This window comes from Mirounga angustirostris, unplaced genomic scaffold, assembly GCF_029215605.1.
Source record: "Mirounga angustirostris isolate CCGP_5_RB_7025 unplaced genomic scaffold, mMirAng1.0.hap1 SCAF_14, whole genome shotgun sequence".
Classification (NCBI taxonomy): domain Eukaryota; kingdom Metazoa; phylum Chordata; class Mammalia; order Carnivora; family Phocidae; genus Mirounga; species Mirounga angustirostris.
Genome location: NW_026991722.1, coordinates 77,210,309 through 77,279,901, shown reverse-complemented (window position 1 = coordinate 77,279,901; position 69,593 = coordinate 77,210,309). Strand labels below are relative to the sequence as shown.

General features: G+C 52.8%; 3 protein-coding genes across 4 annotated transcripts; 1 reads left to right on the top strand and 2 right to left on the bottom strand.

Annotated features, from left to right (window-relative positions):
- Positions 1–11,202: 11,202 nt before the first annotated feature.
- SDSL (serine dehydratase like) lies at positions 11,203–25,991 on the bottom strand. The gene is made up of 8 exons (XM_045887580.3): positions 25,852–25,991; positions 21,935–22,128; positions 21,662–21,701; positions 20,739–20,878; positions 17,632–17,720; positions 16,702–16,929; positions 12,471–12,595; positions 11,203–11,579 (listed from the first exon to the last, which is right to left on the bottom strand). The coding sequence occupies exons 2-8, from the start codon at positions 22,106–22,108 to the stop codon at positions 11,386–11,388; spliced, it is 990 nt and encodes a 329-aa protein (XP_045743536.1). The 5' UTR covers positions 22,109–22,128; positions 25,852–25,991; the 3' UTR covers positions 11,203–11,385.
- A 13,081-nt stretch (positions 25,992–39,072) lies between these two features.
- SDS (serine dehydratase) lies at positions 39,073–43,903 on the top strand. Its single transcript, XM_045887585.2, has 7 exons — positions 39,073–39,225; positions 39,576–39,615; positions 39,866–40,005; positions 40,104–40,195; positions 40,947–41,174; positions 42,838–42,962; positions 43,695–43,903. The coding sequence occupies exons 1-7, from the start codon at positions 39,073–39,075 to the stop codon at positions 43,901–43,903; spliced, it is 987 nt and encodes a 328-aa protein (XP_045743541.1).
- Positions 43,904–46,090: 2,187 nt separating this feature from the next.
- PLBD2 (phospholipase B domain containing 2) lies at positions 46,091–68,841 on the bottom strand. Of its 2 annotated transcripts, XM_045887586.3 has the most exons (12): positions 68,486–68,840; positions 61,841–61,934; positions 58,716–58,874; positions 56,704–56,804; positions 56,269–56,483; positions 52,005–52,102; positions 49,751–49,911; positions 49,068–49,163; positions 48,729–48,800; positions 47,932–48,084; positions 47,207–47,369; positions 46,091–47,040 (listed from the first exon to the last, which is right to left on the bottom strand). In XM_045887586.3, the coding sequence occupies exons 1-12, from the start codon at positions 68,773–68,775 to the stop codon at positions 46,873–46,875; spliced, it is 1,770 nt and encodes a 589-aa protein (XP_045743542.1). In that variant the 5' UTR covers positions 68,776–68,840; the 3' UTR covers positions 46,091–46,872. The 2 variants fall into 2 exon arrangements, with proteins under 2 accessions (XP_045743542.1, XP_064434494.1); XM_064578424.1 differs by lacking the exon at positions 48,729–48,800 and having other exon boundaries at positions 68,486–68,841.
- Between the last annotated feature and the right edge of the window lie 752 nt (positions 68,842–69,593).

Here is a 69,593-nt window from a genome sequence, read left to right as displayed (position 1 = left end):
CCACCAGCCGAGCCAGTGTCCACATCTTCCTCCATGCAACATCCAAATGCATGCCGTGTCTCTGTCCCCACCCCCAGGCTGTGAGCAGCTTGAAACCCTGGACTGTGTGACTTGACCTTGGACACTCAACCTCTCTGAGGTTCGAGGTGTATAGAAAGGGTACAATCAGATCTAACCCCAAGGGTTCATTGTCAGACCCTGATTGACATAATAATGGTATAGTTAGAATAACAATGACCTCTCAGTGGATGCTGTTGTTACCGTGAACCTGTTTTCTTCTATGAAGAAGGGCCTAAAGCATTTTTTAAAACGGACTAATTTCACAGCCTATTTGGACAGATAACGGAATTTATTACTTTCCAGAATGTACTTAAAGATATCCATGTTGCCAGCTGGAAAATTATAGGGCCTGCAACGATAAGAATGTGTCTGGCACGTAGTAGGAGGTCAAGGCTTAATCAAGAATAATTTGGCAGGTGCCTGGGTGGCTCAGTCATTAAGCGTCTGCCTTCAGCTCAGGTCATGATCCCAAGGTCCTGGGATCGAGCCCCACATCAGGCTCCCTCCTCCATTGGAAGCCTGCTTCTCCCTGTCCCACTCCCCCTGCTTGTGTTCCCTCTCTCGCTGTGTCTCTGTCAAATAATAAATAAAATAATAAATAATAATAAATAATAAATAAAATCTTAAAAAAAAAAAAGGAATGAAGGACTGACACCTGCTAAGACACAGGGGAACCTCAAAAACATGAGGCACAAGAAAACCACATATTCCGACTCCCTGCTCATTGGGGAGCCTGCTTCTCTCTCTGCCCACCCCCCACCCCTGCTCGTGCTCTCTCTCTCTCTCTCTCTCTCTCAAAAATAAATAAAAATACTTAAAAAAAAAGAAAACCACATATTGTCTGGTCTTTTTTTTTTTAAAGATTGTACTCATTTATTTGACAGAGAGAGAGGCAGCGAGAGAGGGACCACAAGCAGGGGGAGTGGGAAAGGGAGAAGCAGGCCTCCCGCTGAGCAGGGAGCCTGATGTGGGGCTCGAACCCAGGACCCTGGGACCATGACCTGAGCTGAAGGCAGACGCTTAACACCTGACCCACCCAGGCGCCCCCATATTGTCTGGTCTTATCTATATAAAATGTCCAGAATAGGCACATCCATAGACACAGAAAACAGGCTGGGGGGCGAGAGGGGATGGGAAGTGGCTGCTTACTGGGCACAGAGTTTCCTTTTGGGGTGATGGAAATGTCCTGCAACTGGATAGAGAAGGTGGTTGTGCCACGTTATGAATGCACTGAACGCCTCTGAATTGTTCACTTTCTCGTGATTAATTTTACATTGTGTTTCACCTCATTTTTTAAAAATGAAAGAAAAAAGGGGCGCCTGGGTGGCTCAGTCAGTTGGGCAGCTGCCTTCAGCTCAGGCCATGATCCTGGGGTCCTGGGATCGAGCCCCACGTCAGTCTCCCTGCTCAGCGGAGAGTCTGCTTCTCCCTCTCCCTCTGCCTGCCGCTCTGCCTACTTGTGCTCGCTCTCTCTATCGCTCTGTCAAATAAATAAATAAAATCTTTGAAAAAAAGAAAGAAATGCAATTTTATTATGTGTGGGACCTACAGGACACCCAAACCTCGCTAAAAAAATCAGTCGCTGCTGCATGAAGAATCTTTGGAGCTCTGTTGTAGCCAGATGGGGGGGCTCGGGCTCCAGGTCCCCCTGGCGGACCTTGCTGGAGGGAGTTTGCTTCATGCACTTTTTTGGGGGGGGTCCCCGAAATAAAATCGGCATCATTGTGTGGTTCTGCCAGACCATTATTTAATCAAGGCAGGGTTTCCTGCAGAGAGGGGCAGGGACCTCTGGAGGAACTGGGCATTTTCACACGAGCCTGCTACACAGCAGGAAGTCACTCTTCGGGGTGCTTTTCCCCTCCTCTGACTGTCTTAGAGCCAGTCTCTGTTGGGTGCTAGTGTGTCTTAAACGCCCGTCTCCCGCTTGCTTATCAAACGCACTGCAGGCAGGCTCGGAGACTTGGCACAACAGAAGCCAGCCACAGCATCCAGGCATCGTTTGGTTTTTCCTTTTATTTATCGCTACGTTTATTACCTAATTCTGGGAAGTGATACCGTTTCTCCACTTAGAGTGGTGATAACGTTTTCTTTCTAAAAGGCATTTAAGGTTTCAAGAAACGTATGAACTGGGTAACATTAAAGATGATGCATGGATCCGCACAACCCGAGCCGGTAACGGGAGTTTGGGGACCACGTTTCAGGAATGTGCACGCTCCAGGAGAGCTGGCCCCTACCTGGCCCACCCCAGGTCACCAGAGACTTCTCTGTGGTCAACGCGCAGCCCCATGGGATTCTTCTGTGTGGGGCTGACTAGGTTATTCACCCCCTCTGGGCCTCAGCCTCCTCATCGGAAAAATGGGGCTGGGAGGTGGACCAAAGACCCCGTAGCCACGTTGTACGGACAGACACCTGCCTGACTTCTTGAACTTTCTCTCCATTCATTCTTTCTTTCTTTCTTTCTTTCAGCAAATATCTGCTAAATGCCTAGTATGCATTGGGCATTCTTCTGGGCTCTGAATTACAGATGTGAATACAACAGGTTCCATCCCAGGCCCCATGGAGCTGATGTTTCACTGGGAGAGACAAGAGCCAAGGGAGAAAAGCCATCATTTCAAATAGCAGTAGGAAGAGAAGGCAATGAGCTCAAGAGGGCCTGGGTGCTGGGAGAGGCGCCTGGCCAGGCCAGAGCAGGGTGGGGCAAGAGGGGTACTCACCGTGGGTGCAAAATTTAAGTGGTGGGGTGGGAGAGATATGCACCAAAAACTCAGTTATCAAGGTAAATCGTGTTTTCATATAATATTTTGAAAAATCAAATTAATGCAAAATAGCCCATAATGAGCAAAAATGGCAACCTTTTCAATCAAGACAGGATCTGACAGGCCTGGGCTTCGGTGAGGTGAGACATGCAAGGCCAAGTGAGAACCTATTTTTATTTAAAAATGTCACTATTACAGTCATCACAAATTTCTTTCACATTAATTTTAATTGAAAAAAATGTTTTATTACAATATAATTTATCTTGACTGCTGAGTTTGGGCCACCCCTTACTTTTTGCCCCCCAGGTGAGTGCCTTGCTTGCCCTGCGAGGCAAGGCTGTGATCCAGGAGGGCCCCTCTGAGGTAAGGCCTGCATGAGGGGAAGTGACCACTTAGCTGAGATCTGGGGGAAGAGTGTGACGGGCAAAGGGAACAGCACTGACAACGGCCCTGAGGCAGGGTCAAGCTTGGTGAATTCTAGGAAGAGAAGGAGGCTGGTATGGCTGCAGTTTGGGGAGTGAGGAGAGGAGGAACCGGGACAAGGCAGGAGCTGGGGTCTGAAAGGTCAGCAGAGGTCAGATGATATAGCGTTCTGTAGGCCAAGGTGAGGGGTGGGCCCTTCATCCTAAATGCAGCGGGGAAATGGGAGGATTTAAGCAGGGTGAGGGGAGGGGGCAAAGACCTGAGTTAGACTTCTTCAAGACTCCAAACAGATGCGGGGGACCAGCCTCAAGACTGGGCAGGGGGACCAGTGGGGTCTTTTATTCCTTGTTTTGCAGGAGGGGAAACTGAGGCTCAGAGAGGTAAATTCACATGCTCAGAGTCCCACCTAGTAAGAAGCAGAGGTGGAGTTTGAACCTAGGTCTTCAAATACTCAGCCTGGTCCACTCTCTGCTCACCTTCCAGAAGAAAGGGCTACATCACATAACCTCAAATGAGCCTCAGCTTCCCTCATCTATAATGTGGGACGGATTATAGTTCCCACTTCCTAGGCTTGATGAGTCAAGGAAAGTATATAAGCCATGCCCAGGCTAAGCACTCGCTACCTTTTACCTTACAAGGAAGATAAAAGGCCCTTGCCCAGCCACTTCTCTCTCTGCTGGTTCTTCCCTAAATGGAGAAACTTTGGTATTTGTTCTTCAAACATTTATTTTATTCTTTGGGTTGGTTTTTTTCTTTCTTTTTGTGGGGGTGGGGGCAGAGAGGAAGGATTGGTGAAGGTAATCAGTTTTCGGACTTAAGATAAAAAATCGCAGCAAAGGGTCGACTTGACTCTTGATAATTAATGGGGCGGCTTGTAATAGGATTCTCCTGCCTGTGGCGCTCCCAGGAAACACCTTTTTACATAAGATATTGCCCACGCCGGAGTGGCAGCGAGGTGATTTATGGGGTTCCTTGCTCCAGAAAACCTCTCCTGGGGTTGCCCGGCCAGTGGAATTTATCAGGGAGTTTGGAAGCAATGAGAGAAACCAACCCATGACATTTTTGGTGAAGTTTAAAAAGCACAAACACCGGGGAAGGAAGAGGCCAATGGGCCAGGGAGAGGGGAGGGAGGGTCCATTTAGGGTGGGTTTTCCACAAGCAGAGCCTGAGCCAGGCATTCTTGGCACCCGACTTCTGGAGGGAGGGCTCGGAGTAGGAGGGCAGTGGGAGTGAAGAGAGGGAGGGGAGGGTTCTGGGGGAGTCTGGTCTCAGCCTGATCCCACCCACCACCCACCGGGATCCCTGCTCCATGGATGGCACCACCGAGCTGCCCCTCCTGGAGCTTGCAAGGGGGTCTGCCTTTTCTTTTCTTTTTTTTTTTAAGATTTATTTATTTATCTGAGACAGAGAGAATGAGAGACAGAGAGCATGAGAGGGAGGAGGGTGAGAGGGAGAAGCAGACTCCCTGCCGAGCAGGGAGCCCGATGCGGGACTCGATCCCGGGACTCCAGGATCATGACCTGAGCCGAAGGCAGTCGCTTAACCAACTGAGCCACCCAGGCGCCCCAAGGGGGTCTGCCTTTTCTATCCCTCCATCCATCAGTCACTGGCTATGGACTACCCCAGGAAGGCGTGACCCCTCATGCATCTCTGGACACAGCCGTTCCCATTGGCTATTTTCTGGAGAAGGGCGGGAGCAGCTGCGGGCTGTTAGCAGCCACACCCCCAGCAGCTGGGGAACCCACCTGATAAAGGGGTTTGAGTCAGGGGGAGGGCCACCAATAATGTCCATTGCAGAGACAGCGGTGTCTCTGGGCAGGAGATGGAACTCTAAGCTGGGGACGGGGCTGAGGGATGCAGGCAGGGGGGGGTGTGGTCTCATGCTCTACTGTCCCAGGGCTCTCCCTCAAGCTCAGAGTAAAAACCACAGTCTTAACCACAGCCTACAAGACCCTCCATGATCCAATGTCCTGTTCCCTTCCCTACACACACACTCACTTTACCTCTCTGTCCGTCTTCTACCATCTTCTGTCATTCTCTCCCTTACCCACTGCCCTGCCGCCACGCTGGCCTCCTCACATGTCCCTACCTCAGGACCTTTGCACATGCTGTCCCCTCTGCTCTTCCCCCACATGCCCCACATGGCTTGTTCCTTCATTTCTTTCAGACCTCAGCTTATATTTCACCTTTTCTAAGAGGCCTACTTGGACCATTCTACCTCAACCTACCAATAGATTAAGAGATGCAAGAGACCCATTTCACAACCAAATGCAATGCGAACCCTTTGGACCCTGATTCCAACAAACCAACAAGACATTTTCAAGACCATCTGGGAAAAGCTGAATACAGCCTGAGTTAAGGAGCTATTTGTTAATTGTGATTGATGCGGTAATCATGTGATGCTTACATTAAAAAAATTTTTTTTCCTGACCTGTTAGGGACCATAGTGACATACTTTATGAGTGAAACTACATGATGCCTGTGATTGCTTTGGCATACTCCAACAAAATAAAATAGCCTCCCACCTCTTCCCAGGCATTCTGTCTCTCTTTATCCTGCCCCATCCTTCCTCACAGCATCTATCAGCATCTGACATGTCATATTTTTATTGGGGATTTGTTACTGTCTGTCTCTCTCCATCAGAATGTAAGCTCCCTGAGGCCAGGCCTTTTGCTGTATTCCCAGCACCTACAAAAATGTCCAACACAGAGTGGGTGCTTAATAAATATTTGCTAAATGAATTATTGGATGGATGAATGGATGGATGGATGGATGGATGGATGGATCCATTGGCTCTTCTCACATGCTCCCTCCTTTTGGATCTCTCTTCTCAGCCATTTTCCCAGATGGTCACCAACCCTGGGGGCCCCCTCACCACTAAATCAATCACCAGGTTGTGTCAATTCCACTTTCTCAATATTTCTCCAAACTCATCACCTCTTCTCCAAAGCAAACCACATGGTCAGACCAGGTGGTCAAAGCCTCCAGAGTCCTGCCCAGCATCACCCAGCCAAGCAGAGGTGAGTCTGGAGTTGGGCATCTGAGCATCTAACTCAAGCGCAGACAGACTTCAGTCCAGTTGGGGTCCCTCCCACCCCCTCATCCACGGCTGCTCAATTACCCACCCCTTCAATCCTTATCCTAGTGAAGACTGCGAATTGCCCTTTGGTCCCAATTCTCCTCTCCCTGAGCTTCAGTTGGGTGAGGAGGCTACAGACTGGGCTACAGACTACATTTCCCATACTCCTTTACAGCTAGGTGAGCCATGTGATTAAGTCTTGGCCTGTGGGCTGTGAGTGGATGCAAAGTGTGCACATCCAGGTGATGCCCTTAAACAGGAAACTTCTTGCCCTCTATTTACTCCTTCCCCCACTGCAGCCTTGGTTATTATGGACCAATTTAGACCTTGTGGATGAAGACGGTATTTTCAGGGATGGTGGAACAATAGGATAGAAGGAACCTGGGTCCCTGTAAAACCCAGTGGAACAAAGCTGCCTACCTTCTCAGAACTTGTGCTGTAGTTTGGGGTCTTTTCATTACAGTGACTTAATCTGTATGCGTACACATTTGTTCTGTAAGCCAAAGACTTCTTGCCATCCCTCAATATTCATTTATTCTTCTTTCCCTGTAGGAGAACCTCTGGTTTTTACTGGGCATATGGCTGCCTGTTATAAAGACTACATTTCCCAGCCTCCCTTGCAGCTAGCTATGGCATGTGACTAAGTTCTGACGATTGGGCTATGAGCAGTTATACTGTGTATTAATTATAGGGAGTGTCCTTAAAGAGAAGAAATGTGCCTTTCTTCATCCTTTCCTCCTTCCTGCTGCCTGGAATGAGGATATAATGGCTGGCCTCCCAGCATCCATCCAAGACTATGAGGTGACCATGGGAATGGGAATTCATTCACAGCTGAGCAACCAAAAGCAAAGGAGTTTGGGTCTTTTATACCAATGAGACACTACACCAGCCCTAGGCTACCTAACTGCAGGCTTTTAAGTGAAAGAGAAATAAACGTCTATTTTGGTTAAGCCACTTATTTTGTCTTTTCTGAATTACAAAGCTGAACCTAATCCTGATATACTCACGTGCATTCATTCATTCTGAAACAAACCAGCAACACAAAATAATGTAACTGGGTGTGCAGGTCTGGGATGGATCCTTCGTTACCCCTCTGCATGGGACCCTGAGAGGCCAGTCTGCCCCAGCAACTCTGGAGGGGCTGGACATAGAGATTAGGAATAAGTGGGCTCTACACCCTCATGAGAACAAAAAGCCCTACCAGGCCACCATGAAGAGTCTTGGGCCCTCACTCCAGGTGTCCTAGAGTGAGGAGCTGCCCCTCTCTAAGCCTCATCCACTTCCTCCCCGTCAACTCACAGTCCTGCCAGGCCTCCCAGGAAAGATGGGCATGAGGCTCTGAGTCAGAGTGATGCTGGCCCCAGGCCCCAAGGGTGCATGGAAAAATTAGGCAACTGTTCTTCTTAGGGCTGATGGCGTCTCTGGCTTCCACCAACCCGAACCACCACTCACACCAGCTACTTCCAAAAGAGGCTCCTACCCACTGATTTAAAACACCCTCCCAGCTTCATAAAACATTGCCTCCCCACCCACCAACGTCATTACTATTACACTGGGTTCTGCTTTGCTCTCTCTCCCTGTAAAGGCAAGCAGCATGAATCTTTGGCCTGTGACCAAGAATGAAAAGTGCACCCCAAGACAGGCAGAGAATGAAAAACCAACCGCCCAGATTGACCTCATTTTTGCCGAGGGCCAACCCCAGATTGGGCTCAAACTTAGGCAGCTCAAAGCAAGTGAGTACAATTCAGGAGACCTGTATGAACTGTGTGGCCCATCGGTCAGAGTTCTTCCTGTCCCAAGAGACAGAAATCATGGGCTGAAGCATAAAGGAGAAGGCACTGGCCTGCATAAATAAACAGTCCGTGGGTACCTCCCAATTCCCTCTGGAGTCCGGACAGACAGTCTAACTGGACAGCTTGGGTCCTGGCTCCGCCCTTGAACCAATCACTGTGGCCAGGGGAGATACAAGCCTCGCACTGGGTCAGGCTGTGGTCACGTGCTCCTCCTCCCGATTCAGAGCAGTCACTTTCTTGCAGGACTTGTCAGAGGCTTTATATGAATATGTGGGCAAAGAGAGCATATGGTGTTTCCTAAATTGCTTTGAATCTGAGCTCAACAATCGGGAGATCCGTTATACTGGCCTCGAGCAGTGGCTGCCTCCTTTCGACAGAACAGAAGCTCTCAGTTTGCTCCAATCCCCACCATTCCCAAGCATCTAGCTCCTTGCCTACCTCACTGCAGACACTGAAGCTTGGTATGTGGCTAGTGATGAGGTGGTAAGTCCCAAATGCAAAAATGTGAAGCATTACACACTTGGAGGGAACTCAAGTAGCCCTCACTTAATGGCAATATTCCGTCATAAATACATGAAGGTGTGCACTCTCCCACAGGTAGACGCCTGCATGCAAGGTCACAGGCACCCACGTGCACACACAACCACACACAGACCACTTGGGACACAAAGCCTCAGCCTCAGCCCGCACGTCCCCCCACAAGAGGGTCAGACCCTGCTCTGCAGGAACTGGGCCTCGTGTCCTGCCCTGTGCGGGCTCTTGCCGAGGCTGGGGAAGGGGAACAGCAGTGGTATAACGCTGGGCCCCCTCCCCACACCCCTCCTTGTCTGGATTCCCAGGCTTGAGGCTGGAATAAAGGACTAGATGGAGGAGAGACCTCCAGAGGCAGGGTGCTGGAGTCAGCCCAGCAAGGGGACAGAGGAAACCCACTGGGAGCCCAAGGGGTCCTCCGGCCCAGGGCAGGGGACCCAGCAGGGGGAGGGGGAGCTGGGCGTGTCCAGGGCAGGTACACGCACCTGGAGGCCCAGGCTGCCTAGCTCTCCACACAGCTATGGACAAACACAGAGAAGCTCCTGCTCCCGGGACCGTCCTCCAGGCTCCCCGTTCCCCCCATGGAGTGGTGTGAGAGGGCAGAGGTGGAAGGTGAGGGCCCCTGTGCCCGATGCCCAGCCTGCGACACCAGGCCACGGCATCCGTGCGTGGCATCCACGGCCTCAGCTTCGACCACCCGTGTCCTCGCCCTCTCCCTGTGCCTCAGCCCTGCCCTTGGCATTCCTGGGGTGTCAACGAGGAAGGGCTACAGTAAGGTCATTGGCGGGTGTTATCTGAATGGGGTCAACAGGCCCCTCGGCTTCTTATCTCTGGTTCGCTGCGACCAGAAGGGGAGCAAACAGCAGCTGACAAGTCTCCCAGGAGTGCGGCCAAGGGCAGCGGCCTGACTGGGAGACAGAGCACCTGGGACTGAGGTGAGCTCTGCCGCTCAACTTCTCTGTGCCTCAGTTTCCTCATTTGCAAAAATGAACGTAATAGTATCGACCACGTGGGTAATTGCAGGGGGTTAAATGAAATGACTGCTAAGGCCCATCTGCACACAGTAGGTTACTCAAGACATGAGTACATTCTGGCTCCTCCCCACCCCTCGTTGCTGGGGAGGAGTGCTCAGGAGATAGTAGACTAACATTGATTGAAATACGCCAGGTCCATAGCAAGAATCCACAAACCACCCATCTTACAGATCAGAACACTGAGGCTCTGAAGCAGAGCATCGTTTGCCCAAGGCTAGTGAGGAAGAACAGCGTCAGTCTCGGTTCTGGCTGAGTCCACTGCTGGGGCTCTCTGCACCCCCTCTATTCTGGGGAGCTCACACTGTAGGATTCCAAGGTAAGGCTGGGCCCGGTGGCTTCGGGAGGCGCAATGCTGGCAATCAAGGGCAGTGTCCAGGGTCCAAGAGAGAATGGGACAGAGGCAGAGGGAGGTCACTGCGGCTCTCAACTTCTCCTCTTGAGAGAGGGAGGAGGCGCCTGGCAGGGGGATCAGCCTGGGGAGAGGAAAGGAGGTGGGAAGCCACAGGTGGGCCTCTTCCAGCACAGAGGTGCAGCCTGAGGCCCCGAGAAGGGAGGGCACTTGGCCACGCACACACAGCCTGCAGGAGGCAGGAAAGGGGGCCCCAGTGGGAGCCTGCCAGGTGGACCCCACACTCTCTGAGCCTTGCTTCCAGCAGGGCAGTGAGGATTGGCTAGGGCTCCCCAGGGCCAAGATCTTGTGGGCCAGCCATCTCTGGGACCTCAGCACCCCCCCGCTGGGGTGAGGGCCCCCAAGGGGCAGAGCCAAGGGAGGCTGGAGGGGTGGGGCGGGGCCTCCCCTGCCCAGGGCCCAGCTTCCCCATCAGAGGCACTTTGCTGCCCCCTGGTGGCTCCAGAAGACTCTAATTTCTCCTCCGCTTCCTAAGAGATGCTTCCCCCAGGGGAGAGGTGCCCAATTCCAGGACCAGCACCCACCCTCCTTGTGACCCACAGGTGTGTCCAGACCGACCTGGAGGTCCTGCTTCCATCCCCAGGGTCCCATCACCACCAACTGGCACACGAAGAAGGCTGAGAGCCAAGAAATACAGAGTCATATTGAAAATCACAGGGTTTGAGCCTGGCTGGGCCACGCGCCCACTAGGACCTTGAGTGGGTCCGGTCACCGCCCCGTGCCTCAGTTTCCCCATCTTTAGAACAGGGATGATATAATGGTTTCTGCTTCATAGTGCCTTTCTGAACATTAAAGAAGGCAATGAGTAGAAAGGTCTTAGGAGAGTTTCTGGCACATACAAAGCACTTGATAAAGCCAGGCGATATTGTCCTTGCCCACGTGGGCCTGAGCATAGCTGCACAGAATGCCCCCCTCTCCTCCTGGGCAGGTCCTCCAGGTGAGGGAAGCCCTGTCAGGACTTCAGCATGACTGGACTGTCTTAGAGACCCAAGGATTGAATCGTTGGCTTTATTGCCCAAGCTATGTGATGTAGAGTCTCTTGATGGCAGAGCCAGCCTCGAGGTTACTATGTGCCTTCTATGAGCTCACAGAGCCAGAAAGACGGGACCGGCTGGACTTACAAATTCAACTCAGAGTGTTTATTGGCCAGGGCTGCAGGGGAGCCAAGGGAAGCATTTCAGGAGGGCTTCCTGCAGGAGGCAGCTGGTACAGAAGCAGGGGGCAGCTTCCACCGCCAGCCATGAGCACAGGGAGCAAGCCTCAGCCAGCTACAGGGGTGTCCATCCCCGACGAGGAGCCCTCAGCTCTGACCCAACTGGGCTTTCAGAGCCTGCAGCCCTCCCCCATCGATGTTGTTGCCTCCACACACAATGACCACGACCGAGGCCAGGGAGGGGCACAGGCGGCCCTCAGCCTGGAGGCTCCCTAGGAGGCCTGAGTAGATGACAGCCAGAGCTGCCCCGCAGGCAGGCTCCACCAACATGCGCTCATCATCTGCCCGGAGCAGGGGAACGGGATGGATGAGAAGAGAGAAAGGGAGGAAGAAGCAGTTAGTGCTCAGTAGGCTCTGGGCACTGCAAATCCACAAAGCCAGCCAGCTAGCCAGCCAGCTCACAATCCATCATTCATCTGACCCTCTCTCCATCCATCAATCTGACCATCCATCTCTCCATCCATCCACCTTTCATCCATCTATCCATCCATCCATTCCTCTATCCATCATTTGACTGTCTGTCTGTCCATCCATCAGTGTATCCATCAATCAACGTATCCATCTATCTATCCATGCATTCATCTATCCATCCCCTATCCATCATTTGACTGTCTGTCTGTCCATCCATTAGTGTATCCATCAATCAATGTAACCATCCATCCATCCAGGCGTCCATCCATCCATCCATGCATTCATCTATCCATCCCCTATCCATCATTTCACTGTCTGTCCATCCATCAATGTGTCCATTAATCAATGTGTCCGTCCATCCATCCATCCATCCATCCATTATCTACCTTTCCACTCACTCATACATTCACCCATTCATTTAACAAATATTTATTGAGTACCCACTCCCTGCCAGGCCCTATGCTAGGAAGGTCCTGGGGGCACAGCAGTAAAGAGGACACATCAGGCCTCACCCTCACGGGGTTTACATCTAGTGCTGTAGATGAATAAGAACCAGGCAGCTATGAACAGAGGGCCTGGTGCATGGGAAGACTCCAGCCCAGGGGGGTTGAGGGTGGAAGACTGGAGGAGGCTACCCGAGGAGGCACCCTATGATGACGGAGTAGCCCCAAGTCACATGAAATTGACAGGGAGTGAACACCCAGAGACCCAGGGCCTTCATAGGTCCCCGAGCCTGGGGAGGGAGGGCAAGGCTCACTCACCCAGGAACTGCTGCACAGCGCTCACAGCCTGGACATCCTCCACCACCTCAGAGATGATCTCCAGTTCCTGCATGCATGCCAGGGCCCTCGCGGCCACGGTCTTGGCACCCAGGCTCTTGGCCACGCTGCAGGAGAGGGCAGGCCGGGCAGGGAATGCCAGGGTGTGGGGCAGAGCCGGTGAATCCTCGGGCCTCCGCCCCTTACCGATCCAGCCCTCCAAGCCCCAGGCCCCCTCCCGTCCTGCAATGGGCCGGGGCTCAGCATCGCAAGAGCCTAGCACAGCATGGGCACAGAGGAGTTGCCCCCAGATCGGGTGCCCCTCGAATGACCGACAAATGCGCCCCATGCCCTCCAACTCCATAACCATGATTGTGGTCTTCCGTGCACATACCCCAGAAAGCCAAGCACGGAAATGGATTTGTTTGCATCTTATTCAGTAATAACCACTTATGTCTATATGATAACTAATATTTATTGACTATCTACCAGGTGATAGATACATGTGTTTTCTGTCATAAGCCTCATAATCTCCCCTTGAGTCAGAAATGTATGAGCTCCATTTTACAAGGGAGGAACCTGAGAGGCTCAGGGAGGTTAAGGAACTAGCTCAAGGACGGACACACAGCTAGTCAGTACGTAGCAGAATGTGGATTCAAATCCAGGCAGTCTGGCTCCAGGATCCATGCTGTTTATCTCTGTGCTTGGGATCGCCCACCTGCCAGTACCTTCCTGAGCTGGGCAGCGTTTCAGCCCCGGGAGAGCCTTTGGAGAGCCCATGAGAATTGGCCCAAGTAGCCCAGAGCAAAGACTCGGGAGCCAGGCTGCCTGGTTTCAAACCTGGGCCCCACACTAGCAGTGGGACCTCGTGAAGGTCACTGCACCCCCCCCCGAGCCTCAGCTTCCTCAGTCTGAAAAATGGAGGTAGCGACAGTCCTGGGTTCATGAGAGTGTCATGGGGGTGGAGTGCCTAGAAGAGGGCCTGGCACGTAGTAAGTTCTACTGAAGGGTTGGCAGTGGCTGTTAGCATCGCTATTACTAAGAACAAAGTCAAGAACAACAGCAAGAGAGACTCAGACTCAGAACTACAGATAAGCCAGGAGTGGTTGCCAGTCAGCGGGGGGTGGCGGCGGGGGGGGGCGCTGGGCGAAACAGGTACAGAGGATAAAGACGTACAAACTTCCAGTTATAGAATTAATAAGCCACGGGGATGAAAAGTCCAGCACAGGGAATAGTCAATAATATGGCCATCGCTTTGTGTAGTGACAGGTGGTGAGTCCACTCGTGGTGGTGAGCACAGAGGAATATATAGGAGTCCTGGATCACTACATGGCACGCCTGAAATGAATATGATATTGTAGGTCGACCATAAGCATCAATTATAAATAAATAAGTAAATAAATAAGAACAAAGTCTGGGAGGGGAAACACAGAATTAAGTTGTAAGTAGAGGGAGACCATTGGGAGGGCACCCTCCCTGAGGCAGGGTTGTGGGGCCAATCTCTCTGGGGTGAGAGACCCCAGCCGAAAGGAGGGAAGGGGAGGGGGTAGAATGTTCCAGGCAGAGGGAACAGCATGCGCAGAGGTTGGTGATAGGAAACAGTGTGACCTATCCAAGGGGCTGGAAGACAGGGCAGTGGCTGGAGTGGGGCTGAGAAGAGTGTGGATCTGGGCCTGAGAACCTGGGGAAGGCATTGAGGGGTGGAAGCGGGGGATGAAGAGTCCCATAGGTCAGCAGCGGAGGAAGGACAGACACCCTGCCCAAAGGTAGACAAAGGACTCAACGCAAAGAGGAAACTCAGCAATACCACTTGCAGGGATGCAGCCCAGAGCAATGGACACATTCGTCCACATGAAATGCCACACAAGTGTTTGTAGCAGCACGACTCATCATAGCCCAAAACACAAACAGCCCAAACGTCCAGCAACCGAGGGTTGGATAAACAAGATGGGGTCCAGCCACACGATGGAATAGTTTTTGGCCACAAAAAGGAATGGAGTGCGGATGACAACATGGATGAACCCGGAAGACATGAGGCTGAGTGAGAGAAGCCAGACACAAAAGGCCACATATTGTATGACTTCATCCAAATGAAATGTCCCCAGCAGGTGAGTCCATAGAGACAGGCAGTAGATCAGTAATTGGCAGGGGCTGGAGGGGAGGGGCGGTTTGGGGAGAGGTGATGAAAATGTTCTAAAAGTGATTTTGGTGATGGAGGCACAACTCTGAATATACTTAAAATCATTGAACTATACACTCTAAGTGGATGAATTGCGTGACACATGAAGTATATCTCAATAGAGCTGTTATCAAAAAGAGCACCAAGCATAGCCAGGGGGTGGAGGAGGGCTGTGACAGCCATCCAGGGGAGCGCTGATGCCCTGGGGTGGGGACAAGGGCTGGAGAGGAGCTGGAGTCCAGTGGGAGAGTGGACAGAACTCAGCAAGGTGACTGCCAGGTGGGTCCAGTCAGAGCACCGGGATGGACAGTGGTGTCATTTACAAAAATGGCAAGTCTGTGAACTTCACTTAGTGCTGCACTGTGCCAGGCTCTGAGAGAGGTACTAGGGACTCAGAGCTCAATAGCCAGTCCCCATCCTCAAGCCCCTCCTTCCCAATTAGGGGCCCAAGTCAGCCCATCCATAAGCTCTTTCGTGGCTGAAGAGTGACACAGAGTGTCTTTGGGGTCTTTACATATGGGAGGCAACTGCCCAGCTGAGCCTTGGGGGATTTCATCAATGTAAGAGGGACTGGTATTTCAAGTGAAAGGGAAAGGAAAGGCTCAGAAGTTAGAGGCACAAATAATTTTCAGGGAAAGGCAGCACAGAGATGCCGGAGTGTGGGTGGCATCAGAAAGGAATGGAGATGGTACCAGAAAGACATTAAGGAGACCCGTATGTCCAGATAGAATCCTCCTTGAAGCAAGGACCTGTTTCTCTAACTGGCCAGCCAGAACCTTGTACACAATAGGTGCTTAATAGAGATGACTTAATAGGCTGTCCTGATTTCAGCCACCTTGCTGTCATACACCATGATATCCTAAGTTCCAGCACCTAATGGGTGCTTAATAAAATATGGGCAGTGCTGGCATCTGTAGAGGGTTGAACAGTGTCTCCCCCCAAAATTCACATCCATACAGAACCTCAGAATGTGACCTAATTTGGAAATAGGGTCTTTGCAGATGGAATTAGAAGATAAGGTCATACTGGATTAAGCTGAACCCTAAATTCAGTGACTGGTTCCCTTACAAGAAGAGAACAGACACACAGAGAAGAAGGTCATATGAAGAAAGAGGCAGAATGAGGTGGCTACAAGCCAAGGAACACCAAGGATTGCCAACAACCACCAGAAGCTGAAGGAGGCAAGGAAGGATGCTTCTCCCCTAGGGCCTTCAGAGGGAGTATGGCCCTGCTAGTACCTTGATGTCACACTTTTAGCTTTCAGGGCTATGAAACAATGCATTTCTGTTCTTTTAAGCCACCTAGTTTGGGTCATCTTTATGGCAGCCTTAGGAAACTAACAGCATCTGTGAAGATGATAGTGGTGATGATGATAAAGGATATAAGATGAGGCAGGGTCTGGAGGCTGGCCACTCTCTATTAGTTAGTTAGTTGGTTCATAAGAACTTTTCCTCAGTTGAATTAAAATCAGTTACATAAAGTAATAAGGAAAAAGTTCTCTAATGATATTGCAGAAAAAATGAAACTATGTTCGTGATATATAATATGAACTAGAAAAATAGAGTTTAGGAAGGATATGATCCTAACTTAAAAATATGTATCAATCCATTCATTCATTTCACAAACATTTGTTGAGCACCTACTATGTGCCAGGCACATTTCACTTGTATGTAACTATGCATGCATGGGGGAAAAGCAAAGACCGGGAAAATGTAACCCATTGTTCATCTTTGGATGGTGGAATTGAAGGTGCCGTTTTGTTTTCTGTTGCTTATTGCTTGCCTACATATTCTAACGTACCTGCAACACACTTAAATTCCTTTTATAATGGATACAGAACAATGAAATTTGTTTTACTAATTAATGAAACTTAAATGAATCATATCCTTCATCCACTTTTTTGGCATTGCCTTCTAACATTATTGTGGTTGGAGTCCTAGGGTGAAGTTGAGTCTCTTGGGTATGCCCTACCTCCACTGGTTGGGACTGAGAGGCCCTAGGACAGCAACACCACCACCCTCCAGCCTACCACAAATGCCCCCAGCCCATGCCTACCTGGTGATGTCTGGCAGCGTGACTAGCCTGCCCGCCTTGATGGCTGCATTGAAACAGTGTGCCCCTTGGGTCTCCACAGCTATGATGGGCACATGCTGCCAGCCCACCTCTGCCAGGCCAGCTGACACCCCAGCCAGGAGCCCCCCACCCCCTACTGCCAGCACCAGGGCCCCCGGTGGGGTCCCCAGTGCTGCCTTCAGCTCTCGCACCAGGCTGGCGTGGCCTTCCCTGGGGGGCAGGAGAAAGCAGGGTGAGAAAGGCCCCCATTCCCAAAGGCTGACATATGCACAAACTCTCCTCATCGCCACCCCAATCCCCATCCACAGCAAGGGGAGCAGAGACCCTGCAACACTTAGCTCACCCAGCTTTCATCCATTCAAATTATTCATTCACTCATTCTTTCCCTTCCATCAACCTCCCAGCTATGTTCTCAGACATTTCCCATTTAATCCCCTCCACAACCTTGGAAAGAGGTAGTGTTAGCGTGTGCGCTTAAGAGGGGACCAGCATATCAATTGGCATCCGTCAAGTTCTGGGCCTGGGACCCAATGTCTTGGCCACTTACTAGCTGTGTGATCTTGGGCAAGTTCCTTGACCCTCTGTGCCTGTGGAATGGACATAAAACACCCACCTCTAGGGCTCTGGGGAGGATCAAATGGATTAAATGCATCCTGAAGTACACTCGATAAGCAGGATTGATTATTGCCATTTCCATTGTACACATGTGGAAACTGAGGCATGGGGAGGAGAGATACTTTGTAGAGTCACACAACTTGCAAGTGACAGAAGCAGGGCCTGAACTGTAATGTGCCTGGCTTCCAAGCCTCTTCTCCTCTCTAGGCCTCAGTTTCCCCTTCTGTCCAATAGAAGGACCCTAACTCAATAAAGGTCTGGGCTCTGAGCTCCATGGGGGAGGGGTAACAACCTTACCAGATCAGGGGGTGGTCAAATGGAGGGACGTTCACCCAACCATCCCTCGTGGCCAACTCTTGCGCCTTCAGACTGGCCTCGTCCCAGACCTAAAGAGAAACCAAGGGCCTCAGGAGCCCCAGGAGTCGGACCGCTCTGGAGGCTGGAGCAGAGCTGAGGTCTCCTGCATGGCCCCAGGGTCTGACGGGCTGGGGAGAACCCCAAGGGCGAGGCCAGAGCTGGAGTGTGCCTGCAGCCTCCTGGGACAAAGGCAGAGGCTTCCGCCTGGATAAATGGATGTCATGTGCTTTCCACAATCCCCATGGGCCAGGCTGCAATGCTAGGGGAGGGGGAGTTCCAAGGCCAGCTAAGCGGTTTCCACTTCTAACCAGCCAGTAGGGGAGAAGCCCCCTCAAATCAGAGCCCCAAAGAGCAATTTGGCCACTACAGATGGTGTCCATGAAAATGAGCGATCGCCCAACGGATGACCTGCTGGTTAAGTTCAAGCAACCAGAGGTAGCCTGGGTCTCGACAGACCTGTGTGGACCACATCAGGGCTGAGTGCACTTTTCTCACGGGCTTAGCATCTGTGGCAGAAGTCCGCATCCCTGCAGCCTAGCTCAGAGGTCGCTTGCGGGGTATTTTCTGGCTAGGGGACTTTGCGGGGCAGTGGGCAGGGCAGACTGCAGTGACCCTCTGACCCTTCTCTGTGTGTCTCCTCCACAGGAGCCCCGAGGGTCCCTGTGGGGACTGAACCCCAGTTGCCCACAGAGGTGACTCATTGACACACCACTGTGAGCTTTCTTCTCTTCTCTGTCTCACTTCTATCCCCCATGTTCTCTGCAAGCACATCCCAAATAAGCTACATGCACCCTAATCCTTGTCTGAAGGTCTGCTTCTGGGGAACCCAAACTAAGACAGGATTTCGGAGGGGACCCTCCCTGCACTGGCCAATTTCAGCAGAAGCTAAGTGGCAAATAACAGCCTCCTCTTCCAAGGAGCAGAGGGTGACAAGGGGGCCAGAGGTAGCCTTCGCCCATCCTCTGGCCCCCTGCAGCACCCCCTCTTGCCCATCCCATGCTGGGGGACACAGAGAAGACAAAGAAATAGTCTCTGTCCACAAGGAGTCTCCCATCTAACCAAAGAGACAAGACTCAATCTCTTGAGTTACTGAAACAAACATGAGATTTAAAACCATGCAGCCCTTGAGCCCACTCACCTGGAGCAGCGCCTCCTCACAGGCTTCCTGCCTCCTGTCCATTGCCTGAGAGCAGCCAGAGTGAGGGCCCAGCGTGTCCCTCCCCTGCTCCAAATCCTGCTGTGGCTCCCCATTGCCCTATGCCAGCCTCACCTGTGAGCTGCCCTGCCTGCTGAGGCGGCCGTCCCCCTCTCTGGCCTCACCTGTCACCCCTTCCGCCAGGGGCTGGGCTGCAGGCGAATGCAATGCACCGTGCTCGCTCCCATTCCAGGCCTTTCTAGGCTCTTTCCTCTGCCCACGCCCCTTTTCCCAGTGGGAGGACTTGTATTTCCCTTTCAAGATAACACAGGGGGCCTTCTAGGGGAGCCTTTCCTGGATCGTCTCCCCACGTCTGAGGCACAGCCTGGCAGTAGTCGGGACCACCGCCCAGGTCCCTACCCCCTCCCTCCATCAGAACTCCACGGCCACACCTTGTGTCGAGTGACCGCTGTTCTTCCCCGCCACAGAGGCCAGAGCACATTTCCTCACCTACGCTGATGGGGGCCCCAGCCGTGGGGCTTGCTTTGGCCAATGGCATGTGGCCGAAGTGACAGTGTAACAGTTAAGACCACAGCCCTGAGGGGCCCTTTCCCCCCACTCCTCCTGCCATCCACCTGGAAAGGAACACGTCCCAGGTGGCCACCGGTCCAGAGGGATGTGGGGCACAAGTGCAGACCTTAATCCTGCCTGCAGCCTGACGCAGAGCCACCCTGGCCCTCTCACAAGCCCACGAGCGAGAGAGATCAGGCTTCTCATAAGCCTCTGATATATGGGGGCTGTTTGTTATGCAGCATGATCTAGCAGCAATAGCTGATTAAAATATGCTCTCTCTGTTCCTCTTCAGGGCCCTGTGCTTCCCCATCACACTTACCACGGCCTCTTATCACCATCTGGTTATCTGTGTGTCTCCCCAGCAACACCTGAGCTTTGTGAAAGTAGAGACCATGTCTTACTATCTCTATTTCCCTATCTCTAACATCCTACAGGCACAGGGTATGAGTTCAATGAATATCTGTTGGAAAGAAGGAAGGGAGAAAGAAAGGAAGGGAAGGAGGGAGAAAGGGGATGAGGGGATGGATGGATGGATGGATGGATGGATGAAGGTTGGACGGATGGATGGATGGATGGACGGACAGATGGACTGACAGATGGACGGATGGATGGATGGATAGATGGATAGATGGATGGATGGGTGGATGGATGAGTAGATGGACAGATGAATGGGAGAGAGGGAGAGAGAGAGGGTGATGGATGGGAGGACAGCTGAATAGGTGAATAAAGAGAAGAAAGAAGGGAGAAAGCAAGGAAGGAAACTGGACACTAAGTATTTGGAGACCAGCTTTCAGATACCATGGTTTTAATTTTAATGGTTTAAAAAAAATCTCTTTTCCAGGGAGCTTTTTTTCTTCTTTCCAGGAATGCAGAAGGATTACATGTTTGCATCACCATTTCTTCGGTAACAAGATGATATCCCTGGTGGTGGACACCTTTCATTATTGGGGTGGTCTCAGAATAAGAAATGATGCCACCATCATCTTTCTTTATACTTTTTGTCTCATCAAAGGGCAAACATTTTTAAATAAATAATACCAAGTGTTAGTGAGGATATAAGGAGACGGACACACTCCTGGTCCATAAGCTTCCTGTTTCTCCTGGGTTCACGCAGGGGAAGTTTTCTCAAGGTAGGTAGAGGCAGGAGGTCCCAGGCCTCAATATACATCATGCCTCACTCCCACCCCTCAGCTCAGCCATCCTAGGAGAAGACTGGGCTCCAGGCATAGTTCATCAAAAAAAGAAAGAAAAAAGCGGGGAGATACCATCTCCTAGGGCTGAGGTGGGGGTAAAGGGGAACAGCCCACTCCAGCTGGCTTCTCCTTCCTGGGGTCCTTACCTTTCCAGTCAGCTGAACCTCAGCCCCGTCCCCCTGCAGCCTCCTCACCACCTGCAGGGAGGTGCCCTCCGGGAGCACAATGGTGGCAGGGATGCCCAGCTTCCGAGCGGCATAAGCAGCAGCAATCCCTGCATTGCCCCCTGTGGAAGCAATAGAAGGGGGTGCAGTGGGCAGTGTTGTCTTAGCCTGTTAACACACTTTCTTCCCTCCCCCTCCATTTCCCTTTGTGGGTCACTCCTTCCCGGCACTCATATGCCCCACCTTTGAGTCCTCTTTCTGGTCCCAGAGGTGGATATGTGATCTAGATTGACTCAATCAGAGAACTCAGAGAACTCAGAGAACCCCTAATCCATGATTGGTTCAGGGACGAGTACATGATCCAAGCTAGGTTCAATTCATGGATTGAACTGGTCCAGGACACGGGAGGGGAAGATGGAAAAGAGCCTCAGCTGGGCTCCTTAGCCTTAACTGGCTACCAAGCTGTGAGAACCATCAAGAAGGGGGTGCTTCCTTTTCACTAGGGCTGATAGGATGATAGGAGGCAAGCCTAGAACTCCTGATGGCCATCTTGCTGCTAGGAAGTCTGTGTGAAAATAAAGCTAGTACAGAGAAACGACAAGTCAAGGGAAGGGGAGATACAAAGGAGAGCTCCTGGATCCAGCTGTACCTGAAAGCCAATTATCCCAAGAATTTTCAGTTCTTGGGGCCTGTAGCTTAAACCTGTATGAGTTGGGTTTTTGTCACTTCTACCCCGAGTCCTGAATGACAGGATGAGGGCTGGGAGAGGACATGAAGTGGCCATCTGACCATGACCTTGAGGGGGCTGGACCTTTAAGAGGAGCCTGATCCCTGGACAGCTACTGCAGCTCCAGCGAGCTCTTCCTCCCCCCACACAGCCTGGAGGACCCAGCCCCGAGGGTCACCTGAGGAGCACACCAGGTGTCTGCATCCCTTCTTGGCCATCTGGGAAGAGAAGGAATGGGGTTAGGGACTGACCCAGGCAGATGTCAGAGAGCTGTTTGGGATGGAGTTAGTCCCTCCCCAGCCCACCCCGACACTCCTGCTCCTCATCCTGCCCCACCCATCTCTACAAGTCCACTTCTCCCCTCCTGCCCTCACCCCCAGCCAGCCGGCATCCATCCCCCTCCTCCTCCTTCTCGAACCATCTCACTTCTCACCTCCCGCCAACACCTCACCTCCTGGCAGAAATGCCCAATGCCCCGGATCTTGAAGGAACCGGCCGGCTGCACATTCTCACACTTGAGGAAGACAGTCGTGCCTGCCACCTGGGAAAGCGCCCAGCTCTCCAGCAGAGGAGTGACGGTGTGGAAGTGCTCGGCCTTAGCGCAGCCTGTCAGAGAGCTGTCCATTCCAGCAACCACCAGGAGGCCTGCAGGAGAGCATGAAGGCCATAGCCCAGGCAGCTCCAGCAAGAGCCCCCTTCCCCAGGACACGGGAGGGCAAGATGGAGAAGAGCCTCAGCTGGGCTCCTTAGCCTTAACTGGCTACCAAGCTGTGAGACTCCAGGCAAGGATCTGCTCCTCCCCGGGCCTCAGTTTCCCCATCTGGACAAAAAGGTTTGGACTAGGGACCCTTTCATTCTGTAACTGTGGCTGCCCACAGGGCTGGGGGTGTAGAATATGGCCAATACTTGGTGATGAATGAATGAGCGTGGAGAACTCATTCATTCATTCTTCATTCATGCATGCATGCATGCATGCATGCAAAAAAAAAAAATCTTGCAATGAGCACCTACTATGTGCCCGGCGGTTCCAGGGTTTGGGGTGCACAAGTCAGAGGCAGTCCCTGCTCTGCCGGAGCTCACATTCTAGTTGGCGAGACAGAATCACACAATTTCAAACAGGGGCGATGGGGGCGGGAGGCAGTGTTTCAGCAAGCACGGTCAGAAACAGTCTCTCAAGAGAGAAAAGCTTTTTAAAAACTTGTATTATGGAGAATTTAAACATAGCAAAATACTGAGAACTGGATAAGGAACCTCTGGTGTAGCCCATCACTCAGCTCACACAAGCGCTCCTGGCCTGCCTTGTTCCATCCATGCCTGCGCCCCCCCCTCCCCGGATGATGGTTTTTTTTCCCTCCTTTATTCTCTTATTATATTTTCTTCCTATACTACTTCATCTGTAAATACTTCGGCACGGATCTCTAAAAGCAAAGAACTTTTTTTAAACGATATAGCCACATGGTTTCACAACTGTATACATTTGTGCAAACTCACTGAATTCTTACTCAAAGTAGACTAATTTTTTTTTTGAGAGAGAGAGCGAGCGAGCTGGGGGAGGGGCTGAGGGAGAGGGAGAGAGAGAGAATCTTCAGCAGGTTCCATGCCCAGCATGGAGCCCAAAGGGGGCCTCAATCTCATCACCCTGAGATCATGACCTGAGCTGAAATCAAGAATGAGATGCTTTTAACGGACTGAGCCACCCAGGCACCCCGGGCTAATTTCATTTTATGGAAATCATATCTCAAAGATGCTAATTTTTTAAAAAACGTCATCACAATACCATTATCACATCTAAAAATATTAATGGTCATCTCTCAATATCATCAAATATCTGGTAATTGCTCACCTTTCCAATTGTCTCATTAAATGGGATAAACGGTTGGCTTTGCGGTCAGTGATTTGGGATCTCTAACACTTTGAATCAGATGCAAATCAGATCTGTGAGTATCACGTTGGCTGAGAGGGCTTTGAATTCTCTTTCCATCTGCAAGTTCCCCAAGGGGAATGTTCAAGATGAATGACAGCAGGGAGCCCAGGGAAAAGCATTCATGCAGAGGGGACAGCAGGCGGAAGCACCTTGAGGAAGAAACTAACTTGGGGTGTTGCTGGTGTGGGGAGAAGGGATTGGGCGCAGAAGGCGAGCAAGGAGAGGTGGGCAGGGACTTGGGGAACCTTCCAGCCCCTGGTCAGGAGCTGGGATGTTATTCTAATTCTACTTGCAGTGGGAAGCCGTCGGGAGGTTTTAAGCAAAGGCACAGTTAGTGAATGACCCTGTGGGAAAAGGCGAGAAACAGAAAGGGAGGAAATGAGAAGAGGGGGGAATAGAGGGGTTTTTTGTTTTTTGTTTTTAAAGGAGCAAATGCAACCCCTCTTTTTTCTCTGGGGCAGAAAACCATTGGGCCAAGCCCTGCAGTTCCACTGCTGGCCAGTAGGAGGAGTGCTGCAACCTCCCCCACCCTCCAGGGCCCAAGCTCCTTGCTCACACTTACTTAGGGCTCCACCCCCTGCCCCACCAGAGGGCTCCGGGTCTCCTGTCTCTGCATCCGGGGCCCTTGTTTAGATGGCCCTGGGATTCCCCAGGCAGGGCAGAGTCTGAGCCACCTCCACCCAGTTCCATCAGGGCACTGGGCATGGCATTGAGGGAGAGGGACCTGTGGGTCACCCAAAGTCAGCATACCTCAGCCTGCGCCTCACCTCGGCTCTGGGCTTAGGGGTCAGTCAGGGACCAAAGTTAGAAACCAGCTCTGTATTCCTAGCTGTGTGACCCCAACAAGTGCCTCAACTCCTCTGTGCCATGTTCCCTTCTGCCCTACTCTCAGACATCAGCCAGTCATCTAGAGGCATCATCTCTCTGGGGCCTTCTAACCGTGCGGGCATGCTTACCCTTTCTCTCGCATGTCTATAGGGCACCTGCGAGGTGTAGGCCCTGACCTAGGAACTGGGGATACCATGGTGAGCGAGACAGACATCTCCTCTTGGAGCTGATGGGGAGATCAGCATTCAACAAATAACTATAGACAAACAAAATAATCAAAAATGGTGAAAACTACTGAGGAAAGCATACATACAGGGAGTCTTAAAGAGAAAAACAGGGACACCTATTGTGGATAGAAAGATGAGGAAAGGCCTTTTGCAGGAAATGACCATTAAAACTGAGACCTGAAAAATGAGAATGAACTAACCACACAACAAACCGGGAGAAGAGCGTATGCATCACAGAATCACTGTGCGGATGCAGTGAGGCTATATGGTGAAGGCATCGACTCCATGCCTGACATATAATAATAGCTCATAGTTGTGTAGGACCTACTACCAGCCAAGCACGGTGCCAAGAACCTCAGAGACCATCTCGTATAATCATTACGACAACCTGGAGATAGGTTCGCTGATTAGTTCCATTTTCTAGATAATGAAGCCGAGGCCCAGAGAGGTTAAGGAACCTGTCCAAGGTCACACAGCTGGAAATGGCATGGCCAGGATTCAAACTCAGGCAGTGCACTTTGGCATCTTTGCTCTTAACACGATGCCATACTGTCTCTACTAGGTGGTAATGATGGTGGTGGTGGTGGTGGTTAAAGGTGTGAGCATTTCCTCCTTAATTGCCAGGTGTCCTTGGGAGCCCAATGCCCCTGGCTCAGCCCCCAGGCTCCCCCAGCCCTCTTGGTTATACTAACAGCCCACAGGAGAACAGCAGGCTTGTCAAATGAACAAGCCCCAAAACTTCCAACAGCCTTATCAAGCCCAGAAGCCTGTAAGGGCACAGGCCTCCCAGACTAAGGTCGAGGGCTAAGGTGGGACTGTGGCCTAGGGACACATGGCTCTGGAAGCATGTGGCCACCACTGGGGCTGAGCTGGGAGCCCTGGGCCCTCTCTGCTGTGGAGCAGAACAGTGGGAAGCCTGGAGCTTGGGTTCAGGTCCCAGCACACATGACCTTGGCCACGTCACCTTTCCTCCCACGGCCTCACCTGCTGCCCCTATGAATTGGGCCCAAGTAAGGACCATCTACTGTTTCTGCCTCCTTTGCCCCTCAGGCTTTTCCAGAGGCCACCTGGGTGACACTCCCAGCCAAACCCCTGATGCCAGGGCTGGGAAACCTTGGCTGGCAAAGTGCCCAGTCCTGCCCCTCTGGCAAGCAGCACCTGCTCCCCAGCCATCAAGAGTCCGTGGCACCCAGCCTCCTCCGAGGCAGGGTAGACCAACAGAGCACCCTGAGTTAAATCAGGGTTCCTGGGAGGGTTTTGCACCCATACCTTCTCACTTTCTGTCCACTCATCCTGGACCTTGCCCCGGAACCTTCCAGACGACCCTCCACTGCCATACACATGCACACAGAGCCCCAGAAGCACCCTTTGGGCCCCAGGCCCTCTTACCTGCCTGCCCAGCCGTCCCCAGACCCAGCTTGGCTCCAGCCTTCCACCACCAGCCAGCCTCGGCACCAGCTGTTCCCGGCTTCTCGTGACTTCTTGGCCCCGCCTCCCACGTTAAAGGGACAGCTCCCCGCGGGAGGAAGAAAGGGGACCAGATCAGCTTTCACGACCTCCCTGTGCGCTGTCCATGGTCCCATTTAACAGACGACGATGCAGGCTCAGAGAGGGAGACTCACTTGGCCAAGGCCACCCAGCCAGCGAGAGACACCCTGGACGACCTCTTCTGTGACACAGACATGTCCAAATCTTCTTTTTTTTTTTTTAAGATTTTATTTATTCATTCATGAGAGAGAGGGGCAGAGGGAGAAGCAGGCTCCCAAGGAGCAGGGAGCCCGATGCGGGACTCGATCCCAGGACCCTGAGATCATAACCTGAGCCAAAGGCAGACGCTTAACCATCTGAGCCACCCAGGCGCCCCATGTCCAAATCATCTTACTTCGAGTCCAGGGCTTGCCCTGAGTGCCAAGCCACGACCCCTGACCACTGTCGGGGTCAGCTTGGGTCAAAGGACAAAGATGAGAAGGCATCATTTTTTCTGAAGCACCTCCACACCTCTAATATTTTACACCCAACAAAGGAACCAAACAGTTATTTATTGTTCAAAGGAATGCCTCCGACCATTCATTCGTTCAACAAATATTTATTGAATACCTACTATGCGTCAAGCCCTGGGACTTTAGTCTCCAACAATACAGTATGTCCCCTGCTCTCATGAACTCCCAAGGGGCCACCAGAGAGCAGCTGCAATCAGTGTTCTCAGATGTGGTCAGGCAGAGGTGGGGCAGGGCTGTGGACAGCCAGAGCGGATACCTTACCTGCCCCCAGGAAGCTGGGAAAGCTTCTTGGAGGAAAGCAGGTTTGGTGCTGGAGATATAGGCAAGGACCAGAGTCCGCAGGGATGCTGTGCCATTCCAGAGTCTGGACGTTACCCAGGAAGGCTAGGGAGCCATAGAAGGCTGTAGGCAGAAGAATAACATGATCAGACTTACATCGTCACCATCTCAATGTGAGCTAGTCACATCCATCTCTGAGCCTCAGTTTCTCTATATACAAAATGGGAGGTGAGCTCCAGGAAGGACTTGGCAGCCGAGATATTCTTTGCCCTTCTAGGGCTGTGTGTGACCTCCCCCGGCTTGATGATTAATTCCTGACTGCTTGGCGTCGAGCTGCTTGGCCATGATCCTTGATGAGGACTCTGGCAGCTTCACAGCCATCCTCCTATTAAACCTGTACTCATCCTTGTCAGGTGTCCCGTCCTGGACTGGACCCTGGAGACAGACAGGTGGCAAAACTCAGTCCGTACCCTGAGGTGGCCCCTGGACTAGAGGGGAGAGGAAGCTATCCAATTCAGTGACAATTTTACCACCCCCAGGAAGACAGAGAACAGAAGGTCCTCGTAGAGCAGCTGGGTTGGGATGTAATGAGGGAGGGCTTCCTGGAGGAGTGGGGCCTTAGCACACAGCTCCGACTAGGACAGGAAACATGACGGCCCTTGAACAACATGGATTTGAACTGTGCAGGTCCATTTATACACGGACTTTTTCCAGCACAAGACTGTAAATGTATTTTCTCTTCCTTACGATTTTCTTAATAATATTTTCTTTTCTCTAGCTTACTTTATTGTAAAAATTCAGTATAAAATACATATAGCCCACAAAATGCATGTTAACCACCTTTCTGTTATTGGTAAGGTTTCTGGTCAACAATAGGCTTTTGGGAATTAGGTTTTGAGGGAGTGTCTGGTAGAGTTGATGTGAGGATCAAACAAGTTAATATATGTAAACTATTTAGAACAGTAGAAAGTGCTCTCTGTGTTCAATGCTATTATTGGTATTAGCATTATTATAAGAGGTGACACAGCAAATGGCAGAAATTACAAACGTGGCAATGAATGTTTGAAGTTTGGGAACATGACATTATCATATCACAGAATGCTTGCAACACCCTGGGGAGGTGTATGTCATAACGTAGCCTCTATCGTGGAATCAGACTGAGCTCAGAAAGGCCAAGTCACTTTCCCAAGGTCACACAGCAGTGGCAGAGCCAGCGCTCCGAAACAGAGGGGCCTGGCTTGGAAGAGCATGAGGTGGGGATGCCAGGATGGCTGCATCAGAGAGCAGATAAGACTGGAGAGGTGGACCAGGTCACTGACCCGTCCCGTCCCAGAGCCCAGAGCTATGTTCGTCAGTCAGCCCCTGTCCCTGACACCTAGGGCCGCCAAACACTCACCCTAGCCAGTCCCCTGGGTTATTCATTAAGCTTCATTTCACCATCCTCACCTCCAGCTGTCCCCAGGGTGAGGGGAACAGCGTGGGGAGGAGGGATGGAGCCTCAGACACAGGGGATGAGTCCTCCCGAATCACATTTAGACTCTGTGTCGTACACTTTCCAGGCCACGGAGGCCCAGTTGCACTAACCAGGTGAAAGAAGTGGACCTGGGACAGTGAAGCAAGCAGTCTCGCTGGTGAGCAAGCCAGCGGCCCCCTAACTTGAGACCCTCTCTGGGCTCGAATGACTTATCTTGACAAGGCTCAAAGGGTCTGAGACCTCAGTTAAGATACCATGTTGTGTTGGATGTCAGAAGACCCAGGTCCACATCCCAGCTGGCTTTCAGAATTAAGCCACTCATTTGTGCAATCAGCAAACATTACTCCAAACAACCAAAATCTAGACCCCTAGGAAAAAAGAGATGAAGACAAATAGATATCCGTGGCCCTCATGGCTTATAGTCAACATGTCAGTGAACAGCTACAATGAAGTGTTATAGACGCAGCAACAGGAAAATACAAATCAGAGCAACAATAAAATGCCCTTCAAAAAAAAAAAAACTATTGGGTCGGCAAAAAATTTTAAAAGGCATAAAAGAATAACAACCAGGGATGGTGAGTATGAGGGAAAATAGGCACCCTCACACATTGCTGGTGGGATCAGAAATCGCTACAGCCTTTTGGAAAATAGATCTGTCAATGTTGATTACAAGGGGATAAATACCCATTCCTTTGACCAAGAAATCTTAATTTAAGAGATTTTATTCTCTAAAATAAAAAGTGCCAGAGGGTAGGGATAAGAGTATGAGAATGTTTATTAGAATCCTATTTAGAATAATAAACAAACAAACAGAAAACTGAAAGCTTGGATGCCCTTGAACTGGGAAATGGTTGAATAAGCCATAATACACCCTCAGCATGCAATATTATGCAGCTATCACAAAGAATAAATTAGATCTAAACCTACTGACCCATAGAGATGGTCATGGTGCATTGTAAGTGAGAAAAGGAAAAAATATATATGTACAGTGGGTAAGGACTTTTTTTTTAACAAAGAACAGTGACCAAAAGTGCCTAAAATACCAGTCTATGTAAATACCTGTAGGTTTGTGGAGAATTATGCTGATCATATTGGTTGTCCCGGGCTGACTAGGGAAGTGGGGATGAGGAGGAGAGGGGTAAGGGGGGAGGGGGCCATAATGAAATTGTGGATGGAAATGTCCCATCATCTGCGCTGTCCAATATGCTAGCCATTCATCACCTGTGGCTATTGACCCCTTGAAATGTGTTTGTGCATTTGAAGAACTGAACTGTAAATTTTGCTTAATTTTTATTAAATTTAAATACCGCAAGCAGCCAGCGGTGACCAGATTGGACAGCACAGGTCTGAAGAATCTGTCTAGGAGATGGTATGGACCCAACATGAGACAGGTCATTGTCACCGGGGAAGCGGGGAGCATTAATAAATCCTTCAGCTTTGTGTAATGATGCCCCCATCCCAAGACAACAGATTTGAGTGACCTGCAGACAGAAAGACAATTACCAGGGGCGCCTGGGTGGCTCAATCGTTAAGCATCTGCCTTCGGCTCAGGTCATGATCCCAGGGTCCTGGGATCGAGTTCCACATCGGGCTCCCTGCTCGGCGGGAAGCCTGCTTCTCCCTCTCCCACTTCCCCTGCTTGTGTTCCCTCTCTCGCTGTGTCTCTCTGTCAAATAAATAAATAAAATCTTAAAAAAAAGACGCAGACCCCAAATAAACATACCTGGGTCCATGTGGCGTACAGATGGACGCAACTTTAAAAAATCCCACACCTGGAAAAAAAGAAGGAACTTTACATTGAAGACACCTAGTAAATGCTACTTCAACCAGGAGGTGAAGGTCAACATCAACAGTGATAAGTCATGTTGGTAGTTGATACAGACTTCGTGTGATGTGCTGAGAATAGCACTTTACCTCCATGGTCTTCCTCCCAGATCCTATAACCCATTCTACTCGCGAGGAAAAAAAAAATACAAAATTCACAACCAGGACTATTTGAAACTGTCAAGGTCATAGAAAACTAGGGAAGTCTGAGGAACGGTCACAGCCAAGAGGAGCCTAAGAAGAAATAATGATAAAATATAGTGTGCTATCCTAGATGGGACTCTGCAGCACAGAAAGAACATTAGGGAAAAACTAAGGGAGTCTGCATAGAGTATGGACTGTGAATAACGGTGTATCGATATTGGATCAATAACTGTGACAAATGTAATGTTGTTAATAACACGAGAAACTGGAAGCCGGGTATATGGGAAGTCCCTGTACAGTCTATGCAGTTTTAAATTTCCTTTTCTGTAAATTTAAAACTATTCTAAAATAAAAAGAGGGTTCTTTTAAGTCCCTACATCCAAACCTGCAAAAATAGTGGGAAATAACAATACCCCTTACAAGCGAATTCTTTGCAGAAAGCTTCTCCTCAGAGAGGACTCAAATAATGAAGCTGGTTTTATTCTCATTAAAATAGAGCTTGACAAAAATCCTGTGTTTTACTGCAGAGAGAGAAACAAGCCCAACCCTTGGACAGAGATGTTGAGAAGCTAGTGGAAGACAGAGAAAAAGCTGGAAAAGACATTTGTTGCAACTTTTAGATAAAGAAGGGGCAGTGAACGAAAGCTATCCCAGGATCATCGTCCTAATTTTTTCCCTTTTGCCAGTTATTTGTCTGCATGATCAGGAAAATGCATGCAATGAGGCATGTGTGAGGGAGGAATACTAATGTATCACTCCCTCCCCCTTACTTCCCTCTCCGGGGGAGGAGAGAGAGACAGAGAGAAAAAGACAGAGAGGGAAAGCAAGCAAGCAAGCAAAAAAGAGTCCTGATTTGTAACATTTGCTGATTTTCACGGTGTCAATACTCCCACAGTAGACAGTTTCAAGCAACCAAAGCTTGAACCACTGGCTCACAAATGTCCTGCAAAGTTAACAGTTGGTAGGAGTCTAGTCCCGAGCTCCACTGCTGGGGGTGGGGAAGGCGGGCATCCTACAAACCAGGGAGTGCTTTTTGCCTCCAGGAATGGAAATAATAGCAAAATAAGAGAAAGAGTTTATGGGAATGGCTACAACTCAGGGGGAAGCCGCCTTGAGTCTCCAACCAGTCTCTGGAATGGTTGCCATGGGCCCTAGACTACAGGCAAGGCCCCACGTGGCTGAGAATGAGGAAGGGCTCCCAGGCAAGCTGGGGTGGGGGGCCGACAATGGAACCATTCAGCACCCACCCCGTACGGACTTGGCCCCTGAATGTCCCTGCCGTCTCTGGTGAGAAAGGGAAACCCCTCATTGCCTCCAATGAATAATCTGCCTGAAATAAAAATTAAGCCAAGTTAGGGGAAAACAAAGAAGTCCCCATTTGTTGCACACGGAGTTTGTGGTCTGAGATTTAATCCTGCTGCAAATGTCTTGATTTTTCTATGAACTTTGGACAAAATCTCTCACAGGCCCTCTGGACCTAGCCAACTCCACCCATCACATGTTGATTGATGGGTGATGGTAAGTGCAAGGGGGAGGCCCAGTGTGGCCATGGGGTTCTGACCTTGGCCGTGGCCAGTTTTAGCCATAAGGGCCCACCAAGAGACCTTCTGCCGCATTTCCGGATGACGCAAAGCAGGGAGGCCTCACTGCAGATGGCGCTGTCGAATGACCCAGGAAGGGGTCACAAAGTCTCAATCAAATCAAATGATGGACTGAAGCCAGGTGAATGAACATGACGAGGGCTGGATGCCAAGTCCTACAGTGGGAGCCACAGAGTTTAAGTGCATCAGGTCCAAAACAAGATAGCCCTGATCTAATTGGGTTAATTTCACCAAGAAAAAAAAATCTTTTAACTTCTCTGGAGGTCAAATTGAGTAGCAGTTGGATATAGAACAACAGACTTTTTAGATAAAACACATTTCACCCGAATAGGATTAATTAATTTCTCCTGGTCATATTAATAGAAGTAGAGAAGATAGAATGAGGGAGGTATTATTCTCATTCCATATTACCCTTAGGCAGAGTCTCTCAACCTTGCCACTACTGACTTTTGGGGCCAGATAATCCTTTGGCGGTGGGGGCAGGGGGGGAATGCTGTCCTGTGCCCCATAGGATGTTGAGTGGATGGAGGCAAGAGTGGGGAATCCAGCAGGGAAAGGGTCAGTACAGATTTGTCCTAAGGCTGCTCACGAGCCCCTGGGAAAAGACTCCAGGGGCTGCCAGGCTGCAGAATCCCAAAGAAGTACCAACCCAGACTTGACGGGGAGGAAACATGAGTGAGGAGGGAAGACTCGGGGAAAGGGGACCAGAAAGTTTGGGAAGGTCCTGGATTATACTAACAAGACCGAAGATAATCATAATAGCAGCTACCATTCTTCCATTCTTTGAGCCCTTATTCCACGCCTGGCACTGGGCTGATTTGCCCCCATTTCTGGGGGCCAGAAACCGAGGTTAAGGGAAGTTAAGTGATTTCTTTGAGGTCACACCTGGGTGTCAGTTTCAACCCAGGTGTGATGGACTTAGGAGCCAGAGACCTTAACCAATCAGCAGACTCCAGGTCTGGCTTCACCGGCCACAGTGGGCAAACAGATGAGCGCTGCCCGTTCTTCTCGGAGCTGTGAAAACAATCAGAAACCCCACCTCCTGCAGCCAGGGACACGCCGATCTGGCCATCCTCGGGGACACTTCTGGGGAGGGTGTGATGTAATAGAGCCAGCAGGCAGAGGCGAGGGTGGCAATCTGCCCAAGGTCCCCAGCCAGACTCCCGCCCCTCCTTCTGGGACTGTGGGCTCTGCCCTCACCTTTCTGCATTGGGTAGATCCAGGCCTCAGTTTGCCCATCTGCTACATGGAAGAAGGTGACTTTCACTTTCCTCCCCTACTTCTGAAGATCTTTTAAAGGAGGACTAGATGGGAGAGAAAAGCCCTTGTGCCCCATCACCCAGAACTAGGGACACAAATGCCCTCTTGAGCACCAGAAAATAAAGATGACCATCACCTATTAAGTGCCCACAAGTCACTGGGCACTATCCTTTTAACTGTACACCAATTAGGTTTAAATCCTCATATCGAATCCAAGGGGTGGACACTACTATCAGTTAAAGAAACTGAGGCACAGAGAGGTTAAGTAACTTGTCCAAGGTCACACAGCAAGTCGATGACAAAAGTTGGATTAGAACTTGGGCCTGTCAGAAAAGTGACTCACTTGCTATATGAAAACTGACCCACGTTGGGATGCTGGAGTCACCAGCCCAAACTGATCCCCTTGACGTTTGCCCAGTGACGGCTGCCAGGCTTCCCCCAAGATCCTCCAGCAGCTGCCTGGTCAGAACGTCCCCATCACAAGTCCACTCTTCCTGCTTCGGCTCCATTCGCTCCCCAGGGTGATCTTGGGTGAGCCCTTTGCCTTCTTAGGGTCTTGGGCTCCCTTCCATGTGATGGCATACAGAGCCACACATGCATCCACACATGTACATATTTTTTTAAGACTTTATTTATTTGAGAGAGAGAGCACAAGTTGGGGGGCAGAGGCAGAGAGAGAGGGAGAAGCAGACTCCACGCTGAGCAAGGAGCCCAATGCGGGGCTCAATCCCAGGACCCCCAGGATCATGACCTGAGCCGAAGGCAGACGCTTAACCAACTGAGCCACCCGGGGAACCCCTTCACATTTTATATATGTTTAAAAATGAAGATATACCCAGAAAGCAAATGTGTATCCACTGCTGACCGGATAATAAAAATGCAGCACATCTATACAATGGAATATTATTCAGCCATAAAAAGGAACAAAGCACATGCTACAATATGGATGTATCTTGAAAACACGGTGCCGAGGGAAAGAAGCCAGACACAAAAGAAGCCAGACACAAAAGGCCATATGATTCCATTGATATGAAATGTCCAGAACAGGAGAATCCACAGAGACAGAAAGCAGACTGGTGATTACTGGGGGCTGCAGGGAGGGGGAAAAGGGAGCAACTGGGAATAGGTATGGGGTTTCTGTGGGGTGATGAAGTGTTCTAAAACTGATACTCCATAAATGGGTGAAGTCTATGGTATGTGAATTATATCTCAATAGTTATTATTTTTAAAAAAAGGATACGCTCAGACAGGATGTCAACAACATCCCTCTTTTCTGTCCTTATGTGATTGATTTTCTGAATGTGGTGGTTTTCCAATCACAACAGTGATGCATTCTTGTTGAAACAAATGGAACAATATGCAGAGGTCTTAGGAAGGACAGAATCGTCTTGTTCTTCCCCTTGCTGCTCCCTGCCCTCCCCAGTCATAGCGTTGCCACTCAGGAGAGGAGACGAATCCGACATCGTGAGATAGCCCCCTGGCAAAGTGGATAACCTCACCCGAACATAACACCCAAAGCCTACATCTGGGTCCTCTGTGACCAAGCTGGGCCAGATGCCCCACCCCCACCCCGCCTCCACCTGCACCCTCTCATCAGCCCTGTGTCTGCAAAGGGCTCAGAATTCCTGAGCCTTTACCTGTAACATGGGACTCAAAATGCCCGCTCAAGAGTTGAGTGAAACCCCAAGTAGCAACACTTGGCAGGGGATCAGGCGCAAGCAGGGGCTCGGGCCATGTGAGTGCCGACTGTATACACTCAGATGCACCCAGGGAAGCTGTGTCCACATGGGAACTTCACGGTGCCCACGTGGCTTCAGTTCTGCCCCCGACCCCTCTACCTCCAGCGCATGCACGTGGACTTCCCGCTGAGGAGGGGGCTTGGGAGCACCCGCGGAAGGTCAGCTAGTCCCACAGAGAGGGACGGCCGTGCGGGCTGTTTGTGCCCTCACTGCCCTCTGTCTCATGGCTATTCTCGTCCTGGCCGGCCGGACAAGAGAGCTTTGTTGAGGGGACCAGGAAAAGATCCGGCCGACGTGTTTGGGCACACCACCCCTGCGGACATACAGACCCCTGCACACAGCCAGGGACAGACAGGAGGCCGGGCACCCGGCGGGAGTGAGTTCAGGTGCATGTGATGATGAAGATGATGATGATGGCTGCTAACACTTAACTGAACACTCAGTTCCAGGCCCCTTACACACACATACATTATTAAGTCATCTCATCCGAGGAGGGTCGCTCCATTTTCATCCCCATTTTACAGATGAACAAAGGGAGGCTCCAGGAGGCAAACTGACCTGCCCAGGGCCACACAGCTGGTAAATGTCACGCTGAGCCGCCTGGGTCATACCCATAAAGCCATCTGCCCCTTCAAGACAAAAGAGTCGTAAAGGATGACGGGGAGAGGTCATTCACATTGTGGCAGGCAGACTGGGTTCAAATGCCAGCTCATCTCTCTTGCTCTCTCGGTCTCAGCCTCCCTTTCTGTAAAATGAGGATAATAAGAGCACCCACTTCCTCCCGTGGTTTGTTTCCTGGGTGCTCACGATGTGCCAAGCACACGCTAGTGACAGGAAGCGCACGGTCTCACGCCATCCTCCGGCAAGCCCCTGAGAACAGTCCTTGGGAAGCAGGTATTGCTCCCACTAGCCAGTGAAGAAGCTGAGGATGGGGAAGGGGAGGGGTGAATGGGGGAGAGCCGGGAGGAAGCCGCCAGCAAAAGGGCAGCCAGCTTCCCCCTCTCCTCCTGGAAGCCCCCGGGCAGCGGGCCAGGGGGCGGGGCCGGGCGGGGGGCGGGGCCAGCCCTGGGTCCCCATTGGCTGCCCGGAGGCGCCCTGGGAATAAAGCCCCCGACCAAAGCCGCAGACCCGTAGCCCTCGGGACAATTCAGCAGACATTCGACCCTGTCCATCTACCCTCCATCTGTCCGAGGACTCTACCGTCTATCCACCTATAGCATCTCCAGTCTATCCCTTCCCGGTTTGCTCCCTCTGTCCCAGCCGCCCAGCTCCACCACCTTGGCCAGGTAAGTACCCCCTCCTCAGCTCCACCGCAGTCTGGAGGGCCTGCGGCCAGGGATGGGGAGGAGGGGGCCTCCAGGGGAAGAGGAGGAGGTAGAGTCAGTTGAGCATAGGAACCCATGCTTTGAAGCCAGACTGGCTGGGTCAGCGTCTAGCTCTGGGCCTCAGGTTTCTCATCTCTAAAATGGGAATAATAACAGACCCTCCCTTGTAAGGCTGTTGTAAAGGTGAAATGAGATCATGCACTTAAAATGTTCAGTCAGATATAATAATAGGTCGTTTTTATTGAGCTCGTGCTATGAGGCAAGCGAGGGCAGAGTGAGTTCTGACCGAGAGGGGACATGTAAGGCAGATAGCAGCTTCCAGAGCCCTCCCCCCTCCATGTTTGGCACAACCTCAGGATGTTGTGCTGGAGGGAGTGGTGCCCATAGGGGGTCCCTGCCCTCACCTGAAGGTATCCCAAGCTGCAACCAGACACAGGAGGGGGAGGAGGCTTCCCAAATCTACCCGAAAGGGGTCTTGTGGGGGATGCCTCCCACTCCCAACCAGGAAAGCTCCCTGAAGCCAGGGCTTGGCAACGTGCACAAGGTCCACTCAGCCAGAATGGGGTGCCATTGTTTCAGGGATAACCTCCAGGAGGCTAATTAACATTAATTCAAACAGATATGGGGACGCTCCTGTAATGGAGTGCCTCTAGTCCCTGGCTTTGGTTCAAGAGATCTAGGGGAGAGCACCCCCTCCCAGACCCTGAATGTTAGTTCATTCAGACAGACATAAGCTACCCTATTTGGGGGTGCTAAGGCTGGTGGGGTGGTCAGGAACCCCATCCCTCACTTCTCTTCTGATCCAGGCGTATCTAGCCCAATCTGGGAGGGGTGGTGGCCGAGGGTTAGGGCTGTCTCAGGTGGTGTCATTGGAAATGGGGTGGGATGTGGGGAGAGAGAGCCAGCCTTGCTTGGCCTTCTGGGATGGGGGAAGATCGGGGGGGCGGGGTGGGGGGAACCAGATAAGCTACTCACCCAACCACCAGCTGATCAAATTCTGGCTCAGCCCAAATTGGGGAGAATCCAGGAGAAGAGGAGAAAAAAGGGCTGCACATATGTGGCCAGACTCTGGAACACATCAGCTTCTTGATCACCCAGAGTCGGTCCAGACGGGGAGGCCTGAGCCACGCCCATGGTCCTGGAGAGACCCTAGCTCCCGTGCTAGACTGTCTGAATTCAAATCCTGCCTCCCCCTGGCTGTGTGTCCTTGGGCAAGTCACACTGCTGTGTGACAAACTGCCCCAAGGTGTAGTGACCTAACAGCAATCATTTTGTTGTCTGCCGGGGCTCTGGGGCTTAATTGGGCTCAGCAGGCAGTTCTCACTGGGGTCTCTCAGATGGCTGCAGTGTGATGATGGCTGGTAACGTCTCAAGGTCACCCCCCATGTCTGGCAGGTGACACTGGCCATCCGCCGTCAGGTAGGGCATCTACATGTGGCCTCTGCATGCGGCCTGGGCTTACTCCCATCGAGGCAGCTGAGGTTTGAGATGGAGCTGCCCAAGAGAGACAGCCAGGCGGAGGCTGTGTCCCCTTCCATAGGAGGGGGAGCTGGGGGCTGGAGTAAGCCGGCTCACACAGGCTGGAGTGAGCCAGGAGCGGGGCTGGAGTGAGCTGGCTCACACGGCCTCTGGAGAGCAGACTGTGCCATCTCTTCCCAGCTCCACACTCAGTGACATCGTGTTGGTAGCTTGAAAGTGGCTTTTGTGAAGGTTATGTACAGCACAGAAGTGCACACACGGCAAATCAGGGCTTGATGTTTCTTTGCAGAGTCCATTGTTAAACATTCACCCGTGCTGCGCTGCTTGGAAGCCACCGAGTGTCCCTTCCCCCTGAAGCCACAGACCACCCCCTCCTCCAGGGTCCAAGGGCAGGAAGCACAGACCCCACCTCTCACTGAGAAAAGCATCAGTGTCGGGGCGCCTGGGTGGCTCAGATGGTTAAGCGTCTGCCTTCGGCTCAGGTCATGATCCCGGGGTCCTGGGATCGAGTCCCACATCGGCTCCCTGCTAGGCGGGGAGCCTGCTTCTCTCCCTCTGCCTCTGCCTCTCTCTCTCTCTCTGACTTTCATGAATAAATAAAAAAAATTTAAAAGAAAAGAAAAGCATCAGTGTCACATCATAAAAAATGCATGTGGGATGGCCATTCTGGGAAACACAATCTGAGCCTTGTTCCTCATCAGGAGAATGGACTAATAACACACATCCTAGGATTGTTAAAAGGATTAAATGCATTAATGTCTGTAAAGCTTAAAACAGTGCATGGCACATGGTAATCACTTTAGAAGTGGTCATTACATAATATAATAATTATTATAAAAAGTCTACTCTTAACTGGGTATGGGGCTTTCCAAAGGTTAGTAGGAAAAAAATTCGTGCATTTAAATAGATAATTCCTATTCACAATAAAACATTCAAACAGCACAAAGGGGATGATGAGTGCCAGCTATCCCCAGAAGCCCCTCTCCTTCATGAGTTTCTTGTGTTTCCTGAGATGTTCTGTGCACACAGAGGCTTATGGATTATGTGTGTGTGCGTGCGTCCCCGTGTTTTTGCACAAATAGACTATACCTGCTGTCCTCCCCCTTCTTTAGTACTGAAACATCTGGAAGCTCACTCTGACCAGCACCTGCAAATCCATCTCCATCTCACGCCCCTTGAAAGGTGCAAGGTCTGAATGCTTTTTCTGATGCTCACAACTTCCCAGCATGTTGTGGGGGGGGGCGGTCCTTGTCCCCATTTTACAGATGAGGCAGCTGAGGCTGAGGGGAGATTGCTTGCGTGATGTCACCTGGTGAGTAGGTGGCTCAGTTGAGATTTGAATTCAGGTCTCCAGGATGCTCCTCATCTGGGCTCGTGGGAGGCGAGGGGAGGGGTCACTCGCAGGCAGGCTGAGGGCTATGTGGCCGCGGTTGGCACCACGGCCGGCTCTCCTGACCATCTGGGTGTCCTTCCTTCCTCCCAGCAATGACGTCTGGAGAGCCCCTGCACGTCAAGACCCCCATCCGTGACAGCATGTCCCTGTCCAAAGTGGCAGGCACCAGCGTCTACCTCAAGATGGACAGTGCCCAACCGTCAGGCTCCTTCAAGATCCGGGGCATTGGACACCTCTGCAAGATGGTACGGGATGGGCTCCATATCATCTGAGCGAGGGTGGTCCTTTTTCCTCAACAGGGCAAGGCCAGTGTTGTGTGCTGACTCCCACAATGCCTAGCGAAGGGGTGCCCACCCAAGAGGGTCTCCTCATGGACTGATCCCAGAGCTATCATTTGCCTGCTCCCTGCCCTTCCCTGAGCCAGTCTCTTTGGGGAGGGGCGATGTCATCTGAGAAGCTAGGGTGGCACAAAGTCTGTGTGAAGGAAGGAGGGGCCAGGGGTATATCGGAATCACTGGGAAGCACTCCAGGTGGGAGGGGAGAGCCCAGGGGAGGACTGGGAGGTGGGCCTCACCCTCCCCCTTTGTCTCCACAGTGGGCTGAGCAAGGCTGTGAACATTTCGTCTGCTCCTCAGGTAAGCGGCCTGCATGCCTCTTCCTATGCCCTGCTGTGTGTCCCTGGGCCAGGCGCTCCACCTCTCTGGGCCCTGGTTTCCCTAATAACAAGCCAGGACAAACATCTGCAGCAGTCCGGATTTGGAATTCCAGGGGAGGGGAGCAGCCACTCGGGGAGGTGTTCAGAGCCCCAAGGTTGGGGGTAGCGGTCCCGGCTGGGCTCCCAGGCCCTCCTGCACTGACACACTCTCCACCCCCCATCCCTGGCAGCGGGCAACGCAGGCATGGCAGCCGCCTATGCCGCCAGGAAGCTGGGCATCCCTGCCACCATCGTTGTGCCCAGCACCACCCCTGCCCTCACCATTGAGCGGCTCAAGAATGAGGGCGCCATAGTCAAGGTGGTGGGTGAGGTGAGTACCAAGCCAGGGCAGGGGACGCAGAGGGCGCCTGGTGGCAGGGCAGGGTCCCCCGGCCCCTCACCCCTCTGACGTCCTCCGTGGCCTTGCAGATGTTGGACGAAGCCTTCGAGCTGGCCAAGGCCCTGGCAAAGAACAACCCAGGCTGGGTCTACATTCCTCCCTTTGACGACCCCCTCATCTGGTATGTGGAGCCCGGAGACCCCTGGTGCAGGTGGCGTCCACCCACTACGCCCCTGGGTGGGCACCAGCCGCAGTGCGTGTCATCACACCCCTGGGCGCAGCAGTTGCCTGTGTGTGTGCACGCCATCAGGCACGACAGCAGGTGCACTCACACGGGCGCCAGTGCCCGTTCCCCGCGGCCAGGAGAGAACGTGTGAGCTCAGATGCACAGGGACCTGCCGCCAGGTCCCCAGAAAGCCGACCTGAGTCAAAGATTTCGGGGAAAGCAGTTTACCTGGGTGATGATGCATCCGAGAAGCGGGGAGGGAGCCAGGGCCAGAAGGGAGCCGATAAAGGGCTCTCGTGGGCAGGCGACCGCGGTGGGGGTGGGCAGCTGGAGCTTACTCCATGGGGTGGGGGGGCTGGGAGCCAGCATGGAACTCAAACCAGAGTGATCCAGCTGCGGGAGAGCGTGCTGGGGAGCGGATACACCAACTGCCACCATTCTGGGACCCCACCCTGGCCGAGGGCCACTCTCCGGGGCTGTCTGTCCTCCCTGCCGCATTTGCAGGCAACTCCAGTGGCCAGAGGAAGCCCTTGGGTCCACACGCTGATGCTGGCGGCTAGAAATCGGGGTGGAGTTGGGGAGGAGGCGACTAGCCCAAAGCCCATCGGCTGCTGGGGATGAGGACAAGTGGCAGGACCCCTGCGTGGGGTCTCCAGGGAGCCCAGCCCTGATCTGCGCGCCCCCCCCCCCCGCTCTCCCCCTCCAGGGAAGGCCACACTTCCATCGTGAAGGAGCTGAAGGAGACGCTGAGCGCAAAGCCAGGGGCCATTGCACTGTCTGTGGGTGGCGGGGGCCTGCTGTGCGGAGTGGTCCAGGGGCTGCAGGAGGTGGGCTGGGGGGACGTGCCCATCATCGCCATGGAGACCGCCGGAGCCCACAGCTTCCATGCTGCCACCACTGCTGGCAAGCTCGTCTCCCTGCCCCAGGTTACCAGGTGAGCAGTGGGGCTGCCTCCGTTGGGGAGCCCAGCTTGGGGCTGGCTGTGAGGCAGATCCCCTATGTCAGTCCCATTTTACAGATGAGGAAACCGAGGCTCTGGTTACTTGCCCAGAGTCACACAGCCAGTGAGTGGTACTGCTGGGACTGAACCCGAGTCTGCATGACTCAGTACCATGAACGTCATGCTTCCTCACATGTAGAGTCCAATGCTAAGCATTTATTGAGTGCCCTGTGACAGGGGTTTTATACACCTCATTAATTTGCCAACCATTTACTGGGCCCCTAATATGTGCAAGCACCGCTAATCCTGGGGCAGAGTGGTGAATAAACACAGCCCCTGCTTCCAAGGCGTTCATATCCCAGCCCCGAACCTTTGACAGATGGTAATTAGGATTAGGTTTGATGCATTATACAGAAGTCACAAATAACAGTGACTTAAACCAGACTGATCCTTACTTCCTCTCTTACATAAAAACAGGTCTAGAGGTCAGTCCAGGGCTCCATGAAGCCAGAGTGCAGGTTCCTTGAGTTTGTTCTCCATCCTCCTTACCATGTAGCCCTATGGCCCAAAATAGCTGCTTAAGTACAGACTATCACACCCACACTCCATCTGGCAGGAGGAGAAAGGGAGGGCAGAAGTGATGCCCCTTCCCTTTAAAGACAGATGCAGTACTTCCACTTAGCTCTCATTGGCCAGAACTTAAGTCACATGGCCACAGCTACTGCAAGGGAGGCTGGGAAATGCCTTCCTACCAGGTGTCCACTTGTGCAGCTAGAACAGATATTGGGTAGACAAGTCCCTACCACAGATAGGGAAGACTGAGTCCAGGATTCTGGATTCCTGAGCCTGGCTCTCAGGAACCACCATGTTGGGCTCTGATCCTGCACTGTTGGGACTGAGGAAATAATTGTCGGGTGCCTACCGTGAGCCACATGCTGGGCTTAGGGCAAAGGTGATTCAGGCCCCAGGTGCTCCTGGGCGAGCTGGGAATAGAACTAGTGAAGACTCCACGGAAGGCAGGGGGAGTGAACGCACTGATTACGAGTGCAGGGCCCGGAATTACAAGGACCCTGCTTGAGGTGCCGCACCACCACTCCCTAGGCACGTAACTTCAGGCAAGTGACACACACGCTCTCTGCCTTGGTTTCCTCTCCCATAAAGTCGAACCAACGAACAGCAAAAAGAGAATTAAATAAATAATTGAAAAGAGAATTAAATAATGCTTGCAAAATCCTTGGCACCTAATACTTCCTCAAGAAATTGTCACTATGCCTGTGTCACGGGGGAGGACTGAGTGCTCTCCCTGGAGGACTCCTTGGAGGAGGTGGCCTTAACACTGAGCCCTGAAGGACAGGGCAAGACCCGGGCAGGCAGAGTCCTTTCCGGGAATCGCAAGGGGGCCTCTCTGGTGTTTGTTGCTCAGTTGGTGTTGAGCACAATATGCTCTTTACCCCCAGTGAAGTCTCTGTGCCTTATTCGAAGACCTCACTCTGTCGGGGATTCCCCGGGGCCTTTCAGTGCTTGGCACCTGCCCACAGACCCTACTTCCCTCTTCCCTCTCAAATCCATCTTTCTCTTTCTCTCCCTCCTCATCCTGATCTCTGCCTCCTTCCTGTTTCCCCCATTCCCATCCTCTTTTCCATCCCCTTCTCCCCAGTGTGGCCAAGGCCCTGTGCGTGAAGACTGTGGGGGCTCAGGCCCTGAAGCTGTTTCAGGAGCACCCCATCTTCTCTGAAGTCATCTCGGACCAGGAGGCTGTGGCCGCCATTGAGAAGTTTGTGGGTATGTGCCGAGTCCTTTCAAGACCTGACCTGCTGGTTCAGGACTTAACTGGCCATCCACGTGGTGTCCTAAGAGATCCCATTCACTGCAAATTTTCTTCACAGTCCTACCTCCCATCCCGTCCTAGAACTTCCCATTAATGAAAGGTAATACAATGCAGCGGTGAAAAGAGAAAGGCCAAAGCCACAAGTGAAGAAGTAAGCCTGACAACCATGACAGCAGGGAATAATAACAAAGTATTTGAAATGCGGATTCTGAGCTTCCTAGTAGCCGAGGGGGAAAGGGAAAGTATGGGCCACAGGGTCGGCTTCAGAAATGGGTCTGTAAGGAGGCTGGACTCCTGGGTTCAGCCTAGGACAGGGATGACATGCACGCGTGTGCGCACGCACACACACACACACAAGGTAAATTCTAACACTGCCACTTAATCCCCTGTACTAGCGCTCAGTTTGGCTCATCGAGCATGGCAGTCTTGCTCAGATGATGATTCAAGCCTTCTCAACACAGGGCTCGGGCAGTTACAATCATTTTATCAGTGCGCACACTCATAATGGAACCTAGCCGTGGATCAGGACTTGGGAGGTTAAGCTGGGGTAGTGAGGGTAGGTTTGGCCTGGGACCTGAGTCTGTGGCCAGGGCCAAGAGCCGAGTGGCTCACGGCCCTCAGGCCTTCCCAATGGCCCAACGGCGCCCCTGCACCCGGGCCCCACCCTCATCACCCCTCCTCCGCAGATGACGAGAAGATCCTGGTGGAGCCTGCCTGTGGGGCAGCCCTGGCCGCCGTGTACAGCCACGTGGTTCAGAAGCTGCAAGGAGAGGGCAAGCTCCGGGCCCCGCTGTCCTCCCTCGTGGTCATTGTCTGTGGGGGCAGCAACATTAGTCTGGGCCAGCTGCGGGCCCTCAAGGAACAGCTAGGCATGAAGAACGGACTGCCCAAGTGAGGGCCCTTCCCCGCCCATCTGCCTTCCCTCCCAGGGGCACCCCTGGTGGAGCTGGAGTTTTATCCAGCACCCCACTGTAAGTATTATCCTTGCGTCTGCCTGGGAACCTGCAGCCCGGACCAGTCAGTTCCCTTCTCGGTCCCACGAGCCCACTGTGCCAAGGGGCCACAGCTCCAAGGGGGAGCCGGGCCGGCAGCCAGCAAGGCCGTGAACTGAACCTCTCGGGCCTCTGTGCAGCTCTGTGACTGTCCCTAGCCACCGTGGCTGGTGACGGCCACCTGTGTGTCCCATACCAGGTCCCCAGCGAGGGTGGGCAGGAGGGACAGGGATCACAGCAGGATGGGCCTCCTCCCTGGAAGACGCACAGGACCGTGGTCCAGGACTGAGAACCACCTGTCCTCTCCCCCAGGAAGCCCAGCCTGGCCCTGCCCACCCCCCAGTCATTTTTTCTCATTGCAGCTTTTTCACTGAAAAAGAAAAAAAAATGTATTTATGAAATGAAGATCCTTTGAGTTTCTCCTTCATCACCGTCTGCCTCCACCGTCTGCCTCCCTCCCTCCCCTCCTCCCACCTGCCTGCTTGTAGCCCTGCACCCTGTCCCCTGGAACCTTGGCACCCCATGGACACGGGGGCCGGACCCTGCTCCCAGCTGGACTTGCATGCCGGGAGACAGAAAGCAGGAAGGGAGGGAGCTAAGCAAGAGCTGCCTCCAATGGAGGCAGAACCAACCCCCAGCCCAAGAGGCAGAGGAGGCTGGCCTCATTCTGACAGGAAATCCTTCCTGATATCAGAATGACTTGATCTCAGAACCACTGGGAGCAGAGTAGTGAGCCTCCCATCTCTGGGGGTGTGTAAACTGACACTGGACACCCATGTCAGGGACTCAGAAGAAAAAGACTTGAAGTGAATGCCATGCAAACCCTCTCAGACATGAAACCCTGTCTTCTAAGGAGAGCATGTGCTGACGCCAGCATATGGAAACAGAAGACGGCCTGTCAGGGCTCCTCGAGGTCTGGGAGGGGACACCACCACACCACCACACCACCCATAGCAGCCCCAGGCAATTCACTGAATCTCCAAGTTCAGAGTGAAGCTTGAGACCCCTCTAGCCCCTCAGGACATGACGCAGATCCACACGGGCCTGCAGAGCCCCTACCCACCCCAACAAACAGCAGGGGCTGTGAGATTCAGGGGAGAGTGTAAAACCCGCCCCAAACCCACCCTGGACACAGGCTCATCCACTGATTTCCAGCCAGGAGGGACAGACATGTATTTTATAGGGAATGGGACATCAAGGGCAGGCTGGCAAGGACAACAAACCATCAGCCCTTTGGCCCCAGAATTCTTTCTGGGGGATAGAGTGGTGCTCAGTTCAAGAAAACCTGCCCAGAAGATCACTTCCAGCCTCGACTGTCCCACTTGAATCAGCACAAACCCCCCCCCCCCCCCCGCCCAAAAGGCAAGGCAGACCCCTCGGTCCACTATAAGAGCTGAGGCGTGAAGGGCTGGGGTCAACCAGCTGGCGAAGATCAGATGGTGACAGACTCTGTTTTGTGTTGACCTATATCCCACAGTGGAACTTGGGAAAGTCTTGTTGGTTAATAAGGCCCTGGGATAGTAACCAGAACAAAGTAGGTGCTCAAGAACATCTGGATGGGTGGATGGACAGATGGATGAATGGACGGACAGATGGATATAGATAAATGAATAGATAGATGGGTTGATGGATGGATGACAGATGAATAGATGGGTAGACAGAAAATGGATGGATCTATGGATGGATGGACGGATGGATGGATAAGTGAATGGACGGGTTTTTGGGTGGGTAGAGAGATGGATAAATGGGTGGATAGATGGATGGGTGAATGGATGAGGGTGGCTGGCTGGATGGCTGGCTGGATGGGTGGATGGATGGATGGATGGATGGGTGGATGGATGGATGGGATAGGTGAATGGATGGGTGGTTGGGTGTGTGGGTGGATGGATGGACAGATGAGTAGATGGATGGATGGAAGACTGTGCAGATGGACAATGGGTAGGTGGGTTAGCAGATGAATAAATGACAGATGAGTAGACAGAAGAATGGACAGGAGAATGCATGGGTGGATGGTGTAGAACCCAAACCAAAGAGGAGAAAGGGCACCAGCCCAGCCTTCCCCACTATCCCAAAAAACACAGCACAGGGGCCACGGCCTCTCCTTTAATGGCAGCACAGCCTGCAATTTGGTTCTTACAGCAGGGGAGCTGTGGGCACTGTCCTGAGGCCAGGGGCGGGGGACCAAAGTGGGGGCAGGGGGCATGAGGCTGCAGCAGAGAGGCTGACACTCTTGTCCGCCCCTGAAGGCCCCTCCAGCCACAAGTCACCAGAAACTTTGGTTTTTGTTTGTTTTCAAGTTTCTGTCCTCAGGGAAGCTGTCCAGAAGGGGAAACAAGGGGGCTGCTTCCTGAGGGAGCAGAGCGGCTGGGGCTGGGAGACAGAAGGCCCGATGCCAACCAAAGGCAATGCCCAGGTCCCGGGGCCAAAACCCCACAAGTCCCAGAGCCACCAGCAGGAATGACATTGAGAGGCAGGAACTGGAACGGTCCCCTCCTGCTCTACCAGCGGCCCGAAACCCCATCCGAGGACCCCTCCCAAGCCCTCAAGAGGGGGCAACATGTGAGGACAGGACCCCAGCATAGGAGAAAGAGAGAAGCAGACAGAGTAGAGAGAGAGGAGAGAGAGAGAGATGCAAAGAGGCAGGGGACAGGGGAGGCACTCCCTCACTTAAGGGGAGCGAACGAGTCAGTTCTGGGCCCCATCGGGCCCCGCATCCCACCCAAGAGACGACCCAGACAAGAGTGAACCTGGCAGACCCAGGTCCCTGATCCGGGCACAGCAGGGGACGAAGCCCACGGAGGGGGTGGGCAGGAGGTCAGGGCGGCGGCCGGAGGGTGGCCCCGCTGGGGGTCAGCAGGGCAGAGAAGGAGACTCAGTCCCACCAGACCTCAATGGGCGAGAACTTCCAGAGGTCAGGCTGGCCCATGTGCAGCAGGCCGCTGAAGGGCGAGGAGCTCCACTGGAACGGAGGCAGCTGGTCCCACGTAGGGCCACTGACGGCGATGATGTGAAAGGCCCTGGCCAGTGCCATGCTGGTCACCTGGGGGCCAGGGCAGAGGTCACTGAGCACCAGCTCGGGCTGGGCTTAGAGCTGCCCCAATCCAGAGGGCCCTGACCCCAGCCTTCATCGCCCTCCCCTCCACCCCCACCAGCGATGGCGGCGTCCAAGCCCAACCCCTCCCCCCAGGCCCCGGGCAGGGCAGCACCTTTACATCTATGCCCCCGTGGGAGCGCTGGTGCAGGGCCTGGAAAGGGTAGGAGCCGTTGGCTGGGTTCAGGTCAGAGCGGGCCGAGATGGCGTTCTCTGCGTTGGCCTGGGGGTTGCAGGCTTTGCAAAGCGACAGGGGGTCGTGCAGGAAGTCATTGTACCTGGACATGGGAAAGGAGGGGGCATCGGGCGTGCTGGGAAGGGGAGTCCGAGCTCCCGGTGGTGGCAGCTCCGAAACAAGCCACCTGCGTTCCCGTGCCCAGCTGCACCCCCCCACCCCCCCACCCCCGGCCGGGGGCTTCCTTCACCCTTCACCTCGTCATTCCATGCCCATCCTCACATCCGCTCAGGCAGCCCTCCTCCAGGGCCCCTCCGGGCCCCCCACCCCGATCCAGGCTAGATAGCCCATCGTGCCCCTTCATAGCAGTTCTGGGGGCTCAGTCCGTCCTCGCCCCGGCACCCACATCAGTGTGAGTGCTTGACGGATTTCGCATCTCCCACAGCCAGGGGGCTCCCCGCTTTGTGCCATTCCTCCGGTACCGAGCACAGTGCCCAGCACCGGGGGGGGGGCACTCAGCGGCGGGTCAGCACCCTCACCTGTAACGTGTAGTTATGGCTGGCCGCCACCCTATGACCCCCCGGGCTCATGGCAAGGTTGACACAGGGGCCAGGGACGTGCACGCAAAGCTCTACAGGACTCGGGGCTCACTCTCCCCCACGCACCTCATGAGCCGGAGCATGGAGTCCAGGTCATGCACCAGCGACTGGTTCCGCCGGAAGATTTGGGCCCGGGGGCTCCCATTATAGGAGAACCAGTCTCCGTACTGGGCCACCAGGGCCTGCAGCCCACTGGCATTGAACACACTCTCAAAGTACCTGCGGGGGATAAGGAAAGTCACTCACCACCCCTGCCCACGCTCGCTGCGGCCGGGGAGGCGGAGGGGCAGTCACACCAGAACATTATCACTGACAACCACGACAGGACAGCGAGTCATGTCTTCTGTTTATGCCGGGGGGTGGCTTGCCGGGGTGACCAAGCTTAGGCTCTGCGGGCCAAGAGACATGGGTTCAGATGCTGACTTCACCACTGAACAGCTGGGGAACGCACCTGGGGAAAGTTAGGCATTCGCTGGAGGCCTCAGTTTCCTCATCTGTGAAATGGGAACAGCGGCCATGGCTACCGTGCGGTGGTTGTAAGGACCGAATCTCTCACTTGGCAGGGCACAGTGAGTGTCCAGAGGTGATGGCTGTGCCGGCCGGTTACAGCAGACGCAGTGAGGGAGCCTCGGCAGGGGTCGGCACCTGAGCCTGGCCACCCCACACCCCCCCACCCCCGCTGTGGGCCGCAGACCTAAGCCCCACCACTGTGCCCCCAAACTGGCAGGGCTTTCCTGGCCAAAGAAAGGCCAGGGTGGCTTCTTTGCTCTGCGGGTTGAAAAGCTCATGCAGGGAAGGACCCCTGAGCAGCACAGAAAACTGAGTAGGGGTGAGGCAGGTATGGGGCAGGGGTGGGGACATACGGTATGTTGTAGCTGGCCCAGTAGGTCTTCTGGTAGAGTTCTGAGGTCTTATCGGCCACCACTACCATGCCCCTGGGACCAAGAAGAGGAATGGGGCAAGACTGGTGAGAAAGAGGGTACCTGTGGGCACTGCCCTGCTCAAGAACCCCTGATGGCTCCCCAGTACCCAGAAGTAGATCAGGTCCTGGATCCTTCACCCCATTCAGAGGCTGCCTCCCCCTCCCACCTGGCCTTCCTCAGATGTTCGCCTTCCCACGCACATTGCAGCATGCCTCCAGACTTTTTCCTAGGCAGTTCCCTCTGCCTGGAACCCCCTGCTTTCCTTCCCAGGGTACTCACGGGATCTGCTCCAGGATGGTGAGCACCCTGTTCCTGGGGCTGGGCCCGCCAGGGATGAATGCCTTGTAGTCCACGATCATCCACTGGTTGTTGTACCTGCCATGCCCAAGGAAGGACTGAACATACCTTGGGGCCACTGCCCCAGCCTCCCCCATGCCCCAGTGCCCTGCACCGCCAGGAATCAAGGGGAAGGGGTGGCATGGGGGATGTCCTGCCATCTGACTGTCACCCTGACACTGCAGCTTGACCAGGTCCTCTGTCTGCTCCAGAGAAGTCTATAGCTCCCTAGTGCTTATTGGAATAAAGGTCTAATTCTTTAGCCTGACATTCTAAGACCCTGCACTATCCAGCTCCAGTGTCTCTGGCTCCCAGGGCCCTCACCCACCCATGCCCACTTGCTCAGACGGCCCTCCCCGTCTCCAGAGCCCTCAAATCCCAAGTTCTCTTCCTGGCCTCCCTCTGGGGGCCTTTCCCTGGATGGGAGAGCCTTCAGGAGAGAGGCAAAGACCCAGTTTCCCTAAGTAGACACCTTCCAACTCCAGCAGGGACCGTGAGAGGGCTCTGCAGAGGGTGTGGGGCATGTGGCCCTGGTGCCACGTCAGGTCCCCTGGGCTCTGACTGTTGAGGGGGGAGGTTGGCCCATCTCTTGGGTGAGGAGGCCGCAGTGCCAAGAGCCCACTCACGTGCCACTGTTGAACCTCTTGAAGGTGTCTGCCCAGGCGTCCCCGTCCAAGGCCAAGCGATTGGCCACCACATTACGCAACCACTCCAGTACACAGTCCTTGGGCTGCACGTACTTCCAGAGGGCCGGGTTCCTGTTGCCGATGGTGGTCTCCAGTGTCACCTGTGGGAGGGCCCCCTGACTCAGGACCAAGGCATGCTGCCACCAAGTGGCAGTGCTGCATCAGTCACGGTCCGTACACTGGTAACAGTTTTTTTAAAACCTCATGTGCTGCTTTGGGTGCACATTCCTCACTGGTTCCCTGGCTGAGCGCCGAGGGGGATTCACGATCATGCATCCAGCTTTGCCCTGGGGAACAGCCCCTGGGAGAGCCCAAGGTGCTGCTCCTATGGACCCCATCCCCCAACCAAGTCAGTCAACTCTTTCCCCGGAGAGACAGCATCCTCTTTCTACCCCTTCCTTGCAGTTTTGTGGGGAAAGTCGGGCGGCTCGAGGCTGTTAGCCTGGTAGACTACCACAGTCTCACTGAATTCTTCCAGCCCTCCTGGGAAAAACACAGCATGGCTACTAATGCCCCTTTTTACTGAAAGGTAAACTGAGGCCTGAAGAAGCTAAGAGACGTGCCAAAGGTCATGGCTGGTCAGTGGATGGGCCACTGTTCCATCAGCAAACTTCCAGCTCTTAAATCAATGCTCGTTCCTCTACACCAGGATTATTAGCATGCTTCCTCCTTTTATGAAGTCCAAAAACCAGCTAAAAGATAGCAAGAGCCATAAATGTGATGTTTAAAAGAAGAATCTGGAAAGCAAGCCTCTTGGGGACACCTCCTTCCACTCCTTCCAGCCTGTACCTTCCTTGTTACTCAACCAGCTGCTCTTGGCATCCAGAGTCACTGCCAGGGTTCAGATCAGCGTGGCCCAGAAAGCCCTGGGAGGCAGTCTGCCCTCTCGGGCCGGGGGGAGTTCTGAACCTGGGGCAGTACTCAGGGAGTCTGCAGACTTGGAAGGGAAAACACCACCTCTTCCTTCCCACCGCCACCAAACTGGAACTCAGCACCTCCTGGCATTGTGAGCAGGGTGACCCGCCACTGTGACATGAGTGGTACCTGAGACCTGTCACCAACAGAAATCAGATGTGTTCCCACCATATGACAGGGTTGCACCCATCTCAAAACATCATTTATGCTCCCCGTTCCTTCGAAGTTATGGTAGTTAGCACACCCGCTCCCAGAGCTCGTTATTTAGTAAGTTCACAAAGCAGCGCATATATAATATTAAAAGGTTATTTACGTAATATTTCGCTAAACACATTTTAATATCACTGAATTCCCTTATGATCCCATATATTTTGGTTTATGCATTTGAAAACGTTACTCTGAGATGGGGTTCACAGCCCCCCAGACTGCCAAAGGGCTCTGTGGCATAACAGTCAGAGACCCCGATGGAAGGTACATTCCTGCCGGGATCCCTCCCAGGTAACTGGATGAGACCTCCTCAGCTGTCCTTCCCCAGACTGTCCCCTCCTTGCCCCCGCCGGACTGCAGCAAGGGGGTCCCCTCACCTACAACCTGGCCCTCACCCGCCTCTTTCCCCATTTCAGGGAACTAAGCCCCCCACTTCTCTCAGAAGGTAGCAGAGCAGGAAAGAGACCCTTGTCGCCGCTCCCGCAGGGAAACTAGCATCTTCTGCTTGGAGCATATTTTTTAGAGCAATGTTTTCTTCTCTGCATGTTGCAATCTCAGGGCTCAATGCCCCAGCGAGGGGTGCCAGGAACAGATTTCTAAACGAGCCTGGGCCTCAGCCAGGAAATCCAATAAAAACAACACACTGTAAACAACTTATTCAGAAAACCTGGCCGGGTTAGAGGGAGTTTGAGGACGGCAGGAGGGGAGGCAGGATGAGAAACAGCAAGGTCATGATGGAGGGAGGGATGGCTTATGCTAAACACAGCCAAACAAAACAGGGGTCACTAAGGTCAAGGTCAAAGATACTGCAAAACGGCCCCAAGAGCAGCGACTGCTGAGGAGCTGGCTCGTGGAATGGAGAGTCCGGGAAGGCCGCAGGATTTGGCGGGCCCCAGCGGGGACTGGGAATCCGATTGTAAGAAGCCATCCGCCCCTCCCCAGTGGTCCAAGTACCACAGCAGAAAAGCCCCCAGCGCGGAATGGTGATGGGGGCTGCGTCCACCCACCTTCCCAGAGCTACCAGGTGACCTACAGCCTGGGGGAAGAAAGGCCACACGGGAGGGACACTCACCAGCCCGCTGCCGATGATGTAGAAGTCGTCACAGGAGAAGAGTGCGCCAGGGTAGGACGAGAAGACCAGCTTGTTGCCAGGAGCCAGGGGAGAGTTTTCTGCGGGGGCAGAGTGAGCCCGGAGGGGGCGGGGGTACAGGTCAGACCAGCCCACCTGGGGACCCCAGCACCCCAACCCAAGAGCCAGAGCCTCGAGGTAGGGAGCAGCAAGCCTCAGGGGGAGCCTCCAACCATTCTGATATTTTAGTAAACCAGGCCATGAGCGGCTGATGGGAAAGGGGACTGGGGAGTGACTGCTTCCTGGAGTTTCCTTCTGGGGTGATGAAGGTATTTGGGAACTAGATGCAGGTGGTGGATACACAACAGTGTGGATGTTCTAAATGCCACTGAATTGTTTGCTTTAAAATGGTTCACTTTACCCTATATGAATTTCACCTCAATAAAATAAGTAAACCAAAACATAAATAAACAACCAGAATCTTTTTTTTTTTTTTACTACCAGAAATTTTTAAAAATTAGTGCAGGTTTATATTTTCTTCTAGAACAGGCATAACTAGGGGCGCCTGTGTGGCTCAGTTGTTAAGCGTCTGCCTTCGGCTCAGGTCATGATCCCCGGGTCCTGGGATCGAGCCCCACATCGGGCTCCCTGCTCAGCGGTGAGCCTGCTTCTCCTTCTCCCGCTCCCCCTGCTTGTGTTCCCTCTCTCGCTGTGTCTCTCTCTGTCAAATAAATAAATAAAATCTTTAAAAAAAAAAAAAAAATAGAACAGGCATAACTAACCTAACGGGAAGGAAACTAGAAGAGTGGTTGCCTGAAGAATAACTACAAAGGGGCACAGGGGACTGCCTGGGGGGACGGAAATGTTCTCCATCTTTACTGAGTGGCGGTCACATGACTGTGCGGGTTTGTCCAGACCCCGCAATATGTACATCCTAAAGGTGTGTTTAAGCTAGCCATTAGTAAAGTTAATACAAAGGGGCGGGGGGGAGGCTCAGCCCAGGATGTCATGTATCACCCATCGGAATGGCAAAAAATTGAAATGAACATAACACCCAGTGCTGTCAAGGTGAGCTGACACGGTCACAGACTCGTGAACAAGTGTAAACCGGACCAGCCACTTTGGGAGGCAATTTGGCTGTATGTATCCAGAGACTAAAATGTTTAATTATGCCCATCTCTTTTATTTTTTTTTAAAGTAGGCTCCACACCCAGCGAGGAGCCAGCCCAACGCTGGCCTTCAACACACAACCCCAAGATCAAGACCTGGGCTCAAATCAAGAGTTGGGACACTTAACCAACTGAGCCACCCAGGCACCGCTAATTACACCCAGTTGTTTTTTTTTTACGATTTTATTTACTTATTTGTTTGAGAGAGCGAGCGAGTAGGGGGAGAAGCAGAGGGAGAGGGCAAGCAGACGCTGTGCTCAGCACAGAGCCTGACAAGGGGCTCCATTTTATAACCCTGAGATCACAACGAGCCAAAATCAAGAGTCGGACGCTTAACCGACTGAGCCCCCCAGGGGCCCCCACTTATGTCCATCTTTTAATCTAGCATTTCCACTTGGGGGCCCACTTGTCTTGCCACAGCACCGAATGAAACACCAAAGACCTGGACATGGCCCAAATCCTCAATTGAGAACTAGTTAATTTCACATCAGCTGTTAAAAGGTGGACTGAACGTGGCAATACCCAAAATTCTCCAAGGCTAGCTGTTGAGCAAAGGGAGCAAGATGCAAATAATCCATATGTTATGGTCTTATTTGTTTAAAAAAAAACCCAGAAAGGGGCGCCTGGGTGGCTCAGATGGTTAAGCGTCTGCCTTCGGCTCAGGTCATGATCTCAGGGTCCTGGGATCGAGTCCCGCATTGGGCTCCTCGCTCCTTGGGAGCCTGCTTCTCCCTCTGCCTTTCTCTCTCACTCTGTCTCTCATGAATTAAAAAAAAAAAAAAAAACTTAAAAAAAAAAACAAAAAACCCAGAAAGCAGACTGTTTAGGGCAGCGAAACTGCCGTATAGTACCGTAAAGGTGGACATCCATCGCTGTGCATTTACCAAAATCCGTACAACCATACTATTCAAAGTGAACTTGAATGTCAACTATGGATTTCCATTGATAGTAACGTACTGACATCGGTAGATCAATTGTAATAAGTGTTCCACACCAATGCAGCATGTTTATAACAGGAGAAAGGAGTGGGGAGGTATACGGGAACTCTCTGTATTATCTACTCGATTTATCTGTAAACCTAAAGCTTTTCTAAAGAATAAAGTCTATTAAGTAAAAAAAAAAAAAGGTTCACATATACACAATATAAGTGCATCTAGTGCAAAAAAAATCTAGATGGATCCAAACCAAAATGGCAGCAGGTATCCTCTCAGGAAGGGTCTGGAATTTGGGAGGAGGGTATCATAAGAGATGTATTTCTTCATCTGCATTGCTGATGAAGAATGTACGTGAATGTATTCATGTATTACTAGCATAATAAAAATCAATTAAAACAAGTGGGAAAAGAAGGTACAATTTTAGTCTAGAAAAAAACAGAACCAAATATTCACAGAAATTATCTCCTATGGGTTATGGGGTGTTTAAGTGATTTTGATTGTATACGAACACCTTAGTGTATTTTCCAATTTCCTATACCATGTGTATAACTTACATAGGCTTTTGTTTCTTTGTTTAAATAATCTCTACTCCCAACATGGGGCTCAAACTCACAACCCCAAGATCAAGAGTCGCATGCTCTACGGACTGAGCCAGCCAGGCGCCCCCTTACGTAGGTTTTCTTCAAAAGATACTACAATGTTCATGGATCTGTAACAATGAACACGACAGATCTGTGGCTACAAACAACAAGGTGGATGAACCTTGCAGGCACTGCGCTAAGCGAGCGAAGTCACAGCCAAGCAAGCACACGTGCTGTGTGTGTCTACACACGCGACATGCAACATCAGCCACACCTCATGCACGCTGTAAGAAGGCAGATGGAGATTGTGCTGGGGTGGGGATACGTGCCTGGAAAGGGCCAGGAGAGCAGCTTCGGGGGGCTGGGAATGTCCTGGTTCTCAGTCTGGGTGCTACACACAGATGTGTGCAATATGCAAACTTCCAGCTGTACACGTGCGATGTGCACGCTTCTCTGTATACGTGTCAATGCAGAAATTTACTTAAGTTAATGGGCATTAGGTTGTTTCCCAACCATTACTGTAGTTGACATCCTTGTGCCCCATCCCTGTGCACAAGTCGAAATGTTTCTCTACAGACAGGTCTGAGCCAAGAATTGCTGGACCACGGGAGTGACAGATTTTGAATTTTATTGGCTACCAGCGGGGTTCTTCCTCAAAGTGGCGGCACCAACCGGTACTCACTCCCATTAGCAGAAGATGAGGGTATACATCTCCCCACCCCCTCGCCACTTCCTGGCAACATTTCGATTTTTAAGTTTCGCCAAGAAGGAGGCGCTGCAAACATCTGGCAGTGGCTACCTCCGGGGTGGACACTGGGGCCAGGGACTGGATGGGGGAACCACGCTGGGGCACTTGGGCCTTAGTTGCAAAGTTTTCACGTTTGACAGGAAGAGCATATTCATGTATTCACGCATTCCTTGTGTAGCTGAGTGTTTGTACTGAGTGTCTGCTGTAATTCTTCCCATGCTTGCATCCCTACCGTCTGCAGCGCGACCCTGCGATTCCTCACATCAAATGCTGGGCTCTGTTTCCCCACCTCTCAAATCGGAGCTGGTCACCGGACTTGCTTTGAGCTAAAGAATGTTGTGCCCGTTTCGATCAGCCTTCAAGAGGCCTTCCACACTGCCCTGCCCAGATATCACAAGAATAAGCCTGAGCTAGCCCAGTGACGCCAACACCCAGCTGAGAGCCACCCCCAGACACGCAGATGAGGCCATCCTCGGTCAGCCAGCTCACTCCGGCTGACCGCAGAAGCATCAGTGACCCAGCCAAGATTAGCCAGGCCTGGTCCGGCATAACAAAACCATCCGGCTGACCCACAGACACATTGAGCAAAAATAAACAGTCGTGTTTTAAGCTTCTGTTGTCTTAAATTTGGAATGATTTGTTATACAGCAACAGGTAACTGATACACCTTGTGAAAAGGAACTAAAAGGAAACAAAGACGTTAACAATAAGATGGACTCCTAGAGCAGTTGGACGGTGTGCACAGGGCCAAGGCCCACAGCTCCCGCATCCCCCACCCCCTGCACTGTGTGCCCACATGCATGCTCACACACAGATACACCCACGTCCACCCACCTTGGGGGTCTTCCCGGAACTGGAACCAGTACTTCTTGATGACGCGCAGCATGTTCTGGTAGGAGCTCCAGGTGTTGTGGGCGATCAAGAGGTCCGTCTGGCCAGGCAACAGCTTGATGAGGGCAGAGCAAGAGCCAGAGCCCATAACGTGCTTGGTCTTGGTCTTATTCAGGGCAGGCTCCAAGTCTCCCAGGTCCCCGGCGAGCTGCAACAGGCTGAGGAGGGTAGGGGGGCCGGAGAGTTACCACGCCTGACTGCCAGGAGTGCATTTCCATACCCCTTTCACAGAGGAGGAAGCTGAGGCTCTGGAAGGCTACGTGAGCGGTCTGGGGCTGGGCCAGGAGGTAGCAGAACCCATATGGGAACCCAGGTCTGTCTGACCATGAGGCGCACGGCCCTCTCCCCTACCCTGTCCGCTCCAGGAGTGGCACTTACAGGAACCCCAAGGGTTTGATGGTAAACCTCCCAGTTGGAAAGGTCATACTGCCTTCATAGCTGTCCTCGAGGCCTTTCAGCTGCAGGAGGGTCAGCCGCACCTGGGGGGGGGGGCACAGATGGGGTGAGGCCTCTCCCCCTGGGGCTCACGCCTTCTCCTGCAATGGGAGGGGCCCAGGTGCATCCTCCAGGATCCTGACAGCCCTGACCCCCCCCTTCCTAGCACCCAGCCCTCCGTGCCAAGCACTCTCTTGCCATCACTTAGTTAACTATGTTTCCGCCCCCTGCCAACCTAAATCACCCCCACTTAAGAGCCCAACTGAAAGCCACCTCCTCCAGAAAGCCTCCCAGCCAGCCCTGACCCACTGTCAATGACTCCCTATTCTGAGCTCAGTTCCTGGCTGCACTGCTGCCTGAAGGCACATGTCTCATTAGCTGACTTCTCCCCATGGTCACTGTCCCTGCTCTCTAACTAGGGAGATCATCACTGTGTCCCCCGTGCAGACTTGGTCGGCGCTGGGTATATACCAGGTACTTTATTAGCATCTGCAAGAAGGATGGACGGGTGGACAATAGGGTAAGATACACGGACGGACAGTCAGGCAGCACTGAGAGATGGATGTGTGGCTGCTAAGTTATGTAGAAGGGAGGGAAGGACAGAGAAGCAATCGGCCAGGTGGATGGCAGGGTGGGCAGAAGGACAGATGTCCAGTTGGGTGCATAGACTGGATGGGCAGACAGGACAAGACAGATCCATTCCTTCATCTCTAAATATTCCACCAACCTTTACATATAAAGCACCCACTGTGTGCCGGCCCTTGGGCTAGGCGCCAGGGATACTGTGGAGGACAAAGCAGATGTGGTCCCTGCCTTGTCCTCGTGGGGCTCGAGTCTCGCTGAAGACAGACTCTGAGTCCCTCACTAGAGCGCCACCGGGAAGTATGGGGACGGGACAGAGGTGAGGGGTAAGGGGAAGAAGAAGGTGTTCTGGGCAGAAGGGGCAGCAGGTCCTAAGCCCTGAGGCAAGAGGCAACACATCTTGTTCGAGAAACCAGGAGGTCAGGGAGGCTGGACCATAGAGCGAGGCGGTCAGCAGGAGATGAAGTTGGGGATAGACAGGGTGCATCATGCCCAGGGAACGGGGCGGCCCTGGGTGGGGAGAGAGAGCAGCTGTGGTGGAGCTACAGATGGACAGACTGACACTGAGAGGTGCTTCGATGGCCGAGGGCTGGGAGAAAGGTGGGGATTGAAGCAGACAAGGTGGACGATCAGATAGACAGCTGGGCAAGTAAATGGGAAGAAGTGTAGCGGGGGAGTGGACAGACAGGTAGATGGCAGGCAGGGAGATGGACAGGCAACAAAATGGGGGTATGTCAACGGTTGGGGAGGTGGTTGGTGGGAGAACTGAGAACTGGCCTGAGATGGGCAGGGGGTAGCAGATGGGTGAGAGGACGAGAGAGGAAGACAGATAAACCTGTGGGTGGTACGTGTGCTGACAAACTAGACCCACGATGGTTGGGTGGGAGGGAAGGGTGGACAGGGAGGGAGGGGGGATGAATGGAAGACGGATGGGTGGGTAGGAGGGAGAGAGGAAAGGATGGAGGGAAAGGGAAGACAGTATGGTGGGAGGGAGGACTGAATGGCTGGATGGACAGATGGATGAATGGATGGGTGGTTGGGTGGGTAGGTAGATGAATGCATGGATAGTTGGGAGCGAGGGACAGAGGGAGAGGGAAGAAGGGAGACAAGACTGGATGGATGGACAGACATATGGAGGGTGGAAGGATGGATGGATGGGTGGGTGGATGGCCACGGAGAGAGGAAGGACTGATGGATGGATGGGTGGATGGGTAGATGGATGAAGGAGAGAGGGAGGGAGGGAGGGAGGGGGAAAGGGCTGGTGAAGAGGGCTGGGAGACAGGCAGCTGGCCAGCAGAAGCCACAGGAGTGGCAGGTCCCCAGAGCAGACCCAGCCCGCCGCCCCTCCCACAGAGCATGGGGGCCACACCCACCTGATGCCAGTAAGCAGAGCCCTTGTTCAGCTCCATCTCCTCCTGCATCCACTCCAGGTTGGTCTCCAGGAAGCTCTTGAGCTTCTCGCAGTAACCGACTTCATACTCGAAGGGGCCACAGTAATTCACCACCGTGTTCATCCAGTGCATGTAGATGAGCTGTGGGGCAGGCAAGGTGGGCGAGGGTCGGGGCGGGGTAACCAGGCTGCTCTCCTCGCCGAGGACCCCGCTGGCTCCCCACTCGGGCTCACACTTCTCACCCCGTCCAGGCCTCCGAGAACCATGGTGCCCTGGTGAGGCCCCTCCGCACCTTTGCTCCCGCTGGCTCTCATCCCCCTGAGGCCCCTCCCACCCAACCCACTCTTGTCCCATCAGGGCCCAAAGCTTCTGGATGTCTCCCTCCTTTGAGAGCCTTTAGCATTCAAAGTCTGCTCCAGACTGAGCATCCTCTGTTACTGGAGACCCCCAAGCTATGGATGTATTCGGTCAGTCAACAAACTACGACTCTGGCGCCCCTACCGTATCCTGTCCAAAGCCCCGAGGACACTGCAGAGAACTCACAACTGACATGCGCGTGCACAAGTGAATGCCGGGCCGGTTCAACCAGCCGTCGAGAGGCCTTCCACACCTCCCGGCCTGATGTCACATGAATAAGACAGGGCATGTTCAACACCACATCGGCCCCGTCGGCCCCATCACCCAGGCTGACAGACAGCCAACCCCCAGATGCATGAAGGAGACCGTTCGAAGCCACCCAGCTGCCCCCGCTGACCAGCCAGCTGACCGCGGAAGCATGCATGGAACCGGCCAAGATCAGCCAGGCCTGGCCTGGAATCCCGAGTCCACCCAGATGCCCCCGCTGACCTGCCAGCTGACCGTGGAAGCATGCGTGGAACCGGCCAAGATCAGCCAGGCCTGGCCTGGAATCCCGAGTCCACCCAGCTGTCTTTCCAGCAGGGGCAGGGGCGTCCCCTATCTTGTGGCACTACGGGGACCTGGTCCGTCGCCCGGAACTCACATGGATGGCACTCTGTATGAACGCACCCACACAAAGCTCAAGGCAACTCTGCAAGGACATTGCTATCCTCACCATCCCCGCTTCATAGCTGAAGACACCGAGGCACGGGCAGGTGACTAACTTCTCAAGGTCCTCCAGGTACTGAATCAAAGAGTCAAGATTTGAACCCTGGAAAGGTGTGGATTTGTAATTTCCCAAAGGCTGCGGGGTTAACTTCCAGCCACAGCCCTCGCCACACTGGAAATACTCCCAAGACACACAGGCCAGTGAGGGGATGGTGGCAGCACCCGGTACCCCAAGACTGATCGCTTAAGGACCGCCCCCCTGCTCCACAGCCATCTCCCTGAAACACATCCGATTTCTCCTCTGCCCCCCGAGGCCTCAAAAAGATGCCACTTCCCCCATACACCTTTCCACTACTTCCAGAAGCATTTCCCAAGTGCCTGTCCTGTATCAGGCTCTGGCCTGGGTGCAGGGGACACAGTGGGGACAGGACACCATCACCACTCACGAGAAGCTCCCAGGCCAGTGGCGGAGGGCAGGGGCGCGGGCGGCAGAGCAAAACGCTCAGAAACAGAGACTCTGGTCAAACAGCTGGGTTTGAATGCTGGCCCCCCTGCTGACTGGCTGTGTGACCCTGGGTGAGTAATTTCACCTCCCTGAGCCCCGGTGGGGCAGTCACGCTTCCCTCGGTGGGGCGGGGAGGCTGGTGTGCGGGCTGAGGGAGAGAACACGGGCCGGGCTCCTGGCACACGTGTCCGGGCTTCCTCACAGGAGAGCCCCTGGGGCCTTGCCTCAGTGTTCCTGGCAGGCTAGCAGGCCCCCTGAAAGACGGAATCCTGCCTCATTCACCGCACCCCCAGCAGCGTTGGCCTGGCCCAGCGTCTGAGCAGCTCCCCAGACATCCAGGTCCCAAGCGGACGTCCAAAACGGCTGCTGGGTGTCAGAACGAGGAGTGTGAGCTTTATAAGGGGGTGTCCCCTGTGTGCAGTCATCTGTCACGTGCTCTCCCCCCTCAGCAGCCAGCATCCAGGAGCCATCGTGTTGCTGATTCCTTCCGCAAGGTCTATCATACGGCGCTCGGCAGCCCCAGCGCACGTGTGGACTCAACGCTACCATTGCCAAATGACTTTCCCAAGTGGGTGTCACACCTCCCCCCACGCTGCAGGAGACGGGCGGTCACCACGAAGTGTCACCCGCTTCCGAGACAAGCCGCCTTCTGAAACTGATGCTGGCACTTCTCTAAAGCCCCAGATCAAGTCGGGCAAAACAGGAGGTTGTCCGAGGATTCCACACGTGTGGTACAACTAGTTTAACAAAAGTAAGAGGGTGGAAATAATTCAAGTGTCCGTCCACGGATGCGTGGCTAAATAAAACGTGGTCCGTCCGTCCAAGACAGTATTATTTGGCCACAAAAAGGAGTGAAGGACTGACACAGTCTAGAACGGGGATGAATCTCGAAAACACGATGCTGAGGAAAAGAAGCCAGACACAGAAGACCACCCACCCACATGAAATGTCAAGAATCAGCAAACCCATGGAGACAGAAGGTAGGTTAATGGTTGCCAGGGGCCGGGGTGAGGGAGAAAAAGGAGCTTTGGGTATGGGGTTGCTTTCTGGGGCGATGAGAATGTTCTGGAATGGGGTAGTGGTGATCGTTGCACAACCCTATGAATATACTAAAAACCACTGAATTGTACATTTTAAAATAGTGAGTTTTATGGCATGTGAATGATATCTCAATATGAATGAATGAATGAATGAATGAATGAAAGTCACATTTAGGGTGATGGTGCCTCTGGGGGCAGGGGTTGGGAAGGGGGCCTCAGAGGGATCAGTAACACTGTACGTTTTAGTCTGGATGTCTGTTTTATTGCTCTGTGACTCAGAAAATGTCATACATCCTTCATACACATCAAATACTACCTAGCCTAAGTTTTTTAAAGACTGCACGTGAGCTCTGGCTGCCCAGTTACGTGGAGGGCTGGGGGTGGGAGCAGGGAGCCCAATTTGCACGCACCTCACCTCAGAACCCTTCCGAGCTTCCTGGGGTGCACGCTGGGTGGGGTGGGAGGCGGGAGCCCCAGGTCCCCCATCTGGCCCTTACCTCCTCAGACACAGCGGCCTCTGCCACACCCGCGGCGTAGGCCTGCAGGCTGTCGTTGTAGTGGCCGTTCGTCTGCAGCTCCAGAAAGGCCCACCTAGACGGGGAGGAGAGCGGGCCCGGTCAGCGTGGGGGCACATGCAAAGCCAGCCCTGGGCTGGGCACGCGGCCACCTCCAGTTAGACCGTGAAAGACAGAATGAGGAACTGCCATTCGTGCGAATGGCCGTCTGTCTGTCTTTGTGCACTTGTCAGGCGAAATCCCTCAAAGAGGAGCTGCTGGGTCAAAGGGCACAGGCATTTTTAATTTTAACCAGCCTTGACAAACGGCCACCCCCCCAAAAGCTGTACTAATCCACCCCTTACCAGCCAGTGTCAAACAAGGGCTTCCTCGGGCGCCTGGGTGGCTCAGTCGGTTGAGCGACTGCCTTCGGCTCAGGTCATGATCCTGGAGTCCCCGGATCGAGCCCCGCATCGGGCTCCCTGCTCGGCGGGGAGTCTGCTTCTCCCTCTGCCCCTCCCCCCTCTCATGTGCTCTCTCTCTCTCATTCTCTGTCAAATAATAAATAAAATCTTTAAAAAAAAAAAAAAAAAACAAGGGCTTCCTCTGTGCTAGATGACGTTCTAGTCACTTCTGGTCTACTAACTCATTCAATCCTTGTGACAATCCCACGCTCCTACCAGGCAGGCACTGCTACTCCCCATAGTACAGAAGAGGAGGGAAATTAAGGCACAAAGTTCCGTAACTGCCGTGGAAGCCTGCGCTACTACCCCTCCACCCTCTCTGTGCCCTCTGCCGTGTGGCTTTGCGATCCCTCCTACCCATGGCCAAGTCCCTCCCCGCCCCACTGATCTGGGCTCCGTCATATGACTCGCTTTGGCCAATGGATGGAACTGACCGTGTGCCAGGTGTAAGATTAGCCTTTGCGAGGCCTCCTTTGTTTCCGCTTGCCCTCCTCTGCCTCTGCAGGAGAACATGGCCCAGCCAGCCCTCTGCTCTCAGGAACATGACAGAAACATGGAGCAGACCAGCTCTGCAGACCCATAGTATGAAGCAGAGCTGCCCTGGCTGCCCCTTGGACCCACCGAAAATAACCCTGGGTTATCTTTGAAGCCAGTGGGTTTGGCGGCTAGTTCGTTACACAGCACCGTTGCCCAACACTAGCTGATACGCTTGCCGAAGGTTACAGAGCTGGTAAAGGGCCGAGCCGGGATTCAGGTCCAAGCAGACTGGCTCCCATTCCTTCCGGGAAGCAGCACTTCCCAAACTCTGACGTGCATCCATGTCACTCAAAGACCTGGTTCGGGAGTAGATTCTGATCAGGAGTCGGGGCAGGGGCCCGAGACCCTATATTTCTAACTAGTGGCCAGGTGAGGCCAGCGCCACCAACCTGCAACCACGCTTGGCTGTAGACCACCTCGCCAAAACATACCCACTCCTGTCTGTCCACTCCTTGCCTGAAAGGATTCCTAGCAATCTTTCTCATCTTTGCCAAGGCAGTGGTTGAAAAACTCAATCATGTTGTTTTGATGATAATCCTTTAATTAGTTCAATTATCCTTGTTTTAATTTTTTAATTTAATTAATTGAAATTGGTTGGTTAATTGAAATTGAAATTGGTTGAAAAACGCAATCATGTTGTTTTGATGATAATCCTTTAATTAGTTCAATTATCCTTGTTTTAATTTTTTAATTTAATTAATTAACGTATTTATTTATTTTTAAAGTAGGTTCCACACCCAGCACGGGGCTTGAACTCATGACCCTGAGATTAAGACCTGAGCTGAGATCAAGAGTCGGACGCTTACCCGACTGAGCCACCCAGGCACCCCATACTTGTTTTTAAATTTTTACTAGTCACCTATAGTTCTCTGGTTCAAGGGCTTTACTCACTTTTCTCCCTTGAGTTTCTTTCCTTATTGATTTGTGAAGTTCTCTATGTACACATTAGCCCTCTGCTTGTCACTAATATTGAAAATATGTTTGTATTTTAATTGATTTTTTGCTTTTGCTTTTGCCATATAGAGGTTTTTGGGGTTTTTTGCGCAGCCAAATCTATCCATCTTTTCCTTTATGGTTCTGGATTTCATTCTTGCTCCTAGGACACAAAACTATTCACCCAGGTGGCTTCTGTAACTCGGGGACAAACATTTGTTAAGGCAATTTCCACGAAGAAAATGAGGGGCACCAGGAAGATGCTAATGAGACCAGGAAGAGGCTCCGAAACAAGGCAGAGCCAGGCTCCACCAGAACGGTCTCACGGGGAGGTGGCCAACACGCCATCCAAGAGCTCCAGGGCAAGAACAGCTGTGGCCTAGAGAGAACTCTGGAGAGGAAAAGACGATCAAAACTCGCTCACCTGATACCTGCAGCAAGCAAGCCATTTTGAGCCTACCGGGTGCCAGACACCGAGGGTGCACAAAAGTGAAGGACATTCAGGCTTGGCCTTCCCAAGGCTAATGCGGGGGTGATGGGTGGCTGGGGGCGGGGGGCATGTAAGCAGGTAATGACATAACAGGGCAACTGCTACGATGAGAAAGGGCTGCCATGTGCTGACGAGATTCAGAGACAACATAAAAAAAAGATCAGAGAAGGATAAATGGTAGACTCAGGATAACCCTGTGTGTGAAAGCATTTTACTCACGCATGCACGCACGCATACCTACACTTAAACATACACATGCACGCTTAGGCCTATTTTTGCATAGAAAGTTGTGGAAGAAAGAGCTAACAGTGGTTATATATGTGGGGACTTGCCTCACACATCCTAACTTTTCTAAACTGCTGGGATTTTTTTTTACCGCAAAAAGTTAATTGTCTAACAATCACCACCCTCCCCCATCTCCTTGTGCGCTGCCTTGTTCCAAAGGGCAACTGGGGTGATTCCATTTAGATGGGTTTTATTCACTTTGCCTGAGTCCTCAGAAAAACCCAGAGAGATGGGTTTCCACCTATCTTTCCAGAACACTTTGGGCAGGGGACGTTCCCATTTAACGGGTTTTGTTCCAAGCCACCAGACTTCAGTGCCGGAGCCCCTGAGGCTGATCTCTGAGGATCCCTCTGTTGCCTCAGGCCCTAAGCCTAATCAAATGATTCCTCACCCCTTCACCCCCCCTTCCCCCCATCCTAAAGGGTTCTCACCACCCTTGCCACAGAGATGAGGCAGGCGAAAATACGAGCCTAGATCGCTCTGATAGTAAACTCTGCTCCATACTTCACTTCCTGGCCCTTCCAGCCTCGACTTCCCCATCTGTAAAATGGGGGAGGCTTGAACTTGGGCAAACGGCCTCCAGATTCCCTCACTGCTGTGCCGACTGACAACTTTGCAAAACTCTATCCCCATCCCTGGTCAAAAGGAAACCACTGACAAGCGTTTCTAAAGTTAAATGTACCCATTAGACTGCTCTCTGTTAAAGAACACGTCCTTCCTGCTTACTTGGTTCTAAAATAGCTGATCTTTTATGAGATAAAATTGACAGAGATCAATAAATGCTGTTCTGTTTTGGTTTTAATGCACTCACTTGACAAAAATAAAAAGTTGGCAGTACTGATCTGTTTCTCCAATCTTCTTTTTCTTTCTTTTTTTTTAATCTGGAGCGTCTATGGGCCACACTGTGATTTTATGTCACGGGTGCCTAATGCCTGACGACTCCAGGGTCTAAAGAGGCCACGTTTGAGAAAAACCAGACCACTGCTCTGTGATGAGCAGGGGGGGGTCACAAACCTCCCCCGGTCACCACGCCCTGACCTGGACACAGTGTACCATGGACACCTTCACCTACCTTATCTTGCCTACAATTCCTTCCTCACTCTTGATGGGATATGTTCACCTTTTCTGACTTCCAAGAACAGCTGGATGGTATTTACCCACTTTACTGGGTTTCTACTCATTAGTTGGTGGATTTGAGTGGGTTCCCTGCTTCTTAACAGGGTAATTCCCTCTTATTGGTACTCACTTCCTTTCCCAACTCCGCAGTGACTCGTGATTTGGGTTGGGCAGCTGGTTGCAGAGTCAGGGGTGGAGGAAAAGGTAGGGCTGGAGGGGTGCAGCCTCCCCAACACCAAGGCTGGAATCAAACTGGCGCAGGCTTGGCCTCCTGGGGCACCTCTGATGCCCAAGCACTGAATCCTAAATGTTTCAGGCTTCATGGGGAGTATCAGTCCCAGGTCAGATACAGCACAACTGAAAGAGGATAGACTACGGGGGGGAAGAGGACACGGAATTTATCCTGACAATCCCAGGATCCCCTGTGGCGAATTCTGAGGGACAGAAGGAAGAGAGATCCCAACTCACGTAAACAGAAGAGTCAAATTCCTGGCCTCCATCCTTTGAAAAACGAGACAGGCACCCACAGTTCAGAGGTTCTGCTGATCGGGGGCCAGGAAACCTCAGATGTCTTTCTTTCATCTTATCCCTGAGTTCTAAGAGGTCGATCTTAAGGGCCTCAGTTTCCCTGTTTCCAATATCTGGGCTTCTTTTTTTTTTTTAATATTTTATTTATTTGGGCGCCTGGGTGGCTCAGTCGGTTAAGCGACTGCCTTCGGCTCAGGTCATGATCCCAGGGTCCTGGGATCGAGTCCCACATCAGGCTCCCTGCTCCGCGGGGAGCCTGCTTCTCCCTCTCCCACTCCCCCTGCTTGTGTTCCCTCTCTCACTGTGTCTCTCTCTGCCAAATAAATAAATAAAATCTTTAAAAAAAATTTTTATTTATTTATTTGGGAGAGAGAGAGAGCACAAGCAGAGGGGAGGGAAAGAGGGAGAAGCAGGCTCCCCACTGAGCAGGAAGCTCGATGAGGGACTCGATCCCAGGACCCTGGGATCATGACCTGAGCTGAAGGCAGACACTTAACCCACTGAGCCACCCAGGAACCCCAAAATAGGGGCTTCTGATACAGTTCTCCCGACAGCCCAGCCCCCAGTGCTAAATAGGCCAACTGGACAGAAAGGATGCTGGAAAGGGGACATGAGAGCAAGAAGTGTGGACGAGACCTGGGCTCTTGCCTCAGGCCTGTTTCCCTAACTGTAAAATGGGGGCAGAGAACACCTGCTCCTTTCTCTTTCACTCATTTCTTCCTTCAGTAAACAAACAGAGTTGCTTTCTGTGATCCCACTGAATTTCCCTTCAAGCCTCACCTTTAGTAGAGGAAACGGGTTCAGAGAGGCGAAGTGATTTGCCCAAGGTCACACAGCGAAGGAGCTGGGCCACAAAGAGCTTTCCATCCACCACAATCAAGGAAGTCCTCTCTCCATTTCTGTTTTCCATAATTCAGAGCAACACAGCCCAGTAGGGGCCTCCTGGGGACAAGGCCCCCTTCCCATGCTGGGCCTCACCTCTGTGCCTCCTTCCTAGCTAACATGGAGGCAGAGATTTGTCATGCCCTCTTGGCTTTGCTAAGCAGGGCCAAAAACACGTGTGAGTCAGCAGAGAATGGGTCACCAGATTCCAGAGCCACAGAGCTCTAGTTCCCTCCATAGACAATAACTAGCCCACCCTGTGGCCTCCTCTCCCTGGGAGCCTTCCCAGATCAGCCCCACCCAGCTCCTGTGTCTGCAGCAAATCCCCTCCTCACAATCTCCCCTCTGTCTATCTGATACCCTCCCAAGTACCACAAAGCATCAAGATGGGAGTGTCCTCAGTGTCCTATATCTCCCCAACACCTGCAGGAATTAATGCATGCCAGCAAAATGGATGGGAGCAGTGGGAGGGTGGAACGGGGAGGGGGCCTTAGGGTTCACTAAGATCCCCAGCATAGCCTTAATCCAGGGCCTGAGCCCTGCTGACAAGGCTTTAAGGCAGATTTTCCCCACTCCCACTGACTCAGGTTACCCTTCTGGTGCTGTCTCCCCCTCTAAATGGAGACCCACCTTGCTCAGCTCTATGTCCCCAAGGCCAAGTACATCAGGTGAGTGAATGAATGAATGAATGCATGGGCAGAAGCCCTGGTACAGGGCCTGAGAAGGGTACCACCCAATCTCCCAGCCAGAGCACATCCTCAAAATCTGAGCCACAGATAACGAAATGGGAGCCCAGACAGGCAGGGGAGTCAGAACAGCAGCTGATCATGACTACCAAGGATGGAGCACTTGGCTCCATACCAACTATCTGGCTAAGCAACTTTCCCCTGGACCAAGAAGGAGGAGAGAAAGGAGGAGCAGAGCCCAAGCAAAAATACTATCTGGATCTACATGAATTTAGGGATCCTGGGTTTTCCCATTGGCCTAGAATCCAGGCTCAGTCGGGCTGCCCTAGTTCTGGAACAGAGGCAGGAGCGTGGCACTCGTGGGGTAAGCCACACTCAAGGAAGTGAGGGTTTCTCTCTTGAAGAGTTATCACCAGCCTTCTGGCCCAAGGGCGGTGGGGATGGGGGGACGGGGTGCTCCGCAGACCTAATCCAGATGGAGGCACTGGGGTCTGGGTGGTAGGGATCTGGTCTCTAAGTGTAACAGAGGTACTGTCACCCTTTACTGAAGGCGAGGGACTGGTCCCCATGAGCTGAGGGATGCTGCATTAGCCCCCACCCAACCAGGGACCTGCTACAGCCTCAGAGGAGGGGAAACTGACCCGCAGGGAGCCGGGGGCGCTGAGGCCCGGAGCCCGTGCGAGCCCCTCCCCCGGCCGGTCCCGCGCGGGGTTGGGCCAACCCTTACCCGGTCTCGCGGATGGTGTTAGTGAGGTTGGCCCAGGCCACGGCATCCGGGTGGCGGCCATCCACGAGGCGGAGCTGGCCGGTTTCGGCGTCCAGGAGCACCGAGCGGCTGCGGGACTCGGGAGGGACCGGCCCGTTGGGCCCCCACTGGCGTCCCGAGATCGGGATTGCGCCCGTCAAGCCGCTCAGAAACAGCCCGACCAGCAGGGCCAGCACCAGGGCCAGCGCCAGCGCCCGCGTCAGCGCCCGGGCCAGGCGGCCGCCCGGTGAACCGTACATCGGGGCCACCATGACGGCGCGGAGCGGAGCGCCGCAGCGCGGCTCACGTGACTGTACTCGGCTGCGGAGGGCGGGGCCGGCGCGGACCGGGGCGAAGGCGACGCGCGGCGGGGGGCGGGGCTTGGGCGAGCCCTTCCGGGGTGGGCGGGGCCCATCTTAAAGGCGCCTCCCCCCGCGCCTCCGTCCACCTGCAGAAACTCCGCTTAACACACTTTACCCAGAGCTGTTTATTTTTTTAAATTGTCAGGCCTTGAGAAAAGTTGCAACCGTGGTAATTACCCATGTGCCTGCCATCAATTGCCAATATTTTGCTATATTTACTTAATTGCTCCAGGATCCACTCCTCACACCATACACAAATAGAAACTCCTGAATGCTGAGCATCTAAATGTAAAAATTAAAACTGCAATTATAGAAGAAAATATGGATGAATTCCTCCATAACTTGTGTGTGGAAAAAGGCCTTCTAACTATGACTTAAAATTCAGATGTAGTAAAAGATTAATACAGTTGACTATATAAAATCTTCTGTAACTTTTGCATGTGGAAAATACCATAAGCAAAGTCAAAAGATAACTAACAAACCAGGAGAAAATATTTACAATGTATATCATAGGGGCGCCTGGGTGGCTCAGTCCTTAAGTGTCTGCCTTCGGCTCAGGTCATGATCCCAGGGTCCTGGGATCGAGCCCTGCATCGGGCTCCCTGCTCAGCGGGAAGCCTGGTTCTCCCTCTCCCGGTCCCCCTGCTTGTGTTCCCTCTCTCGTGTTCTCTCTCTCTGTCAAATACATAAAATAAAATCTTTGAACAGCAACAACAACATATATCATA

Excerpts from the sequence above, each read along its gene's own strand:
- PLBD2 (XM_045887586.3), bottom strand. The coding sequence starts at position 68,775 with ATGGTGGCCCCGATGTACGGTTCACCGGGCGGCCGCCTGGCCCGGGCG. Across the intron at positions 61,935-68,485 it reads AACACCATCCGCGAGACCGG|GTGGGCCTTTCTGGAGCTGC; the intron begins GTAAGGGTTGGC and ends CTCCCCGTCTAG. Across the intron at positions 48,801-49,067 it reads ACCATCCTGGAGCAGATCCC|GGGCATGGTAGTGGTGGCCG; the intron begins GTGAGTACCCTG and ends TCTTGGTCCCAG.
- SDS (XM_045887585.2), top strand. The coding sequence starts at position 39,073 with ATGACGTCTGGAGAGCCCCTGCACGTCAAGACCCCCATCCGTGACAGC. Across the intron at positions 39,226-39,575 it reads TTGGACACCTCTGCAAGATG|TGGGCTGAGCAAGGCTGTGA; the intron begins GTACGGGATGGG and ends TTGTCTCCACAG. Across the intron at positions 40,006-40,103 it reads TAGTCAAGGTGGTGGGTGAG|ATGTTGGACGAAGCCTTCGA; the intron begins GTGAGTACCAAG and ends GTGGCCTTGCAG.
- SDSL (XM_045887580.3), bottom strand. The coding sequence starts at position 22,108 with ATGGACAGCTCTCTGACAGGCTGCGCTAAGGCCGAGCACTTCCACACC. Across the intron at positions 16,930-17,631 it reads TTTGACCACCCCCTGATCTG|GGAAGGCCACGCCAGCCTGG; the intron begins GTAAGGTTGTTA and ends CCTGCCCCCCAG. Across the intron at positions 11,580-12,470 it reads CGCTGTGCAGCAGTTCCTGG|ATGATGAGCGCATGTTGGTG; the intron begins GTGAGTGAGCCT and ends TGCTCCGGGCAG.